General features: G+C 38.2%; 4 protein-coding genes and 1 long non-coding RNA gene across 12 annotated transcripts; 2 read left to right on the top strand and 3 right to left on the bottom strand.

Annotated features, from left to right (window-relative positions):
- Positions 1–20,415: 20,415 nt before the first annotated feature.
- LOC114353800 (uncharacterized) lies at positions 20,416–22,002 on the top strand. The gene is made up of 2 exons (XM_028305914.1): positions 20,416–20,624; positions 20,862–22,002. Exon 2 carries the CDS (start codon positions 20,884–20,886, stop codon positions 21,781–21,783), a length of 900 nt encoding a protein of 299 aa, XP_028161715.1. The 5' UTR covers positions 20,416–20,624; positions 20,862–20,883; the 3' UTR covers positions 21,784–22,002.
- Positions 22,003–39,663: 17,661 nt separating this feature from the next.
- On the top strand, positions 39,664–48,028 carry LOC114353795 (uncharacterized). The gene is made up of 7 exons (XM_028305908.1): positions 39,664–40,073; positions 41,157–41,433; positions 41,621–41,729; positions 44,508–44,626; positions 44,950–45,067; positions 46,150–47,091; positions 47,366–48,028. The coding sequence occupies exons 1-6, from the start codon at positions 39,839–39,841 to the stop codon at positions 47,047–47,049; spliced, it is 1,758 nt and encodes a 585-aa protein (XP_028161709.1). The 5' UTR covers positions 39,664–39,838; the 3' UTR covers positions 47,050–47,091; positions 47,366–48,028.
- A 40-nt stretch (positions 48,029–48,068) lies between these two features.
- On the bottom strand, positions 48,069–60,503 carry LOC114353801 (uncharacterized). Of its 8 annotated transcripts, none has more exons than XM_028305915.1 (11): positions 60,074–60,503; positions 59,360–59,615; positions 58,921–59,274; positions 57,977–58,065; positions 57,339–57,713; positions 56,601–56,682; positions 53,683–53,791; positions 50,875–50,984; positions 50,133–50,214; positions 49,267–49,373; positions 48,069–48,772 (listed from the first exon to the last, which is right to left on the bottom strand). In XM_028305915.1, exons 2-11 carry the CDS (start codon positions 59,464–59,466, stop codon positions 48,724–48,726), a joined length of 1,464 nt encoding a protein of 487 aa, XP_028161716.1. In that variant the 5' UTR covers positions 59,467–59,615; positions 60,074–60,503; the 3' UTR covers positions 48,069–48,723. The 8 variants fall into 8 exon arrangements, with proteins under 8 accessions (XP_028161716.1, XP_028161719.1, XP_028161718.1 ...); XM_028305918.1 differs by having other exon boundaries at positions 59,360–59,574; XM_028305917.1 differs by having other exon boundaries at positions 60,170–60,503.
- A 2,743-nt stretch (positions 60,504–63,246) lies between these two features.
- On the bottom strand, positions 63,247–67,119 carry LOC114353802 (uncharacterized). Its single transcript, XR_003655953.1, has 3 exons — positions 66,911–67,119; positions 66,359–66,430; positions 63,247–63,353 (listed from the first exon to the last, which is right to left on the bottom strand). It is a non-coding gene; the product is annotated as an uncharacterized LOC114353802 (long non-coding RNA).
- Positions 67,120–67,180: 61 nt separating this feature from the next.
- Positions 67,181–67,793, bottom strand: LOC114353799 (histone-lysine N-methyltransferase 2D-like). The gene is made up of 2 exons (XM_028305913.1): positions 67,291–67,793; positions 67,181–67,202 (listed from the first exon to the last, which is right to left on the bottom strand). The coding sequence occupies exons 1-2, from the start codon at positions 67,791–67,793 to the stop codon at positions 67,181–67,183; spliced, it is 525 nt and encodes a 174-aa protein (XP_028161714.1).
- Between the last annotated feature and the right edge of the window lie 528 nt (positions 67,794–68,321).

Below are 68,321 nucleotides of genomic sequence, written 5' to 3'. Positions count from 1 at the left end.
TATTAACGTGTCCATTCATCATTAATAATCGTTAAAAACAGAATCTTCAATAAATATTTGTCTCCAATGGGTTCGAAGTTCAAACCCGCTCGCTGGGTGTTGGGATATTGAACTACCTACCACGCCTATGAAAAAAACTGATAAAACTCATTTTGTTTTTGCAAGTAGGCTTTTAAAAAGCACTTTTACACGTCCCAGTATTAACCCTACCACTGCTTCGGGACAATAAGTGGGCCAGTGCTGAGAAGAAGCAGCGTAAGAAAGCCAATCATTGATTTTTTACAAGTCATTTTTTGGAATTTATCGCAAATGTCATGTTACAAGTATCGCGCCATCTTGTCTTAATATTTTACTAACTTTTTTTTGCAAAAAAATAATTTATATTTTTTGCACTGCACCTTCATCTCACCTGATGAAAAGTGATAATCAGGCTGAAGGTGGAAGCGAGTTTCCCCCGGAATAATAATTTTATTCTTTCATTCATTTCATTCCTTAATTTAAAAGTTTTTTGTAATACGGGGTTGGGATCCGAACCTGAAACTGTAAGCTATGCCTTAATTTTATTATGTTCAATGCATTTTAAAAAACTAAGTAACACAATATGCAATAAATCTCTAAACAGATATTTTTATGTCCATAAAAAAGACATTAACTATAATTTACTGCAATGTATGTGGTAAAAGTGCATAGTTACTTACGTTAAATAATATCGTAAATAATTATTTAAAAGACTAGTAAAGATTTATCTCACAAACTTAAAAAATTAAATACTTAACTTACTTTCTTTAGCAATTTTGAATACATAACAGTGCAACTGAAATCTTCCCAATGGCCCCCACTTTGGGGACGCTGGGAAGAAATGAATGGCTTTAGAGATATCGAAAAGAAAAAGTTTTTATTCACGTTATTAGGCTTGCTTTTAAAATTTATAGTTTTATTTTCTGTTGTCACGTTGTTGTTAAAAACAGTTTTTAAGACAATTACAATATCATACGATTGCTAAACTATTAATTAAACCTAATTACACTTTTATACTAAACTCAAGTCCATTCACTTGAAATTGTAAAGAAATCGCCCGTGTTCACAAACATTACTTCGAGGTCTCATAGTGCGCGTGGACGCACAGGGTGACACACGAACCAATAATAAAGCTCTATTCAACGCTGTGCGTTCGATTTGCTGCTTCACTTAAGCAAGCATCGTTTGTGAATACGGGCGGTAGTTTCTTTTCTTGTCAATGGACCGAACGAATCGTTTCATAACCGATTGCATACTAATAGTTTTCATTAATAGAATACGTAATTAACTAATTAGAATAATAATTGTAGTGTGCGTTGATTACACTTACTATGAACGTATCGACATAGATTCCAGTAGCTGAGGCAGGCCTGGCTCACTCCGCGTGGTACATCCGATAATTACCTACAGCGAAGCGCCCCGCCGGCGGGTATTATATCAGTCGAGTGTCACCGCGCGCTCGTCAGGACGCTGGCGTGCGTTGTAGTATGATTATAATTCTATGATCGAAGTATTATTTAAAAATGGACATAAAGAGAAAGAAATATTGTGCGGCGTTCGGGTGTTTAAATTCGAAAAGAAATTACCGGATTTATCTTTTTTTTTCGCTTCCCAAAGATGCTGAAAGGTATGTTGGTCATGTAGGTAATCAATAATAAAATTCTTAGGATAGTATAGGATTCTTTTTTTTTCTGTAATAGTATGTTTAATTTATCTGTCTTATGTTAAAATAGGTAGGTATGAATGAAGACATTGTAATAGAACAAGTTTTTTTAATCCTAATTAGGTATATTTGAAATGTTATTTTTACTTACCTACATACGTACCTCATTACAAATAAGTAGATTAATTATTTTTTCACTAGACAGCAACCCTAACAGCGTAANAGGCCTAATTCACACGAGAGCTTTTTTAACGTCCGTTAAAAAAGCGTTCAAATAGAACATAATATGCATACCCAAGCCTATTCCCAACGCTCTGCGTTGAAAATGCAACACTGCTCGATAAAAAAGCGTCGCGTTTTAAAAGCGCCGACGTGTGAACACGTACTTGGGTATGCATATGTTCTATTTGAACGCTTTTTTAACGGACGTTAAAAAAGCTCTCGTGTGAATTAGGCCTAAATGTATGACGGATTGTACAGCGCCCCTAGCGGGAAACGTTCAAAGACTTTTATTGCTGTACAGTATCATTATTTGGTAATTTACAAATAGACGTTCAATATACATAGATCATACATAATATTATGGTCATTTATTTCAATTTAACCTCTGGCGGTTTGCACATTATGTAATACGAGTATATTACTTACTTTACTCGTACAAGTAGGTACAGTGATAACTTGGTATTTTTCTTTATTAAAAATACTTTTTCTTAAGTTTAATGTATAGATAACAATAACAAACGTCAAAAGCAAGTCAAACTCCATACAAAAACACTGGTTAAGGTTACAGTTACGTACGATTAAAGTTAAGGTGGAGCAATTTAGGCGTATAGTTAATTAATTAATGACAGATGATATCCCCAGCTTACCTTAATTTTCAGTAAAAATATCGTAGGCCTACTTTACTGAGTGAGGTGAGAAGCCGTGTGGTGACGGCAGAGTAGAATACATTTGTCACCAACCCCTACTCTTCCCGCGGGTGTCGTAAGAGGCGACTTAGGGACTACACATCAAACAGAGAATGGGCAGCAGCGCTCTCTGAAAAACATCAATCTTTTAAACTGCGATTTCCAACCCGCCTGCCAAGCGTGGAGATTATGGCAAAACCCTCCACTATAGTGGAGGAGGCTCATAGTCCAGCAGTGGCCTGTAAAGGGCTGTTGATGATGATGATTGACTTTACTGAGACCTCACGCGGACTTTTTAAGAAGATATTGTGATGCTCTATTTTGTTTTAAGTATTTGCCTACTCATGCATGTTCACGAACACTTAATAATTCATAATCCAGCACTATATTCACATTAATATTAGACTAAACATTAATTTAGAATATATTTCTGCTACTTTGAGCTTTATTTTAAATTTTAACTATTAAGTATACTCTATGTAGTAATGAGACCGTAAATCCAGAATGTCTATTAAACTCTTAGAATGATAGCCGGATACATTTTGATATGAACGCAGCCTTTCTTGACTATTAATCAATTTCAACTCTTACTTCCTTCAGTTAAAGTTTAATATAGAAATCCGGTTTACGATCGCGAAGTTGAAACAAATGTTGTATTACCATATAAAGATACGCTTACGGATTTAAATATACAGATCAGGTGAAAAGATGGCTACTGGTAGAACTACAGTCTAGACTGGGAGAAATTATCGCAAATGATGTAGGTACATTTAGTTCACAAGATCTGGTGAAGGTCGCGGAAGGTGCCTGGATGCGAGCGGCACAGGACCGGTCGTTTTGGAAATCCTTGGGTAGGCCTTTGTCTAGCAGTGGACGTCATTTGGCTGAAACGAAGTTCACAAAGTAACAGTTATGATAGGTATAATTAGACCGATGCTATCCGTATGTTTCTGGTAGAATAGAATAGGACCACCCCCAATCTTCCCGTAGATGTCGAAAAGGCGACTAAGTGACAAATATGCGAACATCAGGCCTCCCCAACCCGTCTGGCCAGCGTGGGGAGTGTAGGCCAAATCCTCTATTTGCCTCTGGTAAATTAGAGAGTCGTGCTCCTGCAGTGGAGACTAAATGCCCTGATGATGATGATGATGATGACGAATATCTTTATGCCCAAGCAAATTTTGTGTACTTTATTGTTTTTTTTTTTGGTAAGCAGCGCATCGCCGTACTGTGGTTTAATTTGGTTGTGGTGATCAGTCATCCAACATCAGATCACAGCAAAGGTGGGCTAGCCTTAAAGATCGTAGCTATTCCAGTAGTCTCTCTCTCTCTCTCTCTCTCTGCGATCTTTTCTTTCTTTCTTTCTTTTCAGCCAAATGACGTCCACTGCTGGACAAAGGCCTCCCCCAAGGTTTTCCACAATGAACGGTCCTGCGCTGCCCGCATCCAGGCTCTTCCCGCGACCTTTACCAGATCGTCGGTCCACCTAGTAGGAGGCCTGCCCACGCTACGTCTTCCAGCCCGTGGTCGCCACTCGAGAACTTTCCTGCCCCAACGGCCATCGTCTCTACGAGCTATGTGCCCCGCCCACTGCCACTTGATTTCTCTTGATTGACTCTCTGCGATCACCCATCCGAAATCAGACCACTGCAAACGTTGCCTGACTTTAAAGATCGCAATTAATTTACTCATGCCACTGAGCTGCGAGCCTCGCTTAAAAGATGACGAATTTAGTATTCAATTTGTTGTTATAACATGTCGTTTGTCAGCGCCGAGGCATGCGAGGTGCGTTTGAATCAGACGGTTGGTATGCAACTTTGTTATTTAACACCCCAAGTAGCAATTGGTATTAATGGCAAAATCTTACTTGTCTTAACTCTATCTAAATTTACACTTAAGCTAAAACCAAATAAACTTAGGATAGAGATTTCTCTCTTTAAGAGTTTATATTCTTCATCGAGCACTACTTAAGCAAATTAAGAATATCCAAAACCAAGTTAAGTATTCTTGAGATAATTTGGTCTTAAGTTATTCTTAGCTTAAGTTAAAAAAAATCTTATTTTACTAAATTATGATTTTTTGTATACTCACTTAATACTAAATAGTATAGATGAAGTATTATTTAAGTGTTGCAAAGTAAATAAAGTATTCGTAGATTTACTTAGGACTCTTTAAAGACCATTGTCCTAGAAATAGTTTTCTGAAGATTAAGTTAATTAAATTTTTACTAGAATTAATACATTTTGAGAAAAAATACACTTTACGGGACGATTTCGATAAAACAGGATCACGCCTATTAATTCAAAGTAATGCACGCCCGCGGCGTGCGCACCTTATTGTATTAATCTTTATAAGTAAATTATGCTATTATAAGTAAACTCCAAATATGATTTACTAAAATGTTGTCTAAAATATTTTCAAAATTGTATGGTAAAGTTGGGTACAACATGATTATTATACAATGGAGTAGTTTCGTGATGTTAAAAACATTAGATTTAACTGAATGAAATTAAAATATAGACCAAATAAAAAGCCGGTGAAGTTATTTTTGAAATCCATCAAGAAATGGCTGAGAAATTAATTATTTAAATTACCTCCATATTTTTGCGTGGAATTAAACATAGGCGGTGCCGTAACGTCAGGCCACCTGTTCAAGTTTCAATCACCATACTTACCACCTCTAACGCATTGTCGAGAGTGACACTATAATGTCAAAGTCTTCTTCTTATTTTTATATAATACTAGCTTTCCGCCCGCGGCTTCGCCCGCGTGGAATTTTGTCTGTCACAGAAAAACTTTATCGCGCGCGTCCCTGTTTCAAAAACCGGGATAAAAACTATCCTATGTTCTTTCCTGGGACTCAAACTATCTCTATGCCAAATTTCATCAAAATCGGTTGCGAGGTTTAAGCGGGAAAGCGTAACAGACAGACAGACAGACAGACAGACAGAGTTACTTTCGCATTTATAATATTAGTTGGGATGGTCAGGTCTTGGATATGTCAAAAAAGGTTACACAATTTTACTAAGAAAGAATCTTGAGTGACCCTGGCTGAAAAATTAAAAACTACTATAATTAAAAAAATGGATCTGTCAACAGCACTGGACCAGGGGTGATTTACTGTTTGTACTCCGAATGACTGTCGTGATTACACCGATCAAAATGGCGCGAATATTTATTATGCGCAACATTAGGGCCCTATAACTTTTGTATTTGTAGAGATATTTTCATGATTCTTTCACAGTTATTATTAATTTTACTTATATTTTCAAGTTTTATTGAAAGGAAAACATTTTCCATTTAACTAACTAGGTGACAGTAGATACTTTTAAAAAATCTTAACATAATAAGTACCGAAAAATGTTACTAATACTTGTAATCCACACTAATTTACGCTTCTCATTTAACAAATTAGAAACACTGTATGATTAAATTTAACAAAATTACAAATTGTTAAAAGTTCCATAAAATCAATTAAACACTTTTCACAATAAAATACGTCATTTGTGTTCATAATACGGCAAAAATCATATGGCCGATATTCAATTATTTGGCCTCACTTTTCCAAGGAATAGTTTGGTCAAATAAGGTGAGATGGGTGGGGACATTAGGACGAGTGCGAACCGGAGGACGTTTCGCAGACAAAGCCCTAGAAAAGTACACTGCTGCACTTTTTTCGGGATTTACCTCGATACGCCACTTCCTGAACCATTCGCCTAATTGTGTGACTGCGCGTTGGAGCGCCAAGATGACGTAATTCCGATTACGTCCGGACTTGTAGAGTGCGGTGTCGTCCGCAAAGAGGGCTAAATCCGTATTCGGATATTTGGGGATGTCATTGACGTACAATGAAAAGAGGATGGGCGAGAGCACGGAGCCCTGGGGGACTCCGGCTCTTATGGGGCGGGGGGAGGAGAGGGAGCCATCTACTCGGTAACGAAAGGTGCGATTCGATAAAAAGTCACGTAAGATGTGCACGAGACTGTCCGGCACACCGAGTTCGTAAAGCTTGTAAATCAAGCCATTGTGCCAGACTTTATCGAATGCCTTCGCTACGTCGAAGAATAGCACTCCTGTCCCTACGGGTGGCTTAGCAGTGAGGCCGCTAAGTATGTGCTCCGTTAAGCGGTGCACCTGTTGTACGCAGGAATGTGAGGCGCGGAAGCCAAACTGTTCGTTTATTAAGAGATTATTAGAAAAAACATAATCTCTTAATCGAGAGACAATTATACGTTCGTATAACTTACCCATGGTCTTTAAGAGACTGATGGGTCTGTAGCTTGTGGGGTCAGCCAGTTTCTTACCGGGCTTCGGGATGCCAATGACTTCTGCCTCTTTCCACGCGTCGGGAAAGATGCAGTGAGACATAGCCGCGTTGAAAATAGCAACCAAGAGGTATACTAGGGGGGCGGGCAGGGCGCGTAAGACTCTATTAGAGATACGGTCCGGGCCGGGGGCTTTGTTGGGACGGAAACCTTTGATTATCGTTCGCACCTCGTCGACGTTGGTCGGGTCTAGGGTTGTGGTCGGAGGGAGGCTAGGCGCCCGCGGTCGCCGCCGTCTCTTATATTAGCTCGGTCCGTGCGGCGTGCGGCCGCGCAGCCGTAGGGTTGTCAAAATCTCTGCGCTCGGTGCTAGGGCTGTCGATGCGTCGCGGGGCGCGTCACAAGGTTCTGGATAGCCGTTCGCCGTGATCGATTCACTGACTCTACTTTACGACTATCCTACCGACTGCGCCAATTACGAAGGCTACAGTCGAAGGGTGCAAAGAAATGTAGAAAATTAATTAACTTAATTTATTGGATAAAAATAATTTAAATTACAGTATTAATAATTAGCTAATAGGTGACAGATGATCGATGTAAGAATCAAGAGTGAAATTTGGAGCGGCCGCGATCGAGGTCGAGTGCGGCGGAGGGTGCTGCGTCGGCGCTTCTTGCTAGGCCTTGGTTTCTATGCGGCGACGTAGTCGCGTAATTGCTAATTAGCAGCATCGGTGACCTACTAATACGTAACAAGTGACCTCCTCAGTCGGAATCGTTTTGGCATACGATGTAGTTGTTGGTGTCGGTGTGCAAAAATGGAAGATAATTGGACATAGTTATGCAAACTAGAACCAACCCTCACTTTGAGTGAAATTGAGTTATGTATGTAGATAGACTGTGTATGGTGTCTAGCATCTCCTCAAAAAAAGTCCTGGTCGATATAGCAAGCCACAAAGCAAAAAAAGAAGCCAGCTAAGGTACCAACCCAAATTTTGAGGCACTTTTTATAAGCAAAACGGACTCATGTAGCATGGTACTTAAAGTAATTTAAATTTAATTTTCTATAAGGAACTAAGCATCTTGGTTCTTTTTAAACACATTTATTCGATTCGCAAAATAGAACCAAGCCACATGGTTCCTACAAGATATTGTATTTTTATTTTCTTGTGGGAACCATGTGGCTTGGTTCTGTTTTGCGAATTAAATAAATGGGCTTAAAAATAACCAAGATGCATAGTTCCTTACAGATAATTATGTTTCATAAAATTCGAAAAAAATAAAGGTCTAAGCAGCTTGGGTTTGGTTTGCGTTTAGAAAAATGAATATTGGATAGAAATAGAAATGCGTTACCTTTGTCGCTAATACATAGTAATTATGATTATTATGTAAGAGTCATATTTTTCCCAGGTGATAGTTATATTAAACATAAAATCTACCATTATCCCAACTAATATTATAAATGCGAAAGTAACTCTGTCTGTCTGTCTGTCTGTCTGTCTGTCTGTCTGTTACGCTTTCCCGCTTAAACCTCGCAACCGATTTTGATGAAATTTGGCATAGAGATAGTTTGAGTCCCGGGAAAGAACATAGGATAGTTTTTATCCCGGTTTTTGAAACAGGGACGCGCGCGATAAAGTTTTTCTGTGACAGACAAAATTCCACGCGGGCGAAGCCGCGGGCGGAAAGCTAGTCTACCATAAACTATCGTAATATAAAATAGCAACACGAAATATTAGCGGGTAACACTGACACATTCACTTGTACATTTTCTACTGTGCTTCGATCTCATTTCAAAAAAGTATGAATAAGAAGTTGAGTGCTCGAACAAGGGCACTTGTGAGTGCTTGCCTTCAAAATAGCTCAGATGATGAAGATGAAAACTACAGCGGTGTTGGTAAGTAAATAATAATTACTAATTTCAGTTTTTGTTCTAACCTTAAATTATTTTATTTTGTAAATAACTAACAGACATAAACAGGCAATGATATTGATTAAGTTCTTCTACAAAGAAGTTAAATACGGGTATGTTTGTTAACAGCACAAAAGTATGTGCTATTTTAACAAGAGAAAAAAGGTCATTGACCCATTTACATTTATGGCTGTTCTTTCATAAACAAAAATAAAGCTAGTTAACGTCCTGAATGAACGTTTATCGCGATCCTTAAGGCTGGTTTTAGTGTCACGCGGATTGTCAGTGCGGATCGCTCCGCACAGCCGATTTGTATGAACGGCTAGGGAGCGGAGCGGTTTCTCCGGACCGCATTACCTACTCTAAAACGCTCCCTAGTTCATACAGATTGGCCGTGTGGAGCGGGTCTGCACCAGACGGTCCACGTAACGCTAAAACCAGCCTAACTTTTTTAGCCTAGAAAATATGTTATGTATGTAATGTTTAATGAAAATGGGTTAATCGGTTCTAAAGTTAACAAAAATACTAATGTGTAGTATACTTACAAAAAGAGTGAAATAAAAAACTTAAATAAAACATTTTAAAAACCCCCGACACTAAAAACCTCTAAAATGAATAATAATAACAACTTTATTTTAGGTAGGTACCTACCTAAGTATTAATGTTTCTATAGAGAAAACATAGGTCTAGGTAAGTTATAAATATTAAAAAATTGAAGAGCGGTCCCCCGATGCGGCGTTTTCTCTATAGAAATATGAATACTTAGGTACCTACCTACCTAAAATTAAGTTGTTCTTATTATTATTTTTAGAGGTTTTTAGTGTCGGGGGTTTTTTAAATTTTAAATTTAAGTTTTTCTAAATGCTAACATATTTCAGCAGCATGTCGTTTTCAGTTTTATATTATTCCTCAAATCCTTATTTGTATATGGAGCATTCCACGCGAAGCGGACAGGTAAAAAAAGTCGATGTTTCCGATTTCAGTGATATTTGAGTATGTTCTACCTATACATATTATTGATACGTGTCCCAAATATTTTTGTAANCGTGGAATGCCCCATATGTATGTACAACTTGCTTGGTCCCGGATGCGAATGTGAGTTTATTTGTTTCGCTTAATAATTTTCTTTCTTCTTTCTTCTGCAGCTTTGCCTTGTGCCGATACCAATCGCAAAAGTGAGCATGAAGTTTCGACTCATGAAATCAGTTGCGAGGAGAGTGTCGAACAGCTTTTTCCTGGCATGGGGTGCTCGGGGTATTTTAACACAAGATGTAATGAAGATGTTGAGGAAAAGAGTATAGAGCCTCCACCCTATTCTCCGTTAACTCCTAAACCACTTAGCAATCACAATGAAATAACGCATGACAAACAAATATTCACTAACTCCTCTCCTAGCATTGTCCAGCACATAAAACGTTCTGAACCTGATGTTACGCTTCATGAAACAATTAATGAGAATAGAATCACACCTGTGTCTCGTCCCATAAGTCCAAGGCCCAATCAAAGCACTTTCCCCGATCAACTGTCATCACCTGTACGGTCAATGTCTCCAGAGACCACAAATATATATAATATTTTAAAGGAAAANAAGATAATATAATCCTAACATTGTCATGGTGGAAATTCCATAGACATGGGCTTAAGACTGTTACTTTCGAGCTTGGTTTCATTTCCTTAGATCGTGTATTTTAGTCGCTAAAATAGTACAATTTAAAATATTCGCAATCCTATAGGTACTTAAAGTGGTAAGAGATTAAAATAGGTCGATTAACACAGGTCTTAACGTCGCGTTAAGACCCTTGTCTTACTATTTTAATTGAAATGGAACGCGAAAGTTTAAAATCAGGTAAGAGATTATATCAAAAACAAAACTCACAATTAATATAATCGTGGCAGGGCCCACACTTCCCTGTCAATTAGCGTGCGCTGCGGGCTAGCTATACACTCCAGCCTTAGTAGCTTGAAGAAAATGAGAATTTATTTAAAAGGAAATGCACTTGGAAATGCGTTAATAGTCGGTGTTGTAATTTAATTATGGATGCATCTTAAAATTTTTTATAGTAGGAAAGTTAATCTTCTTCTTCTTATCGTGTCGACAACAAACCTACAAAGTGTCAGCCCAAAACTTCAATACTCAATATTTTATTGCATCCATTATATGTACTTAAAATTAGAACATTATGGGCCCTGTAGGGCACGGCAATTAGGAGAGAGGAGGACCACCCTAGATCAACCGAAAAATGTATCAGAAGTTAGAGTCTAAATTTACACTACATCGCTACAAGAGTGGCGTTAATTTAATTGTTGTGTGTGTTTATCGCGGTTTTTTTATTATTAGTCAGGTGGAACGTAACAGAAAGGCAAAAAATAGGTTTTTTGTTGATACATGAAGGAAAGTTATTACAAGCTTGGTTTGATTGCCTTAGATCGCTGAGTGTGTGTATTTTTCAGTCGCTAAAAAGGGCGTGCAATTTAAAATCTTCGCTATCCTATACTTAAATTGGTAAGAGAAAACCCAAATTTAATACAACTACACTTTTAAACTGTTTAAATAAAATGTTGTCAGAAAAGAAATATATTCAATTTTCATACGCTAGACAAAACACAGACTCCATTAAAATATTCTGAAACTTTGACAAAAAAGGTAATCAACTTTGACGAAGTTGCGAGCAAAAGCGAGTGTTATAAATTGTTGCTACATTCGCGTAGCACTTTCGTAGTCGCGCTACAACTACGACTATCTCGGCTACGAATTGTATCTACGAAACTTTCGTAGCGCGGCATTTGTTGGTTGTCTACGAATATTCAATGCATGTCGTTTCTTTTGTTTTAGTGGTGGGAGTTTTATTTTTTATTTTATTCCAGTGTTAATAAAGGCTAATTTTCTATGTAGGTATTGTAGGGACACATTGTATTTCGTTGAGTGAGCAATATTGTATTTCAAGCGAGTCGCATTCTATGGCGCTCGTCAATCGTTCCCTATAGAGATTGCAACCCGGTATGTTTCTCAACCCGGCCGGTCCCGGCCTTGGTTGTGTGTTACCGATGAAACCTTTAAAGTATTTTATGAAAATGTTCTATACGTGTTCCTTTTAATTTCCTTTAACTTTAAGGCTATCCTATGAATAAAAACTTGTTAAAATGTCTTAAGAACATGTGTTCCTAAACGCATATTTTCGAAGATATCATCAATCTTATTAATAGAGTTTGTTTTAAAATTGACACCCAGTTCTTTCACGCATTCAATCTATAATAATATGTACATACATAATTTCGGGCCCGGTCCGGACCGGCCCGGTTTGCAATCTCTAGTTCCCTCCCTACATCGCATAAAGTAAGCCCGCTACCAAGCCACTATTGTAATTGTATTGACCATTGTGAGATCAATATATTTCTACTGTGACCTTCGGACTTTCATTCAGTAAACCTTCTGAAAGAGTAAAGTAACACCCATAGACACAGATAACACACACAGATGCCAAAGTGGTGACCTCAGGTTTTATAGTAACGTATTACAGTTTATTATCTGGGCCCGCGACTTATTATCTGGGCCCGCGACTTCGTACGCGTGAAAATAATTTGAATAATATTTCCCGTTTTTACAATATTTTTATTTACTACTCCGCCCCTATTGGCTGTAGGCTGACCTAATGCCTTACTCGATAAATGGGATTTCCAACGCAAAAAGATTTGGATTTTAAATCGGACCAGTAGTTGTTGAGATTAATAGCGGGTTTAAGCAAACTTACAAACAGACTCTTCAGCTTTATAATATCAATATTTATTTATTTATACTTCAAACCAAACTTTGAACATTAAGCGAACATCAACAGTATAGAGTTTTTCAGTCTTAAAAGTTGATTTTCTGCATATAATTAATAATAATGCATATAATTATTGCGTAATGAATTGAGTAGACCATAGCTGAGTGAACATCAATCAGTTGTAATCAATTCAATGATATTAATATTCAAATGATGTAATATTAGGATAACAAAGCCTGATCTGTTTACATGAACTAATCAAATCGGATCGGATCCGGAACTCAATACTGGCAAAGCAAAATAAAGTTAAGTAATAAACCTCTTTGTAAACTATAGTAAATTGAGTATTATTTGCCACACTCCCCAATAATTCTGAAGCACAACTTTTTTAAAAAGACAATTCATTCTAGTCTTAAAAACTTAATTAATTTAAAATTTTTGGTTATATTGTAATTGAAAAGAAGTAGTTTATTTGAGTTGACAAAATAGTTGAAAATAGTGACATCACTGGCTAGTATTGCATACAAAACATAATTATGGGAGAGTCGTTTTGATAGTTTTAAAAAGTATGTCAATTGAATACCCTATTGTAAATAAGTCGTCGATTCGTATTAATTATTTGTCTGTATAGCTTTTGCAATGTTTGTTGCGATTTTTTTAATTAATTTTCTTTTGATAAAGATAACATTATAGACACCAAAAGAGAGGCTTTAAATCAACTTTCTGAGTCGTGACTAATTATTTAATATAATATAAATTAATTATACAGGTTGTCCCAAAAGTAGTGTCAAGCCAAAGCCAGAATCACCCGATTTTTATCGCTTTCGAGTTATGATTGTTTTAAATAAAACGTAAACGTACGTAAACTGTATGTTGTAAAAAATCATAACTCAAGAACTATCAAAAGCGGTAACCTATTGATGCTCTACCTCTGGGCTTCGGCTCGACACAATGTTTTGTGACACCCTGTATAAAAGAGCTATGCACAGTTTAAATTAAACGCTTCAAGTAATACAAACTGCTAACAAACTTTATCTTCATACTTGCATTTCATGCTTTCGCAAGTTGTTTTTCACGAAGCGCGGAAGCTCAAAGTGCGGCGAGCTTAATCTTAATGATATGAGCAGTCAGCGTCGCCTTTTAATTGGTACGAGCCTTCGTTTCAGATTCAATTTGTAAGGTTAAGAAAAATAATTTCATCCTTTTAAAGAAAAATAGCTTTTGCCTCGTTGAGGTGTAAATTAAAATTAGTTGTTAGTAACAAGACCGGCTTATTATACTTTTATCTTTGTTTTTTTTTTCTTATCTTTATTTTTTAATAAGTATATTAAAATTGTGAATAAATAATAATTGTATTTTGAGTAGGTATTAGGTACGTTTTAATTATTGTTTTGATTTTTAAATCGTCGTTAGGCGTATTAACTTATTTGTGATGTTTTTTGTAATAAAAATTATCAACAGCTAGATTAACTACGCAATAATAATGAAGTTGATAAATAGTTTCAGTGATGTCAATCCATTAATAATGTTATTCTGCAGTAATTAGGTTTTCTTTCACATCTTTAGTTTTGTTAACAAAAGAAACCAATTACGCGACTATTATTGGCCAAGTAAAAACATTAATTAAGATGCCTAATTGATAACGAATTAATTTGCTTTTGAAATGTAAATTAGTTTCTTTGTATTCTGTAATTGTTTGAGTACGCACAGATTTTATTTTAGTATATTAGCTGTTTAGGTACAGTAAATAAATAGTTTTAGAAATAATTTAGGAATATGGAATAGAAGAAATAAGCAAAACAATTTTTTTATGCATAACAAGGCAGGTATTTGATCACAATCGTACCTGATGTTAAGTGGGATTATTATACATATATTAAATTGATTATTTGGCTAAAATTCGTGTTTATAAGAATATCAATTTAAAACTCTACCACTACTTAAGACTGTTTAACTCATCTACAACACATAGGCTGGGTTGCACCATCTTACTTTAACTTTGACAAACGTCAAAAATCTGTCAAACTCCATACAAAAAGCACCAGTTATCGTCACAGTTACGGTCAAAGTTAGGTGGTGCAACTCAGGCTTATACTACTACAACTACAGACTAAACATAAACAAAACTATAGCGAATAATCTAGTCTACTGACGTCAATATACTTATTGTTTTAAAAATCAATTAATTGCCCATGGTCTGTTCAATAACAAATTTAATTGCTGTTTGTTGCACTTTGGTCCAAATTACACCACTACAAAGACATTGAAGCATCCCACTAGTGGGACCCAATTCCAATTACGTGCGTGGTTCAAAGGTAAACACGATCGATCGGAACAGGGAAACTGCCCACGGCATTCTTTTGTTTGAACGGATGGTTAAATACAATCCAATTCCAGCGAATACGAAGTTATCGCAAAATATACTTTGGAACGAGAGCAGTAAGTTTATTTTTAAGTGAGTGTGAATGTTTTAAATGTTGAATTGGACGACGTAATGAATGCTACATGCGTGTTAATTATGAAATGCACAGCTCTAATGCGAATGTGTTGATTTTCAAGAAAAGCCCAAAATATTTTTGTACAAATAGGCTTCTAAAAAACGCCCATTACGTCCCTACCATTGCTTCTGAACAAAAACGGGCCAATTCTAAGAAGAAGCTGCTTAAGAAACTCAAAGTAATAATACGATTATTTTTTTAGCGTTAAGAGTCGCACTTCAAATTAAACTTGAATTGTCTATACTTAGATTCCCATCTTAAGCAACTCAATATTGTCTAGTTATTTAAAAGAACTAGATGATTATTGAATATTTTCGGTAACGATTTTTAGCCTACGAGCAACTTTTGGTCTTCATGCACCCTTATTAAAATAAAGGTAGATATGTTACAGGAAATGTATGAAATCCGTCATTGTATACAATTCCTAGGAATTGTGTATAATCCCTAAAATCACCCGGAAATGTGTGATGTAAATTATAATAGACACATTTCCTAGGAATTTTACACATTTCCTAAACAGCAATCGGAAATGTATAAGATTCAATAAATACGCTTGGCCATGCGGTGCGAGGAGAGGGTATTGCATCATCCGATTACGCGGGGTCTCTATCGAATCGCTAAATTTTTTGCACGCCTAATTGTCTATGCCACAGACAAAAAAATGTTTTCATGCTAGGGGGTCGCGTCATGAAAAAGGTTGAAAAACACTGGTCTATGGCACACAAATTTTAAGCCTAATTTTTTTTTACACAAAATTATTTTTATTACGCCACTTTTTTTTCTCCGAAACTTAAATAGCGCTCGGCGGCCGCTACCGCGGCAANGAATGTGAGTTTATTTGTTTCGCTTAATAATTTTCTTTCTTCTTTCTTCTGCAGCTTTGCCTTGTGCCGATACCAATCGCAAAAGTGAGCATGAAGTTTCGACTCATGAAATCAGTTGCGAGGAGAGTGTCGAACAGCTTTTTCCTGGCATGGGGTGCTCGGGGTATTTTAACACAAGATGTAATGAAGATGTTGAGGAAAAGAGTATAGAGCCTCCACCCTATTCTCCGTTAACTCCTAAACCACTTAGCAATCACAATGAAATAACGCATGACAAACAAATATTCACTAACTCCTCTCCTAGCATTGTCCAGCACATAAAACGTTCTGAACCTGATGTTACGCTTCATGAAACAATTAATGAGAATAGAATCACACCTGTGTCTCGTCCCATAAGTCCAAGGCCCAATCAAAGCACTTTCCCCGATCAACTGTCATCACCTGTACGGTCAATGTCTCCAGAGACCACAAATATATATAATATTTTAAAGGAAGACTTCGACGACGAATGCAGAGTTTCACCAGCATCTTCTAACAGAACTGAAGTGATATTTGATGATGACGACTCAGTACAAGACCCGGATTTTGTTGGGGAAAATTATACTGGCGGCAGTGATAATAGTTCAGGAGAATCAGAATCACTGATTAACTCTATACCAAACATATATTCTGAAACTAATACTGATGACACTGAAACTCAAACTTCCAGCCATTCCAATCAAATCTTGCAAGAGAACACTTCTGAAGCAACTAGATCTAAGGAGATGTCCAAAAAAATGTCAAGAGAAGATTTCGAGGGAGAAAAGATTATCCGAATTCCAAAAATTCTATGCTTTAGGCACTTATGCAGCACAAAATATGTTTATTGCAGCTTGCGTGAAGGAAAACCCAATTAAACGTTCATATGTTTCTGCTTCTAGTAATCATTCAAAGAAAAAGACCTTTACTCGAATATATCATCTAAATGATGTACTAGTTTGCAAGAAAATGTTTTTAAACACCCTTCAGACAACATCCAAAAGGGTAAATACATCTCTGTGCAAAAAACGCGACGAATGCATAACAGATAAACGAGGTTCCCAAGGAGGACACAATAGAGCAACTAACGAAAGCGAAGAGTTTTTCATAAATGTTATACAAAAACTGCCAACATATGTCTCCCACTATCGCCGAGCAGATTGTAACGATGCAAAATTTTTGAGATCTGATATGACTCTCCCTTCAATTTATAAGCTATACGAAGATGAAGCAAAATTGGCTGGACAGAAGGTGCTCTCTTTTTCAAAAGTCAAACGCGTATTTCTCACGAAGTTTAATCTTCGCACAAAACCTTTAAAAAAGGATACATGTAACAAATGCGACTACTTTTCTAGCAAAAAATTAAAAGCGTCTGAAGAAGAAAAGGCTATGCTGGAAGACGCTCACAGTGAACACTTACAAAAAGCAGAAGCACTGCAACAGCAACTCAAAAACGATATGCAATTAGCTAAAGAAGATCGATTCACCGAAACAATAACATTCGACCTGCAAAAAACGCTACCCCTTCCGCGTATACCAACTAATGTAGTATTCTACAAAAGACAACTATGGGTGTACAATTGAGGAATCCACTCAGGAAGCAATGACCAGGCACATTGCAATGTTTGGGTGGAAGGTGAAGCGGGAAGGGGATCTCAAGAAGTAGGCTCCTGTTTGTATAAGCATATAATAGAAAGGTTTGGTGATAGCGGCGTGAAAAACTTAATACTTTGGAGTGACTCTTGCGGAGGTCAAAACCGAAATATTAAACTAACGTTGATGCTAAAAGCTTTATTAAACGATCACCCAACACTAGAAACGATCAGGCTACGCTTTTTAGAATCCGGTCACAGTTTCCTGCCGAATGATACTGATTTTGGCCGAATCGAATGTGCTTTAAAATTGCAACAAAGATTATATACGCCAGAGGACTATATGCAAATAATGCAGGTATGCAAGAAGAATAAACCAATGCAAGTTCAGAGAATGAAAACGGAAGATTTTTTGTCAAGTGCTAACCTAGAAAAGAAAATAACAAACAGGAAGAAAGCTACTGATGGCTCTAAAGTGTCTTGGCTTAATACAAAAGAAATAATGCTCAAAAAAGAAGATGAGTTTTCGATTTTTATGAGATCAAACCTGAATGATGACCATATTGAAGTAAATATAAAGAAAAGTTTACGAGGAAATACAGGGTTATTAACGAAACAAGCAATGGATCCGCTTTGGCCTAATAGAAAACCTATTCCTGAAGCAAAGTTGAATGACTTAAAAAGTTTGCTGCATCTTATTCCAGATGATGCTCAAGAATATTATAAAAAATTAACCGGAAGTTCAACTGTTCAAGACGACATAGATGGGTTTTCTGGTACTATTGATTTTGAAGTAGAAGTTGAAGATGCTGATTAAGTAATTGTATGTACAAGATGATGAATAATACCTAGTTGTTTCTGTTTAATGTAATTGTTTAGTTATTAACCATTTTTGTGTGTAAAAGCAGTATAAATTGTTTTTATGTTCAAGTTTCAATAAAAAAAATATGAAAAGAAACATTTATTTATCATTTATTTTTCTTAAAAAGAAAATCAAAAAAGAACCAACCCACAATACAATAGTTTTGCAAAAAGGAACCATCAGGTTTTTGATCCTAAATAAACACTAAACTGCCATAAATTAGAATTATGTTGTTTTCCTATATTCTTGCCAATACTGTCCTTTAACATTGTTAAGTTATTTATCTCATAAAACTTACCTATTTTTTTCTACATACCTTTAAAACAAAAACCTAATTATCTCAATAGTGACATGTTGTGGGTTAGTTCTAGTTTGCATAACTACGTCCAATTTAAAACAATTACTGCAGCGTAAACAGGATTTGATAAGGATGAAGTCCAAAATAGAAAAGTAAGTATTACCTTTATGAATTTCAATAAATTGGTTTGTAGGTACAGACGACGACACGTCAAGCTAAACACCGTGGGTTCTTATTTACTTGTAATAGGGGTGATTTTGCAACAAAAATGTATATTGTGTTGATGTGCTGTCGTCTGTACATTAGTGATTTTTATTCTTACGATAATAATTATTTAATTTGTCTACTTAACTGTAAATATTTACCTCGTTGACTACCTTGATGAACTATTTTAGAATAATACAATGTGACATAGTTTTCGTAAATAAAATAAACGGTCTAAGTAGGTAGGTACAGTTAGTAAGTGGTTCTAGGTACCTACGGTTAATAAGTGGTTCTGACTCGACTTCAAAAGATTATTAGGATTATCAACAAAACAAGAACAAGTAGGTACTTCCAAATTAAGATACCAAACAGTCCGAACTTCTTTAAAAAAATATTTATTACCTCAATAGAATACAATTTTATTTATCAAGATTTCCTGCGACTACTTCCAAATGAGCCATAGGCTTGTAATTTGAGTTGGTGAATTTACTCGACGACCTCTGTGGTTGAGTGGCGGTTTAGTGTTTCCAGTTCTGAGGTTCCGGTGTTCGATTTAGAAAACTATTATTATTTTGTTTCGGGTCAGTGTTTGTGATACGTTGTTCCTGATTCTGTATACCTACTAACTCCGGGATCAACACAGTGTATGAATGTGATCGTTTCAACATTTACCTGTTCATTGACTTATTAAAGTCACTTTTTAGTGTTCGTGCCCGTGGCGGGCACAAACACTAAAAAGTGACTTACGTACTACGTATTTTTTAGATCTAATACTGCAACAAGTTCTGGTTTTGGGTATTCAAGGATTCAAAGGCTAAGCCCAAACACCGTTGAAGACAGTGGATTGAAGTCAGATCATAATCCATGCTTAACCCATGAGTAAGTAAGTAGTCATAGACTTCTCATTTAAACATTATTTCTCTTTACTATAGCAATTATGTACTTGCCAAACGTGGGCTATTCGAGTTATTAGAAATACTCATTTATTTTGTCGATTAAGATATTTTATCAATCGGCGCCAGTGGGCAGTAGGTAAACATGAATAAAACTGCCTTTTTGTGTGATTTTGATTTTAGATTCTGTAAAAATGTAGGTATTTATGTATTAGTTACGAGTAAGTGAAATTATTTTTATTTTTTTCATTGATTATTTTCATTATTTTCAGACATAAACCTGTTACAAAGGACTGCTCCCAAAATATGATAGCTGAAGTGATTGAAGACAGCGATACTGAGCGCCCAAAACTAAATTTGAAATCTGGGGGCACGGCAGTGCCCCCACCAAGTCGAGCAAAAAAGCGGCACGGCCGTACCATCCTTTTCTCGAAGCAATTCAGGCCATTTTCGACCGCCTGTAACTTCGTTGTGGATAAAACTAGAAGGCTGAATTTTCATTAGCTATGCAGGCATTGTAAAGACACGGTATATTTAAAATTTCATTCAATTTGAACCAGTAGTTTAAGAATTATAACGGGTCAAAGTTACTTAATTTTGTCACTCACTGACTGACTCACTGACTCACTGCAATAGTGCGTGAGTGCGATCGAGACATATTCCAACTAGAATAATACACACTGAAAGTTGTGCTGAAAGTGACATTGCCTAATCGGTGAGACAAATATATCACTCGAAGCGGCGCTTACATGCATGCCCCGCCCTTCAGTCCATTGATGCGCCGGAGTTGACCCGCCCCCTGCCATATCTACTCATAGATGCGTAGTAGCGAGACGTCCTCATTTAGGCCTACACGGAGCGCGCTGCATTTCCGCGGACTGTTATAATTGCACCTCGCCTATTAGAATCCCAACTAATATTATAAATGCGAAAGTAACTCTGTCTGTCTGTCTGTCTGTCTGTTACGCTTTCCCGCTTAAACCTCGCAACCGATTTTGATGAAATTTGGCATAGAGATAGTTTGAGTCCCGGGAAAGAACATAGGATAGTTTTTATCCCGGTTTTTGAAACAGGGACGCGCGCGATAAAGTTTTTCTGTGACAGACAAAATTCCACGCGGGCGAAGCCGCGGGCGGAAAGCTAGTAGATACATATTTCTACAAAACAATGTCAGTAAAGCGGAGTCCACCCAAAACATCCAGCGGTACTTCTCAAAGAAGGGACCAAAAGACGCCACAAGACTCGGAAACTGTGTCAGAAATGAAAGATAGTGACTCGGCCCCCGGTCACCACATGATTACGAGGCATAAACGTAAACACGGAGAGGTGGATAACTCGGAACTAAAGGAGCTTCTATGTGACATGCAACGCAAACAACAAGCGGAGTTTTCTTCACTTAAGCAAGACATGGATACCATCAAACAACAAAACCTAGACTATCAGAAATCCCTGGAGTATTTGTCCGATATGTATGATTCCCTCCTCCGCAGGATGGACACAGTGGAGAAAGAAAACTTAGCATATAAAACACGCATAGCGAACCTTGAAGGTAAAGTTGAACAACTGGAGCGCAACCTTAAGGCCTCCTCAATTGAGATCAGGAATGTCCCGGTGTGTCAGACAGAAAATAAGTCGAGTTTGCGAGCCCATCTACTACAGCTGAGTGATGTTATAAACCTGAATATTCAAGACAAAGACATTCGGGACGTCTTCCGTATCAGAAAAAAAAATAATTCAGGCCCAATCATAGCTGAATTTACAACCAACTCCCTAAAGGAAATGTTCATTAAATCGTCTATAGATTATAACAAAGAAAGACCGAAAGAACAAAAATTAAACACATCACATCTAAAAATAGAAGGGAAACCGATGCCAATCTACATAACGGATAACTTAACTACAAAAACCCGACGACTTCACTTCCTATCCAGAGAATTTGTCAAAACTCACCAATACGCCGGCTACTGGATTGCCTACGGAAAAGTGTACCTACGGGAAAAGGAAGGAAAACCTGCACTACGCATCGACTGTGAAGAGGACCTGGCTAAACTAAACCTAAAAAAATGACTATCTGTAGGGTCTAATGTTCGCTTTAATACTACAAATATTAGTTATTTTGTCAATTGTTATTATAAGAAACTAATTAAAATACTTACTGAATCACTCACACAAACAAACACACCATATACATTAAATGGAATGCACATATTTATTTATACATTTAATCACACAACTACACTATCATTACACTACACATTGTTACAACTTAATTGTTATTCGTATTGTCCATATCCCTTTCAGGCCTGAAACCTGAATTTTTAAAATTAAGATTTTTGACTACATAGCGTCCTTTAATATTGGCTAAGATACTCCAAAAAAATAATTTAAAAAATCCCCCTCTCCCCCCTTAGCGTAGGGGGACCCTGCACGATCGTGATGCTCAGGCGTAAATCAATTATCTGCACGATAGTGATGGTGTCAGACTTTGAAGGTAAAAACATAAATAAAATAAAAAATATCATAGGAACATAATCTTTATTTATTATTTTTAGTAGTAGGAACTATAAGTAATCAGTCTTAATTAAATTGCAAATCACTTTAGACTTAAAGTCAATCATATTATAACCAAAATTATTCTTCTTCTTAAACAAACATAAAAATCTCCTTAAAATTATACAAAAATAGACAATAATTATTTAATGAACACTTTTCTCAGTCTGAAACTTACTACTTTGTATGATACGCTGAAAAACAGTTTTGTTTTCTAGACAAACAAAGATAAACCTCACATTTGTTACAAAGTATCTTTGATCTACTTTTGCAACCTTCCATCCTGCATGCTCTTGGGCTCTCTATTTCATCGAATGATGGAAGATGATCATATCCATCATACCTTTTGGCTACAGAAGGTGGATTCGGTCGACGGAACTTAGAGGTATTAGGGACCTGGTTCTCATCTTGTTCATCAGTATCAGATCTTCTTTTACGTTCTGGTGCGTTGACTAGACCATCTGACACCTGCATTCGAAACTCCAACAAGTCCATAATTTTACTTTTGGGTACTCTATTTGCAATCGATTCTAACACATACAAGCGCCAAGCATTCGAAATGGACAAGTCAAAAAAATGGAGGATGACTTTTAAAGTCCATTTTTTCGTTTTTATGAAGGTCCGGTAGTATTCTATGGACTGATCGAGTATATCAACACCTCCCATATTCTTGTTGTAATTTGAGATTACTTTTGGACACCTTACGTCTGTAAATGCTGACAGATTTTTATCCCATCGCTTAATGAGACAAGAATTATCTCCAGATGTACAATTCGATGATACTAGGACGGATTTGTTATCCATCCATTTCACAACAACAACGTCATTGCTAACGAATTGTTGAGATTCGCCACGTTTCATTTTGCGATCTTGCTTGAAGTCTATGTTTTTTCTCTCAGGAACTCTGTTCATCATAATTGTCCCGGTCCCATGAAGTCCAAATTTCGTTCAATCTCTCGAGTAAAGGTATAGATGAAAAAAACCGGTCAAAATATAGACAACTGCCACGTGGAATCGACTTAGAAAGATGTAGAATAACAGAAGCTCCAACGCCAAGAGATTTGTCTCCAAAGTTTGTTTTTGCGCCCTGATAAACTTCGAAGTCGATCATCAAACCATCGTGAGTAGTAGCGACGAAAGCTTTTAGCCCTTGTGGACGCGGCTTTGTTTTTATTACTTGTCTCAAACCACGTGGACATGTCCCAGAGAATGGAATCATTTGCTCGTCAATGGAATTAAAGCCTTGTTGGCGTTCTAATTTGTCGCAGGCATTCTTGACTTGTGTAAGAACAGGTTGCACTTTCCAGAGTGAATTCTGGTTTCCTGCAGGAGCATCATCACTATCGACAACATGGAATGCCATACGAAGAACCTTGAAACGATCTCTAGCAATCTTGTCAGCAACTAAAGCTAATCGCATTTCGATCCGCCAGTACATGTGCATGCGTGGGTACGGAATACATCCCATGATGAAATGAATCCCAACAAATTTTTTCAACTCTGCCGCTGTGGTGTTCAAAACTTTTCCCGTTTTGCGCATGTAATAATTATTAGTACAAACAGCGGCATCCTCAAAAAATTTATCATCAAAATAGTCTTCAAAGTAGGCCAAAGGAGACCTTACCGCTGCTGACGATCGCTCTGGATAGCAGTGTTCCTTCTGGCTGAATGGCATCTGCTTCCAGATTCTTCGGCGAGTATCTCGACTTTTTGTCAGCTTTTGACGAGGTTTTGGTGCAGTAGCAGACGATGGACCTGGACGGGGAGGTGATTCTGGCTCATCAGCAGGCATCAACGGCAAAACCGACTCTTCTCGATCACCTTCGTCATCTTCCACGTCTTCTATTTCGGAATCATTGCCATCTCCAATGAGCTGAAGCAACAACTCACCCGTTAGTTCCGTTCCTGAAAGCAAAAATAATGAAAACTTTAAATAAAATACAAAAAATGAATGTTTTCCCGCCATACAAAATATGACACAAAAAGATGGGTTTGAGTCGGATCGTCACTATCGTGCAAACCAATGTTTGAGAGGTTATATTCTCCAATAAAAAGTAAATAACACCAAAAATATTGTTTACCGAATGAGATTATTATCTAAACGAACTATTTAAAGCAAAATTATATCAAAACAGTTGAATAATTAACAAAATACTCAATACTTACTCTGACCACTCCGCTCGACAAAATACGCCGACATCTTCACCGCAAGGTCAAAGAGCACTGACTGCCTTCTCACTCGCACCTGCGCGTTTAATTCATAAACAGACTTGTGCACGATCGTTGGCTAGCGTCTTGGGCCCGAAAAGTTGGATAGAAAAAGCGCGGGATTTTTTTAAAATACAATGCACGATCGTGTTCCGGCGTCCTGAAAGGGATATTATTGTACTGAGCTAATATCCCGGTTTCTAATTTACTATTCTACCAAACAAACTATAATTAAAAACACCACAATTAGTATTCTTCCATTGCGTGCTGTACATGTAATTTTATTTTTCATTATAAAGTGTGTAATAAAATAAATAATATAATAAATGACTTGGATAGTTTATCTTTAGTCGACTGTGGTACCTGTGATATAGATAGCTCCTCAAACTTACTAGGCATTAGTACAAAGTCTCTAAAATTCATAGTACAAAACATAAGAAGCATTCGTTGCAATATCAACCAATTTGAGGCCCTTTTACATCGAGCTAATGTAGATTGGGACCTTCTGATTTCAACTGAATGCTGGCTTCACAAAAACCAACTCATTCCTTCTATAGATGGCTTCAGATACTTCTCCACAGCTAATAACAAAACGCAAAATGAAGGAGTGGTGATATATTATAAATCAACGCACACATTCTTAATAACAGAACCTGACATCATGGATGCAAACTCATTGTTGGTGAAACTAAGTAATGACACGGTTATCCTTGCCATCTATAGGCCACCTGGCGAGAAAAACACGAATAAATTCCTTGAATCCTTAAATACAGTTTTATTCAATCTAGTCAACTATAAAAATATCATTCTAACAGGTGACATAAATTTGGATATATTTTGTACTTCTATAGATAATCGTGCACAAAGTTACCTTAATTTGCTAGCTTCACACGGTATGTTACCTGCTTACAATATTCCAACACATACGAATACCTGTCTCGACCACATTGTAATTAAGACTAAATTATCAGTACGTTGTTTTGTTGCCAATACCACAGTGACAGACCATAATAGTATACTGATGAGCATGGACTTTCAACCACCCTCTCCTAGTAACAACAACAAAATACAAAAGCGGATTGACTTCCTAGCCTTAGATTCCGCAATCTCTAATGCTGATTTAACTCCAATTTTTTCTATGCATAATGTTAACGATGCCGTATCATTCCTTATTTCTACACTAAATTCTATTCTAAATAGCTGTACTAAGTTCGTAAAAACTCCACGACGAAAGCAGTCACTAAAGCCGTGGATTACAAATGGTCTAATAAAATGTTTAAAAAACAGGGACAAGCTGCACATGAAAACGAAAAAGGATCCTGATAATGATATACTTAAACTTACATACAAACGTTATCGTAACTTCTGCAACACATTAGTTAAAAAAACAAAAAGGGAATATGAAATAAATGAAATAAAAAAGGTACAAAACAATAGCAAAAAAAATTTTGGGAAACAATAAAGAAAATTACACACACACACAGTATCAAAAAAGTCATGCTTCTGAACTAGTTACAAATAATAATTCAAAAGAGTCAGTTAATGCAATAAATAAACATTTCGTAAATATTGGTAAAATCTTAGCAGAAAATGTACCTGTGAATAATTTATCACATGATCCCATTAGCTATCTAAGTGTGTCGCAATCTAACTCCTTAGGTATGATCTTGACAGATGAAAAAGAAGTGGAAATCATTATAAATACCTTAAAAAATAATTGTGCTTCAGGCCTCGACAGTATCTCTAGCGACTTTATCAAAAAATATAAGGCTATGTTAATACCTGTATTAACATACATATGTAACTTGGCATTGGATTCAGGGGTCTTCCCATTAGCCTTTAAGCAGGCTCTCGTACATCCTATTCATAAGAGTGGTGACAAAGACCATGTCGACAATTATCGGCCTATATCTATTCTTCCAACTTTTTCAAAAACTCTCGAAAAAATAGTAAATAAAAGACTTGTCGACTTTTTAGAGTCCAATAACTTACTGTCTAGCTCTCAATTTGGTTTTCGTAAAAATAAATCAACTAACGAAGCTGTGCACGAGCTAACAAACTACGTTGTTGACAAAATGGACAGTAAGAAAAAAGTATTGGCAATTTTTTTGGACCTAGCAAAGGCGTTCGATACGGTCTCGGTTACGATCCTGCTTAAAAAATTGGAACACCTTGGCGTAAGAGGCACTCAACTTCAATTCTTCTCCAGCTACCTCGAGGAGCGTACTCAGCGTGTTGTTATTGACGGCATAAGTAGTGATGATCACCCTATAACATATGGAGTTCCACAGGGAAGCATCTTGGGTCCTACCTTGGTAAAATAATTACTTTAGCTGATGACACAGCGCTCATTTTCCATGGTGATACTTGGGATGAGGTTTATCAACATGCACAGGAAGGATTCAATGTTGTCATTGGTTGGCTCTCCAGTAACCTGCTCACGCTAAATGTTTCCAAAACAAAATACATCGCATTTAAACATAAACATTTAGCTCCTAATCAAAAATTGGTGGCACACTGCTGTCTAGACGCTGCTTCTGACAACTGCCCTTGCCCCCAACTTCAAACGGTAACTAAAATTACTTACCTTGGCGTAATAGTCGATGATCAACTTAATTTTCAAGCTCATATCAGCCATTTGACTTCTAGAACCCGAAAATTAATTTACATATTTAGGAATCTTCGCCACATCTTTAATAATAAGGTTTTTAAAGTCACATATGCCGCTCTGTGCCAATCAATTTTAACGTACTGCATATCATCTTGGGGTGGTGCCCCAAAGTCCTACCTTATTAGTTTAGAACGAGCACAAAGAGCTGTCCTTAAAGTCTCTCATAAACTTTCATTCTTCTATCCGACGGTGGATCTATACCAGAAATGCAAAGTCCTAACTGTTCGCCAATTGTTCATTCAGCAACTTGTTCTAAAGAAGCACTCCCTCTTGAAATACGATCCTCATTTAAACCAACAAAAACGCTTAAAATACAAAGTATGTCCAAGTACTCCATATAGGGCTCATTTTTCTCATAGGTTCTTTGGCTTTCTCGGCTCTCACCTGTATAACAGGATTAACCGTGAACTTTCAATATACTCTTTCCCAAAATTCGAATGCAAGTCCAAGGTAACATCATGGTTACAAAACCTCACTTACTCTGAGACGGAGGATCTATTAAAAACGCTCGCGTAATATATCTGTTACAGGAAATGTATGAAATCCGTCATTGTATACAATTCCTAGGAATTGTGTATAATCCCTAAAATCACCCGGAAATGTGTGATGTAAATTATAATAGACACATTTCCTAGGAATTTTACACATTTCCTAAACAGCAATCGGAAATGTATAAGATTCAATAAATACGCTTGGCCATGCGTTGGGAGGGTATTGCATCATCCGATTACGCGGGGTCTCTATCGAATCGCTAAATTTTTTGTACGCCTAATTGTCTATGCCACAGACAAAAAATGTTTTCATGCTAGGGGGTCGCGTCATGAAAAAGGTTGAAAAACACTGGTCTATGGCACACAAATTTTAAGCCTAAATTTTTTTTACACAAAATTATTTTTATTACGCCACTTTTTTTTCTCCGAAACTTAAAAAGCGCTCGGCGGCCGCTACCGCGGCAACTGTGTATGTGTAAGGTCGCAAGTCTAACCTAACCTAACCGAGACTTTGTTATCCAGCTCCAGGAGTACTAAAACCTTCATGCCAATAATAGTTTGCCAATAATACTTCAGCGTAATATGCGTGATGCCGAAAGAAAGGTATGCCAATTAGGCAAATTTTTTTTCGGTCAAAGTATAATAGTGCGAAAACAACTGTCCGGCTAAACAATAATAATTGTGAGTTAAAAAGTACCTATCGGCCAATGTGGTATGGCTAAATGAAATTTTAGGCGTACCGAGAGGCACCCGATCACGCGACCGCGCTAGTGCCGCTTAGTTTTATACATTTCCTAATACAATATTGGAATTCTATAAAATTCCTAGGAAAAGTATACATTTCCTAGGATATGTGCCTATTAAAAAATCTCTGAAGCAATATTTTATACATTTCCTAAATAGCTTCGGAATTGTAAACATTTCCTAGGAATAGTATACAATTCCTAGAATTCATACATTTCCTGTAACATCTTTAAATAAAAAAATAAATATCGCATCTAGATCTGTCACAATGATGTGGCCTTTCTTATTTTACTGCATCGTGCCAGACAGGTCCATTACTGTACGCCACTGTCAAACACGTGGCGTGTGCGCTTGAGATGTCAAACTGACAGCTGACAGCCACTTGGGTGGGATTATTACATGTACAGAATCATTTAAGGAGTGTGTTACTGTGCGTTATTCTGTTGTTTATTATATTTTTTCTGTATCATTGTTGGTACGACAGCCACAGGGCTATACGGGCTCTATTAAACGTGCCATTAAAACTGACTCTCCCTTAATTCCTTTAAGGTAAAATGATGATAGAAAGATGTGTTTTTCTAATTTTAAACCTCCTTAGTACGGGATATGAACCACCGCCACCACCAAATATCAGCTACCTACATTGCTTTCATAAAATTCATAAAAATTCATAAAATTCACGCAAATTGTTCATCATCATAATTTCAGTCACAGGACTTTTACTGCTGAACATAAGCCTCCCTAAATGATATCCAGATTGGCTACAGCGGCCTGCACCCAGCGCCTTCCTCCAACTCTTTTAAGGTCACTATCAATTTTGCAATTTGTTACATCTTTTAAAATATTTATAAGTAGGACAAATCATAATTATTACAGTTTTTTGATGAATGACTTTATTATTATTAGTAGAATTACTGGACCTTAACAGTTCATAAGAACTTCTATTGTTTGACAAGCGAGTGAGTCCTTTTTTATATTAGTTGATGGATGGTAGTAATTTGTTGGTTTTTGTCTTAACTTTTTGCCTATTATTTTTAATTGTCGGGTGTTTTAGTTTTATTGGGGATATAATTGGGTATCTCTGATTAGGACTAATTGGTTAGAATGAGTAATTGCTTAGGATCAAGTTTGTTTATTATTTTTGGCAGAGGAGGATGTAGTTACATACGTTTTTTGACAGAATGGGATGCATAGTTACATATTTCTTTTCTTTTCTTTTCTGTTGATATTTTATGTATATTCATTATTTTCACACTTAAAGCTTTATTTACCTTCTCGTTTTTTGTTTAATTATGTCTTTTCATATAAGATACTCGATTTCCTTTTCAAAACTTGTGATGTGGTTGATAATATGGCAATATTTATGACGTGCAATAAAACTGATTTCATTTTTTAAATCGACTTCCACAGCTCATAAAATTTCAAAGTAACACTAATAAGCAGTGGTTTCTTGGATTTAATATCTTGCTAATTATCAGAAAAATGTAATCAAAGGAAACTCTTTCAATGAATTTGGAAATATTTCTAAAACTTAAAGTTTTTGCTTTACACAGTGATACTACGGTGCACGATGCGTATACATTTAAACACAAGTTTTGCTGCAAAATAGCACCCATTACAACTGCATAATTTTGGACCGACGATCTGGTGAGGGTTGGATGCAGACACCGGCAGGGCCGAGGAAATCCTTGGGGGAAGGCTTTTATCCAAAGGTGGTCGTCATTTGGTTGAGACGAAGGTGAGTTTAGCCAATATGCCGATACGTTTCTACGTAGATGGCGCTACGCCGCGTTTGTCTCCAACTATCCGACCGCGTTACAGTTACGGGTATTTACATTAACGTCACGGTGAGCTCCTCTAATCCGCGCTTCGAATTTAACTATTCGGTTAACTATTTGGTTCTACGGCCACCATCCGCGGGCCACTTCGGAATCAGAGCGTGGCGCGGTATCTTTGATCTTTACTGTGCTGTATGACGGTGGTTTTTGTACTATCTAAAGTACACAGGTCTAAAGAAACATGGGAAGAATATTTAAGTTATCAGTGCATAAAAAAAGTTCAGAAGATTCTAAATTAATTTAAATACGACGGATATCTGCATGTCTTATTTTCGCCTGTAGTTAGTACTTGTGAATTTGTGTTTTACTTACTAATTTGTCTAATTTCATATCATTTTCTTATAGGTATACTTATAAGAATGTCTAAATCCAAATAGAAAATGCTTTTTTAGGGTTCCGTAGCCAAAATGGCAAAAACGGAACCCTTATAGTTTCGTCATGTCCGTCTGTCCGTCTGTCCGTCTGTCCGTCTGTCCGTCTGTCCGTCTGTCCCCCGAAACTTCTGGTACGAACTCTCCTGCACCTCCCCAACACGCAAAACCTCCTAGCTTAGCAACCCCACCCTTCTATTGAATTGCCCACGCGTGGGCCTCCCCCCGAAACTTCTGTTACGAACTCTCCTGCACCTCCCCAACACACAAAACGTCCTAGTTTAGCAACCCCACCTTTCCGTTGAATTGCCCACGTTTGCGCCTACCTTGGGAGGGGGGGACTTCTCCCCTATCGTCAGCCAGCCCGCTTAACTTCGATCCTGACCCAATTTTGCTGGAGGATACCGGAAGAATAGAAGGAATTGTGAGAAACAAAACTAGTGTTTTGAGTAGTGAAAATTGACGCAGTTTTTTGGGAAAACGACAGTACAACTCCAGATCCCCCCTTTGCTAGATATTTTATAAGTCGCGGGTACCTTTTCATACACTCCCAACCCTTTTCTTATGAAAATAGTAGATAGTTAATCAAATAATCAAATTAACGATTAATGATTATGATTAATTAATCTTAATCAAAATTTTTGATTAATGATTAACTAATCATAATCAAAAAAATTTGATTATGATTTTAATCATTAATTTTTAATCATTAATCAGATTAACTTTTTGCCAACACTGATTTGTACCTACTAAAACATGGATAAAACTGTACTAAATTAAGTACCAAGAAATTCACTATTAAATTCGGTCCACATCAAATCTATTTTATTAAATTTCCCATAGCATATCCTCATTCCAAGCTTATCGTGTCATCGACACGGGTTATAAAATATGCGAGGCATGTTCGTATAATATCTAAGTGGTTACATGTGAATTATAATTATTATAATATGCATCTTCGATCTTGGGTAGGGCTGCAGGATTCAGGATAGTTAAATAAAAAAAAATATCCTTGGACATTTTACACTGCGCTTCTGTCTAGTCCCAAACTAAGCAAAGCTTGTACTATGGGTACTAGACAACGGATATAAACATACTTAAATACTTTTTTTTAGTAGGTAAATACATACATATTATACATAGAAAACACACTGGGTGTTTTCTAAATTCCAATACAAACAAATATGTTCATGCACACAAATGTTTGTACTTTGCGGGAATCGAACCCGAAACCTCCGGAATAGTAGTCCGTTTCGAACCACTACACCAAACGGCCGACTAAAGTACTTAAGTTTGGCTTGGTAGTAGAATATAAATGACATTGAGGACTGAACTTCGCAGATCAAGCGCCGCAAGTGGAACTGGATTGGCCACACTCTCCGAAGGGATCCCGATCACATCCCTAAGCAGGCTCTGGATTGGAATCCCCAAGGAAAACTCAAACATGGTCGACCCAGGCAAACTTGGCGGCGCACAATAGCGGACGAGGCGAAGAAGATCGGCAAGACCTGGAGCGAGATCAAGCGAGAAGCTCAAGACCGAACGAGATGGAGGACTGTTGTGGACGCCCTCTGCCCCATCTAGGGGACATAGGACCATAAGTCAAGTAAGTCAAGAGGACTGAACTTGCCGAAGGCTCGTGTTGATAGATCTTCAAGGATCTGGGGGCACGGCAGTGCCCCCACCAAGTCGAGCAAAAAAGCGGCACGGCCGTACCATCCTTTTCTCGAAGCAATTCAGGCCATTTTCGACCGCCTGTAACTTCGTTGTGGATAAAACTAGAAGGCTGAATTTTCATTAGCTATGCAGGCATTGTAAAGACACGGTATATTTAAAATTTCATTCAATTTGAACCAGTAGTTTAAGAATTATAACGGGTCAAAGTTACTTAATTTTGTCACTCACTGACTGCTGCTCCATTGGAAGCGGGATGATACGGTGCTGAAAAAATGTGGTCTATGCCATTATTCTTCAAAAAGCTGTCAAATTCAGTACTCGTAAACGGGGGTCCATTGTCGCTAACCACCTGTTTTGGTAGGCCGAACCTCGCCCACATGTCGCGTAAAACTGAGATGACTGCTCCGGCGGTAGTACTTTTCATTTTTATAGCCTCGATCCACTTTGAGCATGCATCTACCACTATTAGGTAAGTCGTGCCAAACATGGGCCCTAAGAAATCCAGATGCAGCCTAGACCATGGGCGGTCAGGCCATGGCCAGGGACTCGGCGAGTGCGCCGGCGGCGCGTCCGCCACGCTGGCGCATACGGCGCATCGCCGGCACGCCGCCTCCACCGCCTCGTCCACGCCGGGCCACCACACGTAGCTGCGGGCTAATGCTTTTGTTTTAACTATGCCCATGTGTGAATCATGCAACTCATCTATTACTCTATTTCTACAGGAAGCTGGGATGACAACGCGGTGACCCCACATAATGCACCCTAGTTCGCAATACAACTCATTTTTTCTATTCAAATAAGGTTTAAGCTCTTTTAATTCTACATCAGCAGGCCAACCATCCGTGATATAACTCCTTACCCTACTTAGTATGGGATCAGATGAAGTTTCTTTCTTTAAGATTTTATAGTCCAATAAGAGCGCTTCAGTAGCAAAATGTAAATATGTTTGCTCGGGAAGTTTTTCTTCCGTGGCAACGGTGTCATCTTTGTGAGTTTTAATTAAGCGCGAGAGAGAATCGGCTGTGTTTTTGTCGGTATTAATATATTCGATTTGGAAATCATAAGCTGAAAGTTTGATAGCCCACCTTTGAAGGCGACTCGCCGCCGTGGTAGGTATTCCTACATTAGGGCCAAATATGCTCACTAGGGGTTTGTGGTCTGTGCGTAATATAAACTTTCTNAATAGGTATGTTTGCTCGGGAAGTTTTTCTTCCGTGGCAACGTTGTCATCTTTGTGAGTTTTAATTAAGCGCGAAAGAGAATCGGCTGTATTTTTATCGGTATTAATATATTCGATTTTGAAATCATAAGCTGAAAGTTTGATAGCCCATCTTTGAAGGCGACTCGCCGCCGTGGTAGGTATTCCTACATTAGGGCCAAATATACTAACCAGTGGTTTGTGGTCTGTGCGTAATATAAACTTTCTTCCGTACAAATATTGATGGAATTTCTCTACAGAAAATATAATCGCTAGTGCCTCTTTATGAATCTGACTGTAATTTCTTTCCGCCGAAGTGAGTGCGCGCGACGCGTACGCGACCATGCTCCGGCGCGCGCTGGCGTCGCACGTCACTACAGTCGGCCACGCTTAGAGATGGGTAAGTGCTAATAATCCGATTAATAGCAATTGGCTAATAACGGATTAAAAGCAGTTATTAGCCATTAATAGCCAATAATAGCCGATTTCAGATGGTAACCCTGCTATTAATGTTATACTAATGATTAAACATATCCCTTCATAGTTTACAAATTTAGCACTTGAAATTTGGAAGGGACGTAGCTTAGGTACCGTAGAGGTGCATTAAGAAAGGAATACCCGAAATTCCCACGAGCACGGGAATTAGCGGGAAAATCCTTTTGTATAAAAAATTTAAACCGCTTAAGTTAGACGCTTGAAATTTGGCATGCAGGTACCTTAGTAAACTTAAAGCTTAGTTACAAGAGGATATTGCAAAATTCCCATGGGAACGGGAGTTAGCGGGAAAAAAACATTTGTATGAAAAAATCTAAACCACGTAAGATAGACGCTTGAAATTTGGCATGCAGGTACCTTAGTAAAGTCAAAGCTTAGTTACAAGAGGATATTGCAAAATTCCCACGGGAACGGGAATAAGCGGGAAAAAACATTTGTATGAAAAAATCTAAACCACGTAAGATAGACGCTTGAAATTTGGCATGCAGGTACCTTAGTAAACTCAAAGCTTAGTTACAAGAGGATATTGCAAAATTCCCACGGGAACGGGAGTTAGAGAGAAACAATATTTGTATGAAAAAATCTAAACCGCGTAAGATAGATGTAGGGGGTAAAACGGGATCCACGCGTACGAAGTCGCGGGCGGCCGCTAGTCTAAATCCCAACTATATAATATTATAAATGCGAAAGTAACTCTGTCTGTCTGTCTGTCTGTTACGCTTTCCCGCTTAAACCTCGCAACCGATTTTGATGAAATTTGGCATAGAGATAGTTTGAGTCCCGGGAAAGAACATAGGATAGTTTTTATCCCGGTTTTTGAAACAGGGACGCGCGCGATAAAGTTTTTCTGTGACAGACAAAATTCCACGCGGGCGAAGCCGCGGGCGGAAAGCTAGTATTGTATATAAGGAGAAACTGACTGCCTTAGTGACATATCAACGCACAGCCTAAGCGGCTAAACGTATGCACTTGAAATTTGGAAGGGACGTAGCTTAATTACCGTAGAGGTGCACTAAGAAAGGAATTACCGAAATTCCCAAGGGAACGGGAATTAGCGGGAAAATATTTTTGTATGAAAAATCTAAACCGCTTAAGTTAAACGCTTGAAATTTGGCATGTAGGTACATTAGTAAACTGAAAGCTTAGTTACAACAAGGAATTCCCGAAATTCCCACGGGAACGGGAATTATCGGGAAAAATCCTTTTGTATGAAAAATGTAAACCGCGTAAGATAGACGCTTGAAATTTGGCATGTAGGTACCTTAGTAAACTGAAAGCTTAGTTACAACAAGGAATTCCCGAAATTCCTACGGGAACGGGAATTATCGAGAAAATCCTTTTGTATGAAAAATCTAAACCGCCTAAGTTAGACGCTTGAAATTTGGCATGCAGGTACCTTAGTAAACTTAAAGCGTAGTTACAACAGGATATTGCAAAATTCCCACGGGAACAAGAGTTAGCGGGAAAAAACATTTGTATGAAAAAATCTAAACCGCGTAAGATAGATGAAGGGGGTAAAACGGGATCCACGCGAACGAAGTCGCGGGCGGCCGCTAGTACAGTATGAGTCTTGAGAAAGTGCACATAATATGAAAATAGGCGGAACTACTAAACCTATTTTTATCGACAAAAAAAGTCAAATAATATCTGAGTTTTTATGATTTATTGACATTTTTCTGGGTATTTTATGTATTTTTTTAGTATCGCCTGTTATTAAGCACTAGCGGCCGCCAACGACTTCGTACGCGTGGATCCCGTTTTACCCCCTTCATCTATCTTACGCGGTTTAGATTTTTTCATACAATGTTTTTTCCTAACTCCCGTTACCGTGGGAATTTTGGAAAATCCTGTTGTAACTAAGCTTTAAGTTTACTAAGGTACCTTCATGCCAAATTTCAAGCGTCTAACTTAAGCGGTTTAGATTTTGCACACAAAAGGATTTTCCCGCTAATTCCCTTTGCGGTGGGAATTTCGGGAATTCCTTGTTGTAACTAAGCTTTAAGTTTACTAATGTACCTACATGCCAAATTTCAAGCGTCTGACTTAAGCGGTTTAGATTTTTCATACAAAAGGATTTTCCCGATAATTCCCGTTCCCGTGGGAATTTAGGGAATTCCTTGTTGTAACTAAGCTTTAAGTTTACTAATGTACCTACATGCCAAATTTCAAGCGTTTAACTTAAGCGGTTTAGATTTTTCATACAAAAATATTTTCCCGCTAATTCCCGTTCCCTTGGGAATTTCGGTAATTCCTTTCTTATTGCACCTCTACGGTATTTAAGCTACGTCCCTTCCAAATTTCAAGTGCCTACGTTTAGCCGTTTAGGCTGTGCGTTGATCTGTCACTAAGTCAGTCAGTTTCTCCGTTTAATATTATGTTCTTTTTTAACTACAATGTCGTTTATATAAATTACATTGATGTTTTTTAATATTTCAGTTCTTTTTTGTTTATTTGAGTAATATTTGATTTTAATATTGATTTGATTTTAAAGGTGGAAGAAAAAACGTAAGAAACTATTAATAGCAGGGTTACTAGCCAATGGATGGCTAATAATGGCTATTAATAGATAATAATCAGTTATTATCCAAACTAGCTGGCTACAAACCCATCTCTAGCCACGCTATATTATAATGTACTAATACGCTCGTACTGCATAATAATTTTTTAACCCTCAAAAAATAATAATTTTCCTCTTTTCCCCAGTAGTAGTGTTTCCCTTTCTTTATTNAGCCCACCTTTGAAGGCGACTCGCCGCCGTGGTAGGTATTCCTACATTAGGGCCAAATATGCTCACTAGGGGTTTGTGGTCTGTGCGTAATATAAACTTTCTCCCGTACAAATATTGATGGAACTTCTCTACAGAAAATATAATCGCTAGTGCCTCTTTATGAATCTGACTGTAATTTGTTTCCGCCGAAGTGAGTGCGCGCGACGCGTACGCGACCACCCGCTCCGAGCCGTCGGGCGCGCGCTGCGCCAGCACCGCGCCCAGCCCGTGCGCGCTGGCGTCGCACGTCACTACAGTCGGCCACGCTATATTATAATGTACTAATACGCTTGTACTGCATAGTAATTTTTTAATCGTCAAAAAATAATTATTTTCCTCTTTTCCCCAGTAATAGTGTTTCCCTTTCTTTAATAAGTTATACAGTGGTGATAAATATGATGCAAGGTTTTTAACAAATTTCCCATAAAAGTTCACCATGCCTAAGAATGATTTTAATTCCGTAGTATTCCGTGGCGGAGGCATGTCAATTATTGGTTTAATTTTTTCAGGATTGGTTCTTAGGCCCTTCTTANTCTTTATTAAGTTATAAAGTGGAGATAAATATGATGCAAGGTTTTTAACAAATTTCCCATAAAAGTTCACCATGCCTAAGAATGATTTTAATTCCGTTGTATTCCGTGGCGGAGGCATGTCAATTATTGGTTTAATTTTGTCGGGATTGGTTCTTAGGCCCTTCCTATCTATAATAAATCCCAGATATTCTACATGTTCTGATAAGAAATTGCATTTACTCTTTTTAATTTTAAGCCCGTTGGTCTGTAAAATTTCTAAAACTTGCTCAATAGTTTTTAAGTGACTAATTATATTTTTGCTTTTGATTAAAATATCGTCGTAAAATATTACTACATCTGATATACCTTTAAATAGATTTTCCAAAAACTTTTGAAAAATTCCTGGGCTCGAAGAAAGACCGTACACCAAACGGTTGTAAGTATTTGAACAGTCCTCGATGGGTGTTAATAACTGTATACTTTCTAGATGACTCATCGAGAATCAGCTGAGAGAGATCTAATTTAGTAAAATATTCGTTCCCACATAGGTCACTAAACAAGTCCTCACCTTTTGGAACCGGGTATCTGTCGACCATCAAGACACGATTCAAGGTTACCTTATAGTCCGCGCATAGACGTATACCGTAGACCGCGTTACAATATATACCACTATCTTTCTAGAAATATTCCAAGATACGATGCGTTGACCAAGCTTCAGTCTTCAATCATGATCCTTAGAGCCTTAAATCACTCGGATAATAATTGAATGATGTGACATACTTTCGCATCTCGTAGATATCGTGGCAATACACAAACACAGTATAATACCCTGTATCTTCATATTAGAGATATGCAAGTTCGTTCGCAAGTACCCGAATCTGTATACTAAACGAGATGGTAATATTAACAAATATCAACTTCGCAATAGAAATAAATTAGCACTACCGGCCTCCATACTGAAACACCACTCTTCTAGCCCATTAGTAATGTCCATTAAAATATACAACAAACTGCCAGATTACTTAAGAAATATAAAAGATAATAAACACTTTCAAAACGATCTCAAAAATATACTAATAAAAAAATGCTATTACACTATAAAGGAATTTTTAGAAGATAAAAATATCAAATAGAATACACAAAATTAAATATCTAAAACAAATATAATATTAAAACAAATTACATAACCTATAATTAAATATATATTACAGTAATATTATATTACTTATAATATAATAATACACTGGATACAATAATTTAATATTTATTCTAATTAATAATATTTAAGAATCTAGTTTAATACAATANAAGCAGCCGTCGTCGTAATTGTCCTCTACCGTGCCGCCGCCGCCGTGCTGATGCACCCAGTACGTGTCCGCGTTCCGGTCGCTCCCGGAAACATGTCCGGCTTGGCCGCGGCTTTTTCCGCGCGTCGTTGCTGCGCCACCGTTGCCGCTACGCCTTCCACGCCATCCTCCGCGACCCCTTCCAGTGAAGGTCACTCCCCGTGGTTGGTAATTGCTAGGTGCCCTCGTCATTTCGGGTCTTGCACTTGCACTTTTTTCCGGACACATCCTTCTTAGGTGGCCTAAATTCTTACAGAAACTGCACTCGAAGTTTTTATATTTACAGTTTTCTGTCTTATGTCCGTTATCTCCGCACGCCATGCACTTTAAATTATTCTGGATCTTATTCACCGTGACTGTAGAACTAATGTCGCGATCGACAGCGCATGCATTTTTTTCGGCCGTTTCCAATGTTACCGCCAACTTGACCGCCCGATTAAATGCTATGCAGTCATCTTCCGCGAATAACCTTTGTCTCGTGGTTTCACTTGTTATTCCACACACGATTTGGTCACGTAAGTTTTCTTCTAGGGTCGAGCCGAAATCACAGGGTTTTGCGAGTCTCTTTAGCTCAGTGACGTAATCAGCTACCGATTCTCCGTTTGCTTGTCGCCGTTGCCGAAATAAGTATCGTGCCGCCAAGATTGATGGTTTAGGTTGTAGATGATTCTTCATAAGAGTAACTGCTACTTCATAAGTTAACGTCGATGGTTTTTGTGGACTCGATAATGTAGACAATAATTGATACGCTTCCTCCCCCATCACCGCAATTAAAGTGGGTAATTTGAGGTTATCTTCAATTTTGTTCGCAAGAAAATACATTTCTATCCGCTCACAATACACTGTCCAGTTCCCAGATTTCACATCAAATTCTTGAATTCGTCCCACGCCCCCCATGATAAAATAAAACAATATTTTTGCTATTTAACGCACACAACAATTTTCGCCCGGTCAGTTTGTGACCACGTGAGTCCGCCTGTCGCCAGTGACAAATAAAAGGCGTGCATACTGTTCGACATTTATTGCCAGACTGGTTTATAGAATACCCGCGTTACAATATATACCACTAACATAAATACTGATAGGTCTTAAAATGTTTATTTGAAGTTAATTAAGTGAAATATTGAGGCTATGGGATAATTGATTTGAGGTTATGTTTTTTTTGAGCTTGGCTATCTATCATTCTTATTATCAGTTATAATTATTGATTACCTACTTCAATTTTTTCAGTTGCCAAATGATATAGAAAACTATATGGAGTATCATGTGATGGGGGGTTTTGTATCAAAAGTACGTATGACGCCAGAATGTATGCCCCATAAATTTATGTGCCAACCGGACAGGAAACAAACACCTGCCACAACAAAGCGACCCTATGTAGCTAACAAACAAATAATGATTATTCTTGAAGAGGATGAAAAGGGATTCAAAGAAAAAAAAGTTAGCGCAGAACAATCAAGTTTTGAAGAAACTGCATGCAGTAGTTTAGGTATCTATTAATAAATTTCCTCAATGATAATGAACCAAATGTGTTTGACATTAAGGTGAGAACCGATTGAAGAAATTTGACAGATTTGTAAACATTTATGTTGGTCCACTCAAAACTATTTAGATTTTTCTGTGTGTTTCATCAATATCATTATTATAACATTGCTTGATTACCAAATATTTATTTTACAGTTCAGCAGAATGTAGAGGAGTTCCCCAAATAACACCCATTTCGGTAAATCAGATGGCGTCATGACTGAAGCCGGTTCAAGTGTTTCAACATACTGTCTCTACATCACCATTTAAATTCAAGCATTGTGGTGTTAATAGTAGCCCTTCCTTAAGACCAAGTGTAAATTATTTGAGAAAAAAGTTAAAAAATTGAACAATCAGTGACACTTCTTATTACTCCCTCTATAACTCACACATAGGGCCCGGATTACTGATATTTTATCTATACCCAAAGCAATACTGCTGCCGCGGCTCGCGGTACACGGGACGTGCGATCTGTGGACTGAGTGTGAGTTTACACCAAACGTCCTTACTAGTGAGCGCGTTAAAAATGTATCAAATTTTAGTTCATGAACGTTTCCGCCGCTAGGGGCGCTGTACAATCCGTCATACATTTAATGACATTTTTTACAAACTCACACTAGACCCTTTGGCAACGTCGCGCCGCAGCTTGGGTATCTGTAAAATTACCAATACCTTAATAAACTGGTACTTCATGATAGCAATATTGTTTACAATAGTGATATTACTGCTCACACAAAATTATCTTTCTGTAAAATCTCTTCAAATGGAGTCTACATCGAACAGCAGTGAAATTATAGAGGATGACAAAAGGAGAAAAGACGTTAAAGATAACTAAATAATATGTTTACGTAAATAAAAAGTATCGGCCAACTAACAGAAAATAATTAGAGATATTTACTTTTCAATGACCTCATAAAGGTAGCAGGAAGGCGCTGGATGCTGGCCACTACCAACTGGCCTTTGTTGAAATCATGGGGGAGGCCTATGTTCAGCAGTGGCCGTCTTCTGACTGAAATGAAGATAATGACGGATATTTTCTTTGTTTCAGGAGAGAATGAAAAAAAAGATGCGACGCTTAAACAAGAGCATACATCTAGGATTGAATTAGAACCAGTTGACCCTTTGCCAGAGTCTAATCTTAAGACGGAATCTGTAGAACCTGAACCCGATTTAGGGCCTGATTCTGAGCCTGAGTTAGAACCTGATTCCGAGCCTGAGTTAGAACCTGACCCTGAGCCTGAATTAAAGCCTACATTGGAGCCTAAGTCTGAGCCTGCTAGTGAGCCAAAGCCAAAGTGCACACAATGTCAGAAAGTTTTATTACGGTGAGTGTAGCAACCATTTTACTTCTCTCGCTGTTCGTTCGTTCGTTTCCAGCCCGTGGTCGCCACACAAGAACTTAGTTGTAAACTCACTCAAGAAATTCTCTCGCTGTACCTGTATTTGTAAGCTTCAATTTTCCGTCTATTTAAGGTTCAAAGCGATAAATAGATACCTTATTTACTACCGTAGGTTCGTGTTCTTGTGCGTGGAGTGTAACGCGCGCTCGTGCTCGGCGTGCGACGCGCGCGGGCTGCACGCGGCGCACCTCGTGCTGCGCGCGCCCGCAGCCCGCCCTGAGGTGAGCTCGTCCGCGACACTCTCTGTAGTCTACAAACCAATCTCTCATCTCTGAGCCCGTTTAGGCGCGATTGGTCCAATAGGCTAGTTGCCTAAAAAAATTTTTTTAGTCCGTAATGTTTAATATCAAAAAATATTGGACACATATATTTCTATTTGTCAATCTAACAAATAATTACATAGTTATGGTGCGTTGAAGTTGCGCACGANAGCATAGATATAATACATCATTATGCTATAGACACTACAACCCTTTCCTTGTTTTAAAGAAAATAATTATTTCATGGAATAATAATTTAAATAAAATAAAAATAATCCACTTTAAAGTACCGTATTTAGTAATTAACGTTTTTTGCGATTTCATGCTATCAAAATCTAAAGGTAAGTTGATAGTTAAAAGTGGATAAAATATAGTTGGTAAATGTGTAATTATGCTCTATCACATTTTGCTAGTTTGCAAAGTGCTAGGTCTGCTTGAATTATTCCTTTCAAGGCTGCACTTTACTTTATCCCATAAAACATCAATTTTAACACCTATCTCTTATGTGGGCACCAGATTTGAACCAGGAACCCAATATTATTTGAACTGCTATTATTTTTAGTATAAAAATATATTATTGAGTAAGTGCTCGAACGCTCATACCACAGCACATTCTTTTCAGTCTGGCAACAACGGCGCTCACCAGTTTTATCCCCAAAACGTTGTTTTGTGGTGCCTTGTCATTGCACTATNTGCGATGGCCAAGTCAATATATTTATGTAAAACGTTAAAGATTTCCTGGCCTGGACTTGGTATTACATGGATCTCACAACTTTTTACCGTAGAACAACTGAGTTGCGAGACTTGGTTTTTTTTACAAGTATTGTTTTTGATGGGATCACTTTTGTCACGAGAGTAAGTATTTATTTATTTATTTTAAACTTACATGCACATAGAACGGTGTTCATAAGGCGGACTTAATGCCTTTCGGCATTTTCCTCCTGTCAACCTTAGGACCTGTATTGTACACCTTTATCTCCGCCATTAGACCATTATTTGGCTCGCCTACGCACACAGCACGACCTGCCCGCACCACGGTCGGACGCCGAATGCCCCCACCGCTGACTGGGCTGTGACGTATGCGCTCGAGACAAATGTCTATACACTACATCCCTTCCTTGTTTTAATTTGAAATAATTACAATTTATTATTTAATTAACTTTTGAGGCGCTTCTTTATTAGGCGCCTCGTTTTAATCATTTGATCATTATTGCTTCACTGTTTTACTATTTTCAATATCCATAATATTACTATTAGCTTCTGATTAATCACCCTCATTCCGGTCCATCACTTTCCATTGTCCCAGTACTCTTTTTTTTTTTTTCTTTCTTTTTTTATAGTTTTGTATGTATTTGAATATCCTCCTATACTTTTAGTTACTGTGTGTAATGTCGCGATTCAAACTCAATTTACTTTCTCTAGTCATATTTTTAACACGCCTTTATTAGGTCGACTTGCAAGTCTTTTAACGATCTATGTAATAAAGTCTAAGAATCTGAATTACACGCACTTCTGATGATACATCACGAAAATTGGCAATTAAATGTACATTTATATGACAATATAATACTATGGCTCCATCGAGCCGATCCGATGATGGGACCAAAAAGTGGCTGATAGAACCTTGGATTGCCTTTTAGTCAACATATCGAGTTTGGCCTCATTAGATTCGTCTTAAGATATTCTGTTTATCTACAAGCGTGTTTTTAGTTTTTTGAAACAACCATTTATGCAAACTTTATCCCCTGGTTTTAACTCGCATTTTTTTTTCTTTTCTCTTCCTATCCGTATATACCCTACATTATTCCTTCATTTCCTTGTCCCTATGCTTTGCCTCCACTGAGTCACTTGAGATGATAGCATAGATATAATACATCATTATGCCATAGACACTACAACCCTTTCCTTGTTTTAAAGAAAATAATTATTTCATGGACNATTCATCAGAATAACGTAACCTATCGATAGGTATTTTTTTCAAAAAGAAATTATGAAAAAAATCGCTATGTCCATAAATCGCAATTTCGCTCCATAGTGCGACGTCACAACGTGCGGCATTTTTAAGCAAGCGTTGACGTCACGGGCCTCTTCTTATGAACTTTGGGGCGCTTTATCTCTTTAAATTTTCATTAGTTTTAAAAAGTGAAAAATACGTGTAGAGTATTTTTTGATAAGTTAACTGACGGACTAATTAAAACTCTTGCTTTTTGACCCAGGCAACATCCCCATTCGCAATGAGGGCTATCGTATTAGCGCTCACCAGTTGGCGCCACTGTAGAGTAAGGTCCTGTCACTTGCTAGTAGCGAAGACAGTGGCGCCGGCTGGTGAGCGCTAAAGTGGTAGGAGTACTATCGCATTTGCACTCATCAAGATGGCGCCACTGTAGAGTAAGGTCCTGTCAATCGCCAGGGGTGCCAACTGTTAAGTATAAAAACGATAGCCCTCATTGGGTCAATCGTGAAAAATTCACAAATTCGCGATTAGTCCAATTCGCTATTTGTTCAATTCGCGATTGGTCCAATTCGTAATTGGACCAATTCGCTTTTTTCTGCAATAGTAGTAAAGTTGAATAACCTCCTTATTTCTTTCATTTTGGATATCCTTTTATTTTGGACCAATTACGAATTGGCCCAATAGCGAATTGGACCAATCGCGCCTAAACGCTCTGTGCCAAACCTCCAAGTAACATTGAAACTTTTCCTTTTCAATAGCACTAATTTTCAATTTTCCACGACCAGAGCGAGTTGAAGTTGGTGCTGAACAAAATTCGCGACGCGCTGTGTCTGGATGTTGAGGAAACGTCTCAAACGAACCCGGATCAACCGGTCGAAGAGTCGCCCCAAGAACCGGAATATGAGTGAGTAGAATAGATAAAATAGTTAATTTGCCACACACAATATTTCAACTAAAGTAAAAGACAAGTGCGACAAAAAGGCAAAAAGTACTCAGTTTTATTCTTCGTCGCTACCTTTTTTTTTTGTTCCGGCAGAGTAGAACCTTTTCCATAGGACAAATGCGCGAATATGCCTCCTCAACTCGTCTCGCCAAGGTGGGGAGTATAACTAAATCCTCCATTTGCCTCTCATAACTAGAGGTTCTCCTGCAGCAGAGACTAAATGACCTTATGATGATGTTATCAATCTATTTGTTCAAATGTTGAACCATCAATGTTGTCAACAGATCTATCAAGATGGAGATAGAATCGGAAGAAGACGACCCTTTATGGCTACTGAACGCGTCGGCTCCTGCTAATACTGATGCAGAAACCATTGTTCCTGACATAGAGCATCAGATTCCGGTAAGATACGCCGTTTCACTGCTTGTTAGGTTGGTTTTTCTCGCAGATCACAGAAACTAAAGGGAGATGTGACAAGGGGGCGGGGCCGGTGTCGCAGCCATATGCCCAAAAACAGAACACATTGCTCGTGACAGCAGCGACGTCATAATATAAACGGCTTACATTGCTTGCGTAGTACTAAAGATTATTCGAACGTTGAGTACAGATAGCACAGTGGATAATGAGCACATATTTTGATTACTTTGTGTGTGTGAATTTCTAATGCGACACTGAGTTTCGAACTCAGCGCATTAGTTGGCATCTCTCTATATCTCTATGGTGTTTCTTGTATAACTATCCTGCCAATAATACAGGGGTTGCCCGGGATTGAACGATGCAGTCGGGCTATTGTTGTCTGTAAATTATTTTCAGTCTGTTCTATTTTGAAAACAAAAAATATAGTCCGATAATGTGCTTTCTCTACATGTAAAATTATCACTGTCACGGGATTTTGCAAGAAAAACACTTGGTAAACATTTATATTTTACCCTCCCGAGTCCCGACGATTCAATTCGGTCGCACGAGTCATGGTCGCGCAACTTTTCTTTACATGTGTATTGATGTAATACTTTTTTTAATTGCCACTTGTAAATGTACTTACTAATAGCCCTCATTACCCAATTCTTGCATAAGACCTATAGAGAAATGAGAGTGTCTGAAATGATTTTCAGACACTCTCATTATTCTCGCGCAGCCTGATTATTCTCAGGTAGCATTAGCTGAGCCACCTCCAATGAGGGTTTTCGCTTCGCGAATGAAAAATCCGCCAGATGGCAATACGTAGACGCGTGGTCCAAATGCTGCATGATTTGTTATTTTTGACATGACATTGACAGATATGTCAAAATCCACCAATCACGCAGCAGTCAGACTAGTCGTGGATGTGGGATCCACGTCCCGCCATCTAGCGGATCTTTCATTCGCGAAAACCCTCATTGCTTTCTTATACTATGTCAATCAATCAACATTATGTAACTAGCTAAGTAAGTTGTAGAAGCAATAAAGGACTTTATTCATTTAATACTCTTGCTCATGGCTTGCAGCAGTTGCCTTGGCCGGAGCCCGCAGCAGCTGAGGGCAGCGGCCTGCCCTTCGCCGGGCCTGCGTCGGACTCCTCCTGCACGCTCACGGCCAGTTCCCCGTCCGACAGCTCCAGCGACGACGACCAGGCCCGTCCCACCAGGCCCTCCGCGCCCCCCACCAGGCCCCGCTTCAACGACGAAATGAACCGCTACATCGTCCGGACCTACTACACGCTGAGCCAAACCGAAAAGAGCCCATTAAAAATATTCACCCTCATGAAACAAGTGTTCGCCATCGCATTCCCACACATGAAAGTCCACCGATCGAACCTCCAATCGCAATTCTCACATATCTTTATAAAAAAACTGTTCACCGATGACGAGATTCAGGCGATGAGGAATGAAGTTCGCGGCAACTTCATAAGTGCTAATAACAATGAAAAGAATGTAGTGAGTGCCAGCAAACTGTTATCTGGCAAAGGAAGACAGTTGGAACTGTTGACGGTGAGGTCCGGGATGGTAGTTACGGGCTTGCCAGACAAAACGAGTGAAGTGAACCCGAGGCCTTTTGTGAGAAAGGTTGTAGTACCGATACCAGTGTCGAGTCATAAAACCAGTGAGCCGTTTAAATACCCAAGGGTGAATATGCAAGTGCGTACAGTAGTTGGTTCATCTCAGCAGCAGATGCCACAGAACTTGCGTGGCTCTGGGCCTTATGTGAGAAAGAAAGTAGTACAAAAACGAGTGTCGATAAATAAAACTAAAGCGAAAAAGCGAGTGCGTACAGTTGTGAAGGAATCTAGTGATCAGAAGTGTTCAGGACAGTTGAATCCGGCTCCAGGAATAAGTGATTCATTTCCGCAGCAAAGCCAGAGCTTGCGTGGGAGGACGCGCCGGCCGCCGGCGCGGCTTCTGACATGAGTGTAAACATGTCAGACATTGCAATATAGTCCAAATAGTAATTTGGGTTAGTAGTAGTTTCGCACGATTTTCCTACGCACGAATATGCGAAACGTCCCCTTTCAATAATAATTTTTTTTAGTAGGCGTTTCGCCCGGATTTATCAAAAGTATTAAAAACGGGTGCGAATCGACCCCTTTGAGAACTAGTAGTATGCGATTACTAGTTCTCAAAGGGGTCGATTTCGCACCATACTAAAAAAAAATATTATTGAAAGAGGACGTTTCGCACATTCGTGCGAAGGAAAATCGTGCGAAACTACTACTAACCCAATAATTTTAGTGTTTGTTGTCATCTTACTACATTTGCCTGACATGTGATTTTAACAAAATACTCATCAGTATCTCTAGTACCTATAGATACTGTTACATTACAAGTCTTGTTGATTAGTGATGTCTTGTCGCATTGTCTAACGCCCGTATTGACAAACGATGCTTGCTTAAGTGAAGCACCAAATCGAACGCACAGCGATGAATAGAGCTATGATTGGTTCACCCTGTGCGTCAACGCGCACTGTGATACCTCATAGTAATGTTTGTGAATACGGGCGTAAGTAATTTGATGATAATGAATAATGATGGCTGTAAAATGAATTAATTAATATAGTATTGACTGATTTAAAATATTTTAAGTATTTGTTTCAATTATCTTTGTTTAATTTATCTAGGAATAATAGCATCTTATTATTAGCAATAGCAACCCTTCAAATGTTTTTTTATCTTTCTCACATACAATACATTTCAATAATACTAATAGTTTTTAGGCAACAAAGCCATTAAAATGCAGACGCTGTGGCTCACAAGCGCACAATGATTATTTTTGTCAATTTATGTCAACGAAATATAAAAATATTCTGAATACTATGTATTTTTTAATATTACATGTTATTGCAGTCACTATGTATTATTATATCGTGATTGAAATAAAAATAACGTATTATAAAACATAGAATTTTATTTTTTTAAGTATTTAGATACATACAACACTGTGCCCAAACAACCCAAAAGTATGATAAATCTGTGGCAATCGACAAAAACTCCTAACTTTTACCAATGGCAGTTCGCAAATGTTGGTTTTGGTACAAAACAATTACAAAAATTTTAGATTAAGTAAGAAGACAACACTGTATTTCCATAACGACCTGCCCGCATCCAAGTACTTCCCGCGACCTTCACCATCGTCGGTCCACTTAGTCATTGCGTCGTCATAGCATTGCGTCTTCTAAATCGTGGGCGCCACTCGAACTTTTCTGCTCAAGCGGCCATCAGCTCTGCGAGCTATGTGCCCGCCCTCTGCCACTTGATTTTATTTAGCAATTCTGCGGGCTATGTGTGTTTCTTTCTTTCGATCCATCGTCCTTTGGGTCGAACGTAGTGCCTTTAAGAATTTCCATATTACATGGGCGATCATTTATCCCAAAAATGTCGTTCCCGCTTATTCCTTCCTCGATAATGCGTCCTGTCTTTCGGTCAAGTGTCTATTCGCGCAAACGGCCATTTGCGCACTTAGTGTCCGTGCGGGCAAATATCTTTTCGCGCTTGTGCGTTCGCTCAAGTGTCTTTCTTTCGCGCATTTTTTCCCTCAAGTATACCACCCTTTAAACTGGGATCCTTTAAGTTCAGAATGTCCATGTATCTAGTCTGATGGCTCCTGTTTGACAGGATGCTGATCTTCCTTGGTTGATCTGAAATATACATTAATTTGGGCATTATTATGGCACTTCTGAAGTAAAAATACTCATTTTTAGCCTAGGCGCAGTCCACTAACTTTTGGTTGACCGATAGTAGGGCCCGATTCTAATTTTGTATGAAGAATCGGCCGATACCAAATTGTTGTAATGTGCGCACTTTCATACATCTCCATACTGATCAACAGCCCGACCTAACTATCGGCCAACTAAAAATCGGTAGTCTACGCGTAGGCCAAGTGCCGTTCGTTTCGGTTACAGAAATTTAAATATTTTTATGCAGACACCAAATCAACAAATCGCTTAGCGTTTTCTATAGAATATCACAAAATTTCATACAATTTGAATTTGTTGTGTATTTGGTTCCTTAAAAAATCGCAAAAAATGTTTGCATGGAAAAATGAATTTTCGTGAAATTCTCCATACAAAACGCTAATTTCGTAGGTAAGGACCTAATATTTACTTATTAAAGGTAAACATAATCAACTTACCTATTTGGGTATGGTGGAGGGTCCCCGGGTTTCCTCTTCTTGGTCGGCGGGGGGTCGGCGAGCGGGTCGAAAGCCTCGATCTTCACTTCAACTGCTTCTGGCACTATCTGCAATGAAGATAGTGTTTTCTTAATATAAAAATTGTGGAAGTAGAAGAAATAATTAACCCCCTTACTAATAATACTTACACGCTCGTTGAACAGTCTTTTAAAGTGACGTATAGTATGGAAATGTCATTTTAAAACAGTGTTCAACAACTGCGTAACTTTTTATTAGAATGGGGTTTAAATTATTAGTAGATGTAAACGGCTTTCTCTCACGAAGACATCCCGTTTATTAGTTTTCGTGTTTTTGCAGTGTCACGCAAAAAACCGATCCGTTCTAATTGGGAATTCATGGAATGGAAAATATCATTTGAAGCGCCACCATCATGACAAACGTAAAATGTGACGCTGCAACTGCGCTTCTAGAAATTGTATGGAAGGTAGTGATGTAGCTAGCGCGTCACAGTGAAGACACTGCTGCGCATCCCGCCTCTAATTTGAAGGCGCTTTACCATTTAAAGTTGGTAAATAAATGTTGGGAATGACTGGAAAATCTTAAGATTTATCGTAGTCAGGACTTTTGCAGTAACATACCATTTTTTTAGGGTTGGATCCGCCCCTATCATCATCATTATCATTTCAGGCATAGGACATCCACCGCTGAACATAAGCCTCCCCCAATGCTTTCCATGTTGCCCGGTTGGTAGCGGCCTGCGTCCAGCGCCTTCCTGCTGCCTTTACGATGTCGTCGGTCCACCTATCCGCCCCTAATTTAAATAATATTCTGCAGCCTGAATATTACATAAAGCCTGAATAATTTACCTGAGAGGCAGCACTCGTGACGCGGTCTTCGTAGGCAGTCTGTAGGTCTCCCTCGTCCACTTCGATCTTGATCTCCGCGTATCTGTTGGTTCGGATGCAATTCGATATAAATGACAAAAATATAACCCTGTTTGAAGTACAAAATTAGCTATTTTTGATATCTTTTAACGATTGTAACTTCGCCTAAACAACATTCCAAGGGATCCACCCTACAAATGCCTATAAGTCAGATATTCAGAATACTTATAGCAGTTTCCTGAGCTCAAACTGGTTTTAAATGTTTAGTTAGCTGTAAGTGTTGTAAATCTGTCTTTTCAACTTTAAATTAGCAATGAAAACTCCTAGGCTTGTGTAAGACGTATTTTTTGTACCTATGCTTGGATGTTTGATGCTCTTTCACGCAAAAACTACTGAACGGATTTTGATGAAACTTTACAGTATTATTGTTTATAACTATATATATATATATAATTTATGAAGATCTGTGACAAACTAAATTTCACGCGGGTGAAGCCGCGGGCAAAAGCTAGTGTATTATAATAAAAGCTGTAAGTGTTCCTAATAAGTAATTTAAAAATAAATAAATAACAGTGCCGGATTAAACTAGGTACTTGATGCCAATCGTAATGAGACTTGCACTTTTACGAGTCTAAATTTTTTTGGTGTCCTCCAAGATATGATGCTCTCTAAGCTTTATAGGTTAATCCGGAACTGCCTCAAGTAGGGCATAAAACAAACTTACCCGTTCTCATCCGAGTCAAGGGTTGGTGCGTCGTCAGGAGAATCACAGCGCTTCATGGACGTGCCAGATAACGCCTCGCGGACTTTGCTCACTATCACTTCGACGTCGTTCTGGAAAAATAGTAAAAACACGTCTTTTTAATACCCATAGCTGGTTTTGATAGTCTTTTTGGCCCTTAGAATCGTATGTTGTATCACCAGGCTCCTCTTTCCCAGAATGGTCTGGTGCCCCCCTGGATGTTGGGCTACTGATTTGAAGATGATAGTGGATAGCTATGATGCTAATCGCGTGACATGGCATGTCACTCATGCCCCCCCCCCCCCTCAGCGTTGCCAGTTTTTTTTTTCGCCAAGTCGGGACTTTGGTACTTTTTGAGTGAAAATAGCGGGATTCTTCCGTCAGAAGCGGGACATAGTAAAAANATAGCGGGATTCTTCCGTCAGAAGCGGGACATAGTAAAAAAACGTATACAATCAAAGGTTTTCAAATATTTATCTTTTTATTTGACTTGAAATTACGTTTACACTCTATCGTTTCGTATGCGTCTTTAGAATAAAAAAAGAAAAATCAAAATTAAAAAAGTTTTATTCTTTAGAATAATATGGCGTTTCAAGAAAAATCTGGTGAAGTTAGTGTCTCTCTCCGAAAAGCGGGACCGAGCCTGTCCCGCGCGGGACATTTAAATTTGATTTAAAAATCGGGACGTCCCGCCAAAATCGGGACGTCTGGCAACGCTGCCCCCCCTCCCCCTCTAGAAAAATACTCGTCAATAGATGCCGTTTTTCGTAACGTTGCTTTTTTATGACCCTTTAAGCAGTGGAGGCGTAGCATGGGTTGGCACCCGGGGCGATCACCCCCCACCCCCCCTATCATGACATAGACCGCAGACTTGTCATGCAGATGCGCAATTTAGTACTTATCTGCGCGACTTGTGTCACCCCCTGATGCTTGGTGGCACCCAGGCGTTAAAGACTGCCCCGCCTCCCTAGGCAAGTGGCAAAACGTAACACGAAGCGAAAAAAACAACGCCGGAGCAAAGGGTTCCAAAATCGACAGTTGTCACATTTTGCCACTCATCCATGGTAGGTAGGTGTATAGATCGTGGTTACACAGGAGATGCAGCGGTGGGAACGAGAGGAGGGAATAGTCCCGTTGTCTAGCATAGCAACTGTGTACCATACCTAAAGTCCGGTCGCCGAGCAGATAGAATTTCGTCCAATGACCCCAAGCTACCCATCCTTATCGCTCGCGCGTAATTATATTGCTGTCGCGACAGTGCGACGGGCGGCTGCAGTGAGTGTGCGAGCCGATTGGACGAAATTCTATGTGTTCGGCATAGCTGGGCACCGTTAATCAAATAGTTAACTTCGTTAATCGTTAAACCGTTAATAAAAAAATTAACTTCGTTAAACGTTAAAACGTTACATTTCGCAAGATTTAACGCAAGTTAACGTTAATCGTTAATCCGTTAACACATGATAATAAAACGAAAAAAATAATTGTATGCAAGGTTCAAATAATTTCGAAAGCTTGTATCGCGCATGGAATTTATTCTTCTTTTATGTTTGCGCTACAAGCTTTCGAAATTATTTGAACCTTGCATAAGTACCTACCTACAATTATTTTTTTCGTTTTAGTACAACTGCATTTCGGAATAAAAGCTTGTTTTTAAAAAGTTTTTAATAGGCTAAGTGGATGACAAAATTTCAATTATTTGTCCGTCAGACAGATAGGTAATTAGAAAATATTAGACTCATATTTTTTATTTTCTTTCATAATTAAATAATAACAGTGCTACATCGAGTTGAAATGGCGCGATACGTCACGCTTGAGTAGAATTTTTACTCAAAAGTGACGTCACGCGACATTTCAACAATATAATACGTAATTATTGGATTATGGAAAAAATTAAAAAATGTGAGTCTAATATTTTCTAATTATCTGTCCGACGGACTAAATAGAATTTCGAGTTAAATACCCAGTCATCATCCCTATTATTATAATTTTATTTTACACTTTTTAGTAGTATCTCAATCTCAGAGCCTTAGTTCAATTACAATACAATTTAGCACCAAAGTGCTCGAAAAGACAAATCCAGCAAACACAAACTCGATAGGTTTCCATCGTTTCGTTTAGGAATTCCTATGGCCACCTCCTGACTCCATCATCAGGACCCTGGACATCTAGTACTAGATACTAAAGTGCTCGAAAAGACAAATCCAACGAACCCAAATTCGATGCGATGCCGCCGTTTCATTTAGGAGTTCCTATGGCCACCTCATGACTCCATCATCAGACCAGCTCAATGATACCATAACATTGCATTGTCATCGTACTTACATACAAAATTTCAGCTCAATCGGTTGAGGAAAACTGGTCTTAAATTCAATTGCAAGAGTTGTCCCACACATACTAACAAGTGTCGTTAGTGATCTGGTCACAAAAACTGTTGTTTTGGGTTCTGAAGTTCTAGAAGTTCATGTTTTAAGCAAAAAAAAAAAAAAAGCCCGAACATACTTGTTAGAACGCGTTTTTCTAGCGTTTTTCAGCGTGCCTGCTGTATCTTTTTGGTAAATAGTAGGTACTGGATTAACGATTAACGGACTTACTTAACTTAAAAGTTAATCCGTTAATAGAAATGTTAACTTCGTTAATTAACGATTAACGGATTAACGAGTTAATGCCCAGCTATGGTGTTCGGCGACCGGACTTTCACGTGTAGTTTCAAACACAAATCACATGCGTCTCTTCACAAAAGTGAAGTGCTTTTTAAAAGCCTACTTGCAAAAACAAAGTGAGTTTTCATACCTCATTGCTTCCGCAAGGCGCGCGCATCACGTGGTGCCTCGTGTGGCGCCTCTGAGCGTCGCACGCGCCGCACGCGCGCTCGCCGCATTGCACGCACGCGTAAACAAACCTGCGATGGTGTTGAAATTCTATTTTTGGACGAAGTGGAGCTATTGTTTGCATTTAATAATACCTAAAGCCTGGTCTGTGAGCACGTAGAATTTTATCCAATGACCCCAAGCTAGCCATCCTTATATCGCTCACGCGTAATTATATTGCTGTCGCGACTGTGCGACGGGCGCCCGCAGTGAGTGTGCGAGCGCGACAGCAACATAATTACGCGCGAGCGATAAGGATGGGTAGCTTGGAGTCATTGGACAAAATTCTATGTGCTCGGAGACCGGGCTTTAGCTTTCCGTCCGCGGCTTCTTTCGGGGTTTTCCCGGAAATTATTCGAATTTTTCTTCCATTCAACGAACATTAAAAAAAATTTAGTAAAATTGGTCCAGGCGTTGTTGAGTTATGCGCTTATCAACACATTTTGCGATTCATTTTTATATTATTATTATAGATTAGTTACATATTGGATTGCAAAGTAAACGGCGCATTTAATTTCTTTATTAAGGCCGGGTAACAGAGAAAATGGCGAAAATGAGGTTTTCATTTTTCATTTTTGAGGTACTAAACAGTAAAATAAAAGGCTAAGATTTTTTTTGAGCATAGTTGAGGATATTTTCTAGGGCTATTAACGGATGGAAACACGATTTGATGAAGTTGACTCGATAGAATAAATTCCCAAAGTTACCTCTATTCGTTTTCTAATAATGGTTTTATTTTTAAAATAAGCGATTTGAGATTCTGAATCTTTTACTAAACTAAAGTTCAGAAATAACTTGAGGGCTTTTAACGGATGAAATTTTTATATTGCGTCTTATTTAGTTACTATGTTAAAAAATGTGGAAAAACAGTGTTGTTCTTGATACGGCAATTGCCGTAATATACGGCATTTAGGCCTCGTAGGCACCATAAATACGGTATACGGCAGCACTTCCATTACCGTATCAAAATATACGGCAATTGATTAAGGTAGAGTTTTATGAGTTTTTCATGAGTTTTAGTAAAAAAAAAAATATTTCATTTAATGGAACGCACCAACTTGTAAACCATATAAAAGAAACGTCAACATAATTCAACCAAATGCAACCTTATCTCCGAGATGTTAATGTCTAAAATCGTTTGGTCTTCATTTTGGTAGATTCTTCACTTTTATTCGGGTCGGTTCTAGGACTAAACTATTTATTCAAAACCTTTATAAGTGAAGAATAAGTTTAAAAGTAGTAAGTGTACGTACGCATAGTATAGTTCCAAAATACTGGACTGTCCTGTCGATGACATTGACAGTGGGGCGCCACCGTCAATACCGGATCGCTGGTTCAGATTTTTGTCATGTTAGAAACCATATAGTTGAACGATGGTAGCGCCCCCCTGTCATTGAGTTTGGTGGGACAGTTCAGCGTGGGTCATCTATACATAATACATCATTTGTATTTTTTTTATTTAAACCTTCCAAATAAACATTTTGCACAATACGGCAATTTTTCTTAGTTTTCCTTAAAAATACGGCAATTTTAGAATTAGAATACGGCAACCCTAAATTTGTCAGGAACAACACTGGAATTACCCTTTCGAATTCAAGACAGTGCAGTTTCCCATCAGTCTGCTTCGTAATGACTATAAACAAAGCTCAAAGTCAAACTCTAGGGACCTCTGCTTAAACTCCCATGAGTGCACAGAGGTACGCAGGTAACCGCGTGTGATGCTTATAGCAATTTTCGATAGGTACAGAACCCCGTACATACGTCATACATATTATAGAAAGAAAACACCCAGACCAATACAAACAAATATGTTTCTGCAATTTTAGTATGATATTTTTATTTATTAATAAACAAAGAGACTGAACAAAATTGATGCGTACCTATACTGATTAATGTTATTAACCACATGCAAAGCTTCGTGAATTGCAACAACTATAATTAAATTTATTATCCAAGCTCTAAATAATCGCTACTAAGAGTAACTTATCATAAAAAAAATCCAATCGCTCAAGCTCCCAAGGGCCTACCGATAGGTCGGGTGACGTAATCTTGAAATTCTTTAAGCCGGCGCAGAACTTCCAGAAGGTCGGGCGACGCCACGGGCACTTTGAACAGTGTTTACTTCTGCAGTTATATTTTATATTTATTCGATTCTAGAATATATTCCCAAAAAGTCTGAAAGGTGTTTTAATTTGTATCACTTGGATATGATTTCTATTAGAAAGTGTTGTGAGTGTGACGCTTGAAAGGAAGGAAGTCAACCTAACCTAACCAACTGCGTATTTCTATACTGTGTAGCTGGAAATTGTGGCGGGAGCTCTTTGACGCGCTGTTTTCGGCGAAGAATTGCGCGCGCAGATTTTGACAGCGCGAAATACCTACTTTAGAAGAAATACCAAGCCTTAAGTAGGTATAGATCACGCAACGAGAGTTGAGGCTATCAACATAAGCAAAGATTTGTATATGCTGTCTGTGCTGAGACAATTTTTTTTTGTGGCTGAGAAGTCTTGCGTACTTTCACTGACAAGTGCTTTCGGTCTCGCTTGCAGACATTTAACAAGAGCGAGCTAGCTGTGTATTCAATATTTAAACTTCAATCGACTCAACTTTCGTTGAGCGACCTATGCTTTCGTAGGTACTTCATTTTTATCGTGCCTTCGGGCCCTCGCCCACGGCGACTTTTTGTAGCGATGCAGTCGCGCTGGCTGTCGCGCGTTGGCATCACTTCTGTAGTGCGTTGCAAATGCGACTAACGCGTGTTAGTAGTGATTCTGTAGCGCGTTTACGAATCGTTGGCAGTTTATTCACTCTGACAAATGCTAAAATTACTTAAAATCTCACCCCGTGATTGCTATGCTGCACAGACCGCATCTCACAAATTGCTTAGGCTCCTCGGGTTGCTCGTGGCGTGTATCCGTTCCCTCTATAAACAAAGAAATGATATTGATATTAATGTATAATAATAAAATATGTATATTAAATTAAATATGTAAGATCAAAGTGAATCACCACGAACGCAACGGATGCCAGCCCTAAGGGTTTTTTCCCTCCCATTTTTTGCAAAATCCCGTTTAGTAAACGTGTTTTAATATAAAGTTCACACGAACATCCCATGTGTTTGTAAAAAACGGACCCGTTCGAATTTTAATTCCAATTTCAAACACACTTGTGTTCACATGAGTTCACATGACAGACCAGTCACTAAAATTTGTGGTCCAGTGCTGCAAGATCCTGCATTCCCAACATGGAGCCAATAATTTAACCACCTAAATAAAAGCCCCAGGCCGATGAGAACTGTCACGTTATGTCAATACTCTAGGGGCTGGGTCCGATTGCTAGTGGTGCTAAATGGCGACGAGGATAGAGTGTTACAACCCCATCGAGTTAACTGCGCACCTGGCGGCTGTGACGTCACATCGACGCTCTGGTGACGTGGGTGAGTGCGAGGGTTTTCATTCCATTCCAGCAAAGGTGCACAGTTAGCTCAATCGGGTTGTAAATTGGTGTTTAAAAGTACATTTTTTGCGTTACATTTATTCACTGGTATCAACATTATTAGTATTTTATTATTGTAATCACCGTTGTTCCGTTGCTCTTTTTCATCAATTTCCTTCATTTCTATTTCTGAGACACATTCGAATACCCTGTTTTTTATGATAGATTGATGTCTTTCCGAAAACTTTTTCACAGTCGCCGCTATACTTTTAAAGAACCTTTCTATGTCTTCGTCTCTCTTTTCTTTATTTTTTTGTTCAACCAGAAACTTCATCAAATCCGATGTGGGTATGTGATCGGTTACGGTTTGTTTATTTGTTTCTAAGTTATTAGAACATAGAGGTGTACTTGTATTAGTTGATATTAAAGGGTCTTGTGTAATATTTGTCCTGGGCGTCTCCGGTTGCTTATTGTAGATTAATTGAGAATTTTCATTTGAATCATCCTTTTCTATTGGACCTGAAACATTAAATCATGCTGTTTGGTAATGCTATTACATTCGCCTTTTTTTCTTAATTAAGGCCCGATTCGACCAAACTTTTATGCGAGAATAACTCCTGGTATAACTGGCATATTGACAGTTTCAGTATGGGAAATATGTCAAAACTGACGATTTATTCTGAGATTAATATTTAATCTTGTTTGGTCGAATCCACCCTAATTTGCATTTGCAAGAAATCTCTAACTACGCTGCTGCCTGGGGCAGTGCAGTTTGCGCTTACCGTGTGGTGTTTCTTCTTCCAAATCAAGAATAATATTTGAAATGCTCGTGTTTGAACCTTGTTCAGTAACAGGCATAGTTTGACCTCGTCTGGAAAAAAGAATAATCAGAATTATTAATAAGTTCATCATCAACCACACGCCTTTCAGGGCCACGAGGAGAAAACCTCTATAAAATACAACTGAGGAGGGGATTTGTTGGCTTTAGCCGGACATGTTTGGCTTTTTTCCGTCTTGTCAGGCCAAATATATATTGTCTTGTCCGGCCTGTCTGGCTTTTTATTTGGCTGCCGCGCCAGGCGAAAGTCGAGCCACAGAATAATATGTAGCGCACGCATCAGGACGTTGGGCAACCGATGATGATAGTACTCACTCGTGAGCTACGACAATAATTGCAAAACTGGCAAACGCCCCTCCCCCCAGTCACTTGTCCGGCTTTTAGGATAAAATGGTCCGGCCAAATGAAGCACGAGTCCGGCTTTTGTGTTTTTGGACCTGGCAAACTAATTGGGGGTTCCTCGAAGCCCGAGAGGCTCGCCCGTGCCGTGAGCGAGCGGGCATGGGCTTCATTGCACCTGAGTGGCATTATTGTGGCTAGGGTTGCCAGGCGTCCGGATAAAGCCGGACATAGGCTTTTTGATTGCGTGTCCAGCCAAAATAAACGGTGTCCGGCCTGTCCGGCTTCTGTTAGGCTTTTTATTTAGCCACAGAATAATATGAAGCGCACGCATCAGGACGTTGGGCAAGCGATGATTATAGTACTCACTTGTGAGCTTGCACCTCCCCCCCCACCGGTCACACGTCCGTCTTTTAGGGTAAAATGTCCGGCCAAATGAATCACAGAGTCCGGCTTTTATGTTTTTGGGCCTGGCAACCCTAATTGTGGCGCCGCCGCTGTCGATACAGCGAATTCAGAAATTAACAGAAGACAATTCACTTTGCATACCTACTCTCGGCGGTCCGGCTAGGGCTGTCAACTTTGGCTTCACTTAAAGGTTTTCTCTTTCGAGGAATATCTTTTAAAAGGTGTAATGGAGTTTCCACTTGATCATTTGTTTGAGAATCATAATCACATTGCACATTTGCATCGGCTGTTTCAAATATTGCTTGAATTCCTTTATTTGCAAAATTTTTCGGTAATGGTAGGAGCAGTTGCGGAATTGATGTTTTTTTTAACGACTTTCGATTTGAATGAATTAAAATGCAGTTGGGACGAAAATGAGCTTCACACACGCGTGTACGAAAGCAACTTGAATCTATTAAATCTTTTCTGTGGATCACTCTTAGCCACTCATTTCGCCTGAAACAAGATAAGAAAACTATGTTAAAAAATACCGTAACCAGGTTAAAACGAACCATTGAGATATAAGCAAATACCTACTTACCTCTCAGAATTAAGTGGTAGATTAAAAAACGACAAGTCACAATTTAATGTTGAATTTAAACAGCCCTCCACTGAACAATTATAATAACTTCTCTTTTTTTCCTCCATTTTTGCACAAAAAAAGTTCACATGTCTCAAGCACTCGCGCTCACACTAGTTCAGACTGGTTCACTTCACGACCGAAGGCAGATCTTTTTGGTGCTTCTGCATATTAGACTTGCAAAATGGTTGTTTAATGACTGTGTGTATGAATAATACTAGAAAAAATATTATAAATTATTTAGTTATTTCCTACATTACTCGGTACCAATAAATAATACTCATACAAAGTACCTACCGAAAAAAATATAATAATAATAATAATAATAATAAATCGTTTATTTGCTCAGAAACATGGTAACAAAATGGTCGATATATTTTCATTTATTTCAAGGAGTCTTGTAAATAAAAAAATACTAGAATTCCTACCTATTTAAAATTTTATAGGCCTTTTATGGTTGGAATAAGTCGCACAAATAAAACCTCTCACCTATAGGTACCTACATAAAAATAAAAGTGGATAAATAAAGGAGCCTTCTCCTATAGATTCATCAATCATGATTTTTTTATACATATTACATACTTTGTCAGTCTAACATCTATACCCCATTGATTTGATGAACTTTTGGTGGGGTAAAATGTGCACTAATGTAACTACTACCTTTTCATTACTTACATTGACTCCTTGGGATAAACGAAGAATGAAATATATTTTCTTCTGATGATGAATGGAAGACAACTAATCAAACAAACAGTAAGTATAGCTAGAAACCATTTTACAAATCCAGAATACCTAGATGCACTTTAACACAATTTCGTAACAACTTCACATTCACAAATCGCAGCCTTCTGTTATCTTTTTTGTACCCTAGCAGACACTAGCAGAGATGGATGATGATCAGCTGGCTGAGCAAGCAAGCCAAATGCCAACAAGCTGTCAATGTCAAATACATCGTAGCGTATCCAAATAAAATAAGTTTGGAGCACTTTAAATACCAATACTGCAACAAAAAAATGCAATCCTACAAAAATAAAAATCGTCTTCTTTGCACTGAATCGTTTAACTAGGTACCTAAGATTTTAATTTTGTCGCATTAAACTTCAAATGTACTGTTGTTATGTTGGTAACTTATTCATTCCGTAATTATTAATGTGTTGACAGTGTTGCCAGAAGGTTACTTTTGTAACCTTTTAGGTTACTTTTAGGTTACACTAATGAAAAGGTTACTTTTAGGCAGTGTTGTTCCTGACAAATTTAGGGTTGCCGTATTCTAATTCCAAAATTGCCGGATTTTTAAGGAAAACTAAGAAAATTGCCGTATTGTACAAAATGTTTATTTGGAAGGTTTAAATTTTAAAAAATACATGTGATGTATTATGTACTATGCGTATACTACTTTTAAACAGTTTTAAACTTACTTATTTTATTCTTCACTTTTTAAGGTTTTGAATAATTTAGTCCAAGAACCTACCCGAATAAAAGTGAAGAATCTACCAAAATGAGGAAATAACGATTTTAGACATTAACATCTCGGAGATAAGGTTGCATTTTTGGCGTTTCTTTTCGTGGCGCTTCTATTTCATCTATGGTTTACAAGTTTTTGCGTTCCATTAGACGAAATATTTTTTTTTGTTTACTAAAAGTCATGAAAAACTCATAAAACTCTACTTTACTCAATTGCCGTATATTTTGATACGGTAATCAAAGTGCTGCCGTATACCGTATTTATGGTGCCTAAGATGCCTGAATGCCGTATATTACGGCAATTGCCGTATCAAGAACAACACTGCTTTTAGGTGATTTTTCAGAAATTGTAGAATTAACTTTTACAGGTTATTCAGTAAAAAATATTAATAGTGACAATTTAAAAATTATGTCATAAACTGCATTTAAACATGAATTTGATTTATATTTTGTTAAAGAAAATGAATTTTAGCGAATGTTTTTCGATAATAAAACGCAAATCCAGGAAACGGTTTTATACGACCGGTCACTTTTCGGTCTTCATGGAATGATCCATGAAGACCGAATCCATTCCATCCATGAACAACCTTAACACAATCTCCCCCCCCCCCCCCGTATGAAGGTTACTTTTTATTCAAAAGGGTTACTTTTTTTTATATTTCTGGTAATTTCTGACAAGACCCGACTGGCAACACTGTGTGTTGATTACTTGATTGGTGTTGATAAAAGCCAAAATATTTTTAGTGTAGGAATTAGGAATATACTTTTTACAATGTAAAAATTATCTAGTACGTTATTTCGAAGCGCACAACGACCAAAATTGTCCAGCATAATTTTTTTTGGATTCCTTGGCGCTTTTTACCTGATTTCGTAAGTAGAGGCTGTGTTTTAGAACTAGAAGCAGGCGTAACACTAGTTCTTGGAACCAGCAGCGAAGAAGTAGATTCTGCCTGATCCGCTTCTAACTGTTTCACTTCTCTTTTTATTTTCATTAAAGTTGTTTTTGATATTCCAGTAGCAGCACAGGTTCTTTTGATGACTTGGTCCACAGGAATAATAAATCGTTTATTTGCCTTTTCCGATTCAAAAAACTTAAGCACCTTTAGGATCATGTTTCTAGCTTCATCATGAATAGTTTTGCCCATATTGTGTCTTCAAGTCTTTTAGGCGATAAAAATAGTTCAGACACTTAACGAAAATACTAAATCACAACTAATCTACGACAAAACAAGTTCAAAACTTATCCAAAACAAAACAACCGGCGCAATGTTAACGCTAAAACTCGGGAACCGTGCTGAATGAACTGAGACTGACAGATTACGACTTGGCGAACGGCGAACGAGGGGAAGGTGTGCGGGTAAGTGGGAGGGGATCGCATTCCAGTCAGGTGCGCAGAGCCCCGATTACGGTAACTTTTAACGTCAACAATCCAGACACGCTTCTCGATTCTGCGATACGATTGGTCGTTCAACAGCGTACGTCAGCTGTTTTGACCAATCGTATCGCAGAATCAGAAACGCGTCTGGACTGGATTGTAGACGTTATAAAAGTTACCGTAATCGGGGCTCTGGTACGGACGGGGCGAAAGTGGGGAGGTGTGCGGGTAAGCGGGAGGGAGAATTGCATTCCCGCGAGGTCTCAAACTACCAATCGATCAACGTGGAAAGCATTAGGGGAGGCCTATGTTCAGCAGTGGACGTCCTATGGCTGAAATGATGATGATGAGGTCTCGAACTGGATGTCGATCAGTCAGCATCTAGCACGAAAAACTTTCAACTTCGAATCGTTTGCATATTCGACGAAATTTGATACTCAGTCTTAGAATACAATGTTAATGTGACGATCTCGAATTCGATTGTCAAAATTGTTTCGTACTACTATTTTTTATACTATTTTTTTATTTTTTATAGTAAATTAATTTTCGTCACGTTTTAATATCGAATCGTTTGCGTATGCGAATCGCTCAATCGCCCCATGCCCTTGTGACATTTGTTTTATTATCGAGATCGAATAGTGTGGTAAACATGACTTTATTTAAATTTTAAACTTGTATGAGAAATGGTAGCACGAAATTAATTTTGAAAATCGAGATCGTTACGTTAATTATCACCGTCAATGTGGTAAAGAGAAGGTTGAATAGTCGATAGCTTTTCGTGCTCGAGGCACTGATAGTAAGTGACGCAGGTAGGCTGAGGTAGGGGATACACACAAATGTGCCATGCTTGTGTAGTAGTGTATTTTGTACCTCCGATGACGCCGCAGCGACGCGCGGTTATCAAATCTCATTTCTTACCTAGTTTTTAAAAAGTGTGAAATAAAAATTATTTTTCTAAATAAACCATTATTTATTAATCAGTCAATATTTAAAATAATTCTTTAATAATAATATTTAGTATTTATGACGTGTAAAACCCATAAAAGCAAATAAATATTTTGATTTGATTTGATTAAAGCGCTTGCTGCGGACGGAGACCCAGCTTCGGTATTGGGACTGGAACAATAGAAATGCAATTATTTATATTACAAGTTAGTAACAATAACGGTCATAATAATAATACATTTTATGTGAATCAAATTAGCCTTAATGATGGTGCAGTCCTGTTGTCCCCCCTGCTTGGCCCCCCTGGGGGAGCCAACAGGATTTCGAAATCCTGTTGTCCCCCCTGGCTAGGGGAGACAACAGGACTAGATTTTCAATCAATGATTTGAGGACTGTTGTCCCCCCTGGAAAACATTGGGTATTTAGAAGCCATATATTTTTGTAACATTTAAGAAGTTCTGGAGTACCTGACTAAATGCCATATTGCCAAACTAAATACCTAAACGTATGTCAAATAATAATTAACATTTTGTTAACGAAAAAAATATAAGTTGTTGGTACCGGTAATATTTCTGACTATTCCAAAATCTGCTTTACTTGCTTTTCTATACTTATAATAAATCTGTAGAGAGGTCAATTCTGTACATGAAATATATTTTCAAAATAACTATCAGGGGGTGATTAGTGATCGATACTGATGCCAAAAATGCAATCAGTAAATTTTTTGTCTGTCTGTCTGTCTGTCTGTCTGTCTGTATGTTCCTTATAGAAACAAAAACTACTCGACGGATTTTAACGAAACTTGGTACAATTATTCTTCATACTCCTGGGCAGGTTATAGGATACTTAGGAATTCCCACGGGCACGGGAATTAGCGGGAAAATCCTTTTGTATGAAAAATCTAAACTGCTTAAGTTAGACGCTTGAAATTTGGCATGCAGTTACATTAGTAAACTTAAAGCTTAGTTACAACAGGATATTGCAAAATTCCCACGGGAACGGGAGTTAGCGGGAAAAAACATTTGTATGAAAAATCTAAACCGCTTAAGTTAGACGCTTGAAATTTGGCATGCAGGTACCTTAGTAAACTTAAAGCTTAGTTACAACAGGATATTGCAAAATTCCCACGGGAACGGGAGTTAGCGGGAAAAAACATTTGTATGAAAAAATCTGAACCGCGTAAGATAGATGAAGGGGGTAAAACGGGATCCACGCGTACGAAGTCGCGGGCGGCCGCTAGTAAATAATATAATACAAGTAAATGCGAAAGAAACTTTATCTGTCTGTCTGTTACGAATTCACGCATAAATCATTGAACCGATTTTGATATTTGGTAACGAGATAGTTTTGAGTCCCGGGAAAGGACGTTGGACAGTTTTTATCCCGGTTTTTTAGACAGGAATGCGCTCTATATATTTTTTTTGTGACAGAAAAAAATTTACGTTGACAAAGCTGTAAACAAAAGCTAAGTAAGTATATGCTATTCTCATGTATAAAAAATAGTCTTCTGTAAAGTTGACTAAAAATCCGTTTAGTAGTTTTTACGTGAAAGAGTATCAAACATCTATACTATTCCATACTCACAAATTTTCGCATTTATAATATTAATACGTAGGACGCTAAAACTGCATAATTTTAAATAAATCATAATAATTTTCAACAAATTAATCGCTCAGTGATTCAACTAGCGGCCGCCCGCAACTTCGTACGAGTGGAGTCCGTTTTACCCCCTTATGTGTGGAATTTCGTAAAATCCTATTATATGCTTCGTATTATTTCCTATCCTTAAATAAAAAGATAAATAAAATCCGTTCTTGGCAGATGTCTACACCCTATAAGGAACCTACCTGCCAAATTTCAAGTTTCTAGGTGTCAGTACCAGCACCAACCACCAACACCTTATTTTTTTCGTTATCAATTTTATTATTTGACAAACGTTTAGGTAGTAGGGCAAAAAAAGAATGAGACATGTATAGGCTCCATAAGAGCATTTGACGATTTTCAAGTACTAATTTAATTAGTCTAAACCTATATAAAGATAATTTTGATTTTGATTTTATCAAAATGGTAATTATTATTTAACAAACGTTTAGGTATTCACTCAGTTTGGGAATTTGGCATTCAGTCAAGTACTTCAGTATTTTACAAATTATGTTATAAAAATACATGGCTTTTAAATAATGTTTGTCAGGGGGGACAACAGTCCTCAAATCATTGATTAAAAATCCAGTCCGAGATTTTGGAATAGTCAGAAATATTACCGGTACCAACAACTTATATTTTTTCGTTAACAAAATGTTAATTATTATTTGACATACGTTAAGGTATTTAGTTTGGCAATATGGCATTTAGTCAGGTACTCCAGAACTTCTTAAATGTTACAAAAATATATGGCTTCTAAATACCCAATGTTTGCTAGGGGGGACAACAGTCCTCAAATCATTGATTGAAAATCTAGTCCTGTTGTCTCCCCTAGCCAGGGGGGACAACAGGATTTCGAAATCCTGTTGGCTCCCCCAGGGGGGACAACAGGACTGCACCAAAAATTGGCTATTTGGGAACGACCCGAACCCAGCCAGTGCAGCGCTTCCTGCGCCCTAATCTATAGTAAATTCCTACTAAGTTCTCAGCACTTGCCAAATGTTGGTCTTATGATACCTCCATGGTCTTATGGTTGGTCTCGAATCGCTGGTAGGGAAAAAAGATGAGATGAGATTATGAGACATGTGAAGGCTCCAAAGGGCAAAACTGATTTTTTAATTAGTCTTTTATTTTCAACTAGCTGTGTCCGCGACTTCGTACGCGTTGAGTCTACATTTTAGCTAGAAAACGTTTGTATGGAAAAAAAGGGCTGTTTTTAGAGTTTTCCCGGAAATTATTCGATTTTTTCTCTCCGTAAAAACCATCCTTGGACTTCAATGAACATTAAAAAAAGAATTGATAAAATTGATTCAGGCGTTATTGAGTTATGCGCTTTATACCAACACATTTTGCGATTCATTTTTATATTATAGATATTTGACGATTTGTAAGCACTTATAGTCCATGCAAATAAAGGATTTTTTTTAAACCAGCAGATAGTGACTGAGTTTCCCATTCCATACTAAAGTAATGCGAGATTTAAAAGAAAAAAAATTGGAATCCTCGTTCAAATTAAAAATTACGGATTTTGTTACCTTCAGATTTTTTTCCCCGGGTCTTTAATCGCTGATGTCTTTGAACATTTTGCATACGTGCGAAAGGAGCACCTGCGGAGCACATTATAACGGGTTACCTTCACCATATCGAATTACATTTTGATCGAAAATCAAAATATCGAACACGTTTCATCGAACGATCAAAATATCGAATGATTAAAATATCGAAAGTAGATCTTATGTGGCATAGTTAGGAAGATGCAGGTAAGGGTTCCTTGTTGACTATGGTACCCTAAAGTGGGAAATAAAAAAATGTGTGCCTACTTAAATGTTTTATTTACATTAATCATATGATGTCATATGACATTTAGGTAACTAATTAAATAAATCCTCTATATTGAGTTTTCGATATTTTGATCGTTCGATCATTTTTGTAAATTCGATATTCTGAACGTTCGATATTTTGATCATTCGATATTTTGATTTTCGATCAAATGTAATTCGATATGGTGAAAGTAACCCCATTATAACAATCTATACTATTACATTGTATCACCATGTTTTAAGCAACTAAAATTATATGATTTGAACCTTTTAAGCGGAGGCCTCCAGTTCTCGATGACTGCTGGCGACGCTAGCGGCTCGGTGAACAGACGGCTTTCAAGCCAAGGTGAAGGAAAGGTTATTGATGGCAATGATTGTGCCTGCGTGTCTATAGGACTCTCATCAGGAGGTTCTGGCTTGGTGAACAGACGGCATTCGAGCGAGGCCGAAGGAAAGGTTATCTCTGGCTCTGGCGATGGTTCNCAGGAGGTTCTGGCTCGGTGAACAGACGGCTTTCAAGCCAGGGCGAAGGAAAGGTTATCTCTGGCGACGGTTGTGCCTGCGTGTCCATGGGATTCTCATTAAGCCGATCTGGCTTGATGAACAGACGGCGTTTCAGTGAGGCCGAAGGAAAGGTTATCTCTGACGATGGTTGTGCCTGCGTGTCTATAGGACTCTCATCAGGAGGTTCTGGCTCGGTGAACAGACGGCATTCGAGCGAAGCCGAAGGAAATGTTATCTCTGGCGATTGTTCTTCCAGCGTGTCTATGGGATTCTCATCAGGACCTTCTGGCTCGGTGAACAGACGACATTCGAGTGAGGCCGTAGGAAACGTTGTCTCTGACGATGGCTGTGCCTGCGTGTCTATAGGACTCTCATCAGGAGGTTCTGGCTTGGTGAACAGACGGCTTTCAAGCCAGGGCGAAGGAAAGGTTATCTCTGGCGATGGTTGTGCCTGCGTGTCTTTGGGACTCTCATTTAGCCGTTCTGGCTCGGTGAACAGACGGCTTTCGGGAGAAGCCGAAGGAAAGGTTATCTCTGGCGATGGTTCTACCAGCGTGTCTTTGGGACTCTCATCAGGAGGTTCAATGGACAGACGACGTTCCAACCAGGGCGGATTTTCATCAGGCGACTCCGACTTAATTTTCATTTTTGGTACGACCTGAAATAAAATTCTATATGAAACCTTTGGACCGACGATCTGGTGAAGGTCGCGGGAGGTGCCTGGATGCGAGCGGCGCAGGACCGTCTTCGTGGAAATCCTTGGGAGAGGCCTTTGTCCAGCAGTGGACGTCTTTCGGCTGAAACGACGACGACGACGATGAAACCTTTCTGTAAGCTTATTTTTTTGGTAATTCACTGAAATTCCCGAAATATTGACATTACACCCATAAACTTTTATTATTGTGAGGTTAAGTTTGTAAACTACAAGAGTATTTAAAAAACATTTCTCTATCTCCATCTCAAAACTACCTAATAAAGAGGCATTCAAAAACTTTCTTACCGCCATCTTTTATTTGTCTTTGGCTCCGTTTAAAAACGTAGAAAGCATTCAAAATAGAAGGCCGTGTTATAAAGCTTTGAAAATACAGAAGAATACTAAATACTCGACATTTTGACCTAACCTACAACCCGGTCAAGTTAAGTGCACCTCCCTGGAATGCCAGTCCCTCGCACG

The sequence above is a fragment of the Ostrinia furnacalis genome, unplaced genomic scaffold (assembly GCF_004193835.3).
Source record: "Ostrinia furnacalis isolate ACB-3 unplaced genomic scaffold, ASM419383v2 OfSCF1808, whole genome shotgun sequence".
Classification (NCBI taxonomy): Eukaryota; Metazoa; Arthropoda; class Insecta; order Lepidoptera; family Crambidae; genus Ostrinia; species Ostrinia furnacalis.
The sequence above is the reverse complement of the archived record's forward strand: the minus strand, read 5'-3'. Positions and strand labels throughout refer to the sequence as shown.

What these genes read in the sequence shown, in the direction of transcription:
- LOC114353800 (XM_028305914.1), top strand. Translation starts at nt 20,884, where the DNA reads ATGTCAGTAAAGCGGAGTCCACCCAAAACATCCAGCGGTACTTCTCAA.
- LOC114353795 (XM_028305908.1), top strand. Translation starts at nt 39,839, where the DNA reads ATGGAGTATCATGTGATGGGGGGTTTTGTATCAAAAGTACGTATGACG. An exon ending in AACTGCATGCAGTAGTTTAG is followed by an intron (nt 40,074 to 41,156) that starts GTATCTATTAAT and finishes TCTTTGTTTCAG; the next exon opens with GAGAGAATGAAAAAAAAGAT. An exon ending in ACATAGAGCATCAGATTCCG is followed by an intron (nt 45,068 to 46,149) that starts GTAAGATACGCC and finishes CATGGCTTGCAG; the next exon opens with CAGTTGCCTTGGCCGGAGCC.
- LOC114353801 (XM_028305915.1), bottom strand. Translation starts at nt 59,466, where the DNA reads ATGGAGGAAAAAAAGAGAAGTTATTATAATTGTTCAGTGGAGGGCTGT. An exon ending in CTACCACTTAATTCTGAGAG is followed by an intron (nt 59,275 to 59,359) that starts GTAAGTAGGTAT and finishes ATCTTGTTTCAG; the next exon opens with GCGAAATGAGTGGCTAAGAG. An exon ending in CCTCCACCATACCCAAATAG is followed by an intron (nt 48,773 to 49,266) that starts GTAAGTTGATTA and finishes TGTATATTTCAG; the next exon opens with ATCAACCAAGGAAGATCAGC.
- LOC114353799 (XM_028305913.1), bottom strand. Translation starts at nt 67,793, where the DNA reads ATGAAAATTAAGTCGGAGTCGCCTGATGAAAATCCGCCCTGGTTGGAA. An exon ending in GACACGCAGGCACAACCATC is followed by an intron (nt 67,203 to 67,290) that starts GTCAGAGATAAC and finishes ATGGACACGCAG; the next exon opens with GCACAACCGTCGCCAGAGAT.